The sequence below is a fragment of the Coffea arabica genome, chromosome 7c (assembly GCF_036785885.1).
Source record: "Coffea arabica cultivar ET-39 chromosome 7c, Coffea Arabica ET-39 HiFi, whole genome shotgun sequence".
Lineage (NCBI taxonomy): Eukaryota > Viridiplantae > Streptophyta > Magnoliopsida > Gentianales > Rubiaceae > Coffea > Coffea arabica.
The window spans coordinates 14,620,924-14,693,012 of NC_092322.1; the positions used below are offsets into that span (position 1 = coordinate 14,620,924).

The 72,089-nt window shown below is 33.3% G+C and overlaps 5 protein-coding genes and 1 long non-coding RNA gene across 6 annotated transcripts in view; 2 read left to right on the top strand and 4 right to left on the bottom strand.

Moving 5' to 3' along the window:
- The window catches only part of LOC113698460 (U-box domain-containing protein 27-like), a 1,569-nt gene extending 72 nt beyond the window's left edge, over positions 1–1,497 (top strand). Inside the window, exon 1 of the mRNA XM_027218285.2 lies at positions 1–1,497. This exon is cut by the window's left edge and continues 72 nt beyond it. Coding sequence (XP_027074086.1) covers positions 50–1,336 — 1,287 coding nt within the window. The 5' untranslated portion in view covers positions 1–49 and the 3' untranslated portion in view covers positions 1,337–1,497.
- Positions 1,498–14,075: 12,578 nt separating this feature from the next.
- Positions 14,076–18,011, bottom strand: LOC113698904 (putative late blight resistance protein homolog R1A-3). The gene is made up of 2 exons (XM_072057854.1): positions 16,986–18,011; positions 14,076–16,892 (listed from the first exon to the last, which is right to left on the bottom strand). The coding sequence occupies exons 1-2, from the start codon at positions 18,009–18,011 to the stop codon at positions 14,076–14,078; spliced, it is 3,843 nt and encodes a 1,280-aa protein (XP_071913955.1).
- Positions 18,012–29,305: 11,294 nt separating this feature from the next.
- On the bottom strand, positions 29,306–33,235 carry LOC140010563 (putative late blight resistance protein homolog R1A-3). Its single transcript, XM_072057855.1, has one exon. The coding sequence runs from the start codon at positions 33,233–33,235 to the stop codon at positions 29,306–29,308; it is 3,930 nt and encodes a 1,309-aa protein (XP_071913956.1).
- Positions 33,236–37,636: 4,401 nt separating this feature from the next.
- LOC113699625 (putative late blight resistance protein homolog R1A-3) lies at positions 37,637–41,413 on the bottom strand. Its single transcript, XM_027219996.2, has one exon. It carries the CDS (start codon positions 41,411–41,413, stop codon positions 37,637–37,639), a length of 3,777 nt encoding a protein of 1,258 aa, XP_027075797.1.
- Positions 41,414–45,746: 4,333 nt separating this feature from the next.
- On the bottom strand, positions 45,747–50,125 carry LOC113698422 (cysteine-rich receptor-like protein kinase 10). The gene is made up of 7 exons (XM_027218239.2): positions 49,123–50,125; positions 47,695–47,826; positions 47,493–47,614; positions 47,184–47,394; positions 46,823–47,060; positions 46,511–46,661; positions 45,747–46,381 (listed from the first exon to the last, which is right to left on the bottom strand). Exons 1-7 carry the CDS (start codon positions 49,976–49,978, stop codon positions 46,046–46,048), a joined length of 2,046 nt encoding a protein of 681 aa, XP_027074040.2. The 5' UTR covers positions 49,979–50,125; the 3' UTR covers positions 45,747–46,045.
- Positions 50,126–66,615: 16,490 nt separating this feature from the next.
- On the top strand, positions 66,616–68,540 carry LOC113700045 (uncharacterized). The gene is made up of 3 exons (XR_003450513.2): positions 66,616–66,821; positions 67,650–68,040; positions 68,202–68,540. It is a non-coding gene; the product is annotated as an uncharacterized lncRNA (long non-coding RNA).
- The last annotated feature ends 3,549 nt before the right edge of the window (positions 68,541–72,089 follow it).

Below are 72,089 nucleotides of genomic sequence, written 5' to 3' on the forward strand. Positions count from 1 at the left end.
GCCGAGTCAAGATAGCTTTCAACTTGGTGCAAGAATCCCAACAAAAAAAATGGTCAGAAAAAGGAACGATTTATGCATAACGGCGCCGAATTTTTTCCGGTGTCCAATCTCATTAGACGTGATGAAGTCACCGGTCAGTCTCTGCACCGGAGTAACGTACGACCGGAGCAGCATTCAGCGGTGGTTGGATGGCGGCAATAATACTTGTCCAGCCACCATGCAAGTTCTTCAATCCAAAGATTTAGTCCCAAATCACACTCTCCAACGGCTCATCCAGATCTGGTCCGACTCGTCCAGGACTCGGTCACCGGCCACCGAGTCAACCGCCGTGAACTCGGTCACCCAGGCTGAAGCCAAATCCATAATTCAACAGCTCAAGAGCAACCTCCTTCCCCCGGGGTCCCATGGGGAAAATATTTCTGGGTTCATCTCGATCAGCCTCCAATGCATGGGTAGATTAATCCTTTTCGCCAAACAATCGGAGGAAAATTCAAATTTCCTTTCGTCGGCCGGTTCGGAGCTTTTGCCGGCGCTAGTTTCAAATTTTTCCAAGCTTCCCATGCAAATTCAGGCCAGCGAAAAAGTTTTCCAGCTTTCTTACCTGCTTTTTAAAAATCACAAGTCCGCACTGGAGCAACAAGAAATTATCATCGACGACAAGTTCGTCGCCGCCATGTTAAACTTTCTCCAGCTAGGGAGTCGAGAATTCAGAATTTCCGTCGCAAAACTACTAAAAATCATCGCGAATTTGAGCAGCGAAAAAAGACACCTGCTAGGTGAAAACGACGACGTATACAGGGACTTATTGAGATTAATGATCAGTTCCGAGTGGGATCAAGAAGCCATGGAAAGTTGTTTATCTTGTTTGCTAACAATTTCAATGCCAAAGAAAAACAGGCTCAGGCTTGTACGTGGTGGAGCAGTGGTTGTACTTTCAAAAGCGTTAGATGAGGCTGAATTAAGCGTTGGCTCAACCGAAAAAGTTTTGAAATTGCTTGAAATCGTGTCAACTTGTAAGGAAGGAAGAGTGGAAATTTGTGGGAATGAGAAATGCGTGGAGGCAATAGTGAAAAAAGTGCTCAAAGTTTCAACACTGGCAACCGAACATTCAGTTACTATACTGTGGAGTTTGTGCTGTTTGTTTAGGGATCAAAGGGCACAAGAAGCTGTGACAAAGAGTAATGGGATGGCAAAGATTTTGTTGCTGATGCAAAGCAATGTTTCAGGAGCAGTGAGACAAATGTGCAGTGATTTGCTTAAGGTTTTCAGGGTTCAATCTAGGAATTCTTGTTTATCAAGTTATGATACTAAGACTACTCATATCATGCCATTTTGATGTTTTGTGGGATTTTGTGATCTGGGATGTAGAATTTGGATGAGGGTTGAAGAAAGGGGCAGTTTTTTTTTTTTTTTTTTGTAAATCAAAAGCAAATTTTTTGACAAGTATACTTACTATATAGACAAAGAAAGGAAAAAAATTCTTTTCATTTGAATTTTGTTTTGATGTGTCATGAATTTTGGTTGTCTTGTTCTTTGATTTGATGTCTTCTTGATTGAAACTAAAGCTGTCATATCCTGGACACAAATTGGAATGTTAGTACAAAGCTTGATTTTGTTGCAGTTAGTTCCTACATTTCTGGCCAAATTTGTTTAAATCAAAGATGATATAGATTGAATTTTCACAGTATGAAGACAAATTAAAAGCACTTGGCATATTATTTCTGAAGCTAAACCTGATCTAATCAATCTTTTTTTCCCCTTTTTGCACCATGTAGAAGTAATTCCAGTCATTCTCTTTGCATATAGTAGTGTAACCAGACTCACAGATTGAAACTCAGAGGATAAGAAGAAAAAAACTTCAAAAAGATACCTCCTAAAAGGAGAGAAGAAGAATAGAAATAAGGGAAAAAAAAAAGAAGAGAAAAGGGTTCAACAATGGTTTCCAACACATTGCCTTTTCTTCTTTTCTTTCCCAAGTTGATATTTGGAGGAAACAGAATCTGCTGAATATGGGGGACCAGAAAATAATGTGCACCCAGAATTCAGGGTTCTGTCAGCAAGACGATAAAAGGCTTGCATGATTTAGTTCATTAAATTAGTTGTACAAGAGAAGAAGACAAGTTGCAGTTATTGCTGAAACTGCAGCAGACTTTTGCTGACTGTAATGGCGCCCCTTCTTTTCCCTTTCAATTAGCACTGTATAAATTAATTTGATTGCAGAAAAGAGATGGAAGAGATTGGAATCACAGCCCCAAAAAGAAATCTGTGGAAAGAGGAGGCTGGGATATGTAAGGTACATATGAGTAAATTGTTTGACCATTCCATTTCTAGAAAAGATACATATTAATAATACACGCAAAAATGGGATTAGAAAATGCAGCGGATAACCTAGTGGAAGTTAATTTATGAGGGATCTTGAAAAAAGGATATCACTAAAACAATTGGGGGCTTGTGAATTGATTGATTCAATGGTTGGAGGTTTTGCAATTTAGTAGTATTCAATTTGAGTAATGGATTTTTTAAAAGCCAAAAAGCATCGATTGGCAATTCCAAAAGTTGGAGTAGATGGTTCTCTATGCACTTGAAAGTCTAAGGTCCCTTTTTCTTTCAAATTTAATTGTCCTGTCCTTTCTCTATTTTTATAATTCATCGTGTGTTTCCCATATGAATGTGAATATATTTATATTTAAATGTGGAGATATAAGAAAATTACATGGGCTTTCCCTGATTTCTATCCTAATTATAAAGACACCCCTTTTATGGCAGCCTTGTTTAAGATTTTCTTACATTAAAATGGTTCATTAAATACTAAGAAAAGAAAAAGGCCTTATGGTCCATCCCTTGCTACTTACTTTGTTAGTTCTAGCATACAAGAAAAGTCGTGAATTTTGTTTTCCAACTTGACTAGTACAAATTTGGGAGCTTATTGAAGTCGACCAGGGTTCTAGTTTTTCACCAATTGAATCAATGAAGTGTTGACTTTTCATCTAATTTTCTCCTTATTCAATCAAACTAACAACCTAGTTGGTTAAGCAGTTGATTCATCGAACTAACTAGTTGAACCCTAATTAATTTAATTCGAGCACTACCAAACTCTTTTAGGAACAATTCTATCGACGTAGTTTCCTCTATTCAAGAGATTCGAATCCGAAATCTCAATCAATAGATATCAACTCCTTGCGACTTGAGCTAGTCACCGTTGGTCACCAGGGTTCTAGCTTTTCACCAATTGAATCAACGAGGTATTGACTTTTCATTGAATTTCTTGCTTATTCAATCAAACTAACAACCTAGTTGGCTAAACAGTCGATTCATTGAGCTGATTGGTTGAACTATCACGTTAGGCCAACTATGGGCAAAATCTCACCTTTGCTATAGTGAGTCCTAAAGGGAAGGAAAATAATTCAAAACATACTATAGGGAAAAAAATTTACTTGCCTCTAATGGGAAAAGTTATTGGATTTTCTCACAATTTTGCAAAATCTGAGAGGATGCCAGTGTAATTAAATAGCATGTGGACTGGGCTTTTTATTTGTTTGAATTACATATTTTGTGCACATTAAAGTTCATTGGATCCTGTCCATAAGGCCAACTGCCCTATGGGGTATGTATGTGTGGATGTTTGGCTACAAAGATTGGCATATTAAAATGATTTTGTGAAAGTGGAAGCATTAGGACAGAGATGGTCCGGTTTGTTTGTTTTCAGCATATGTGTCAGACTATTATCCCAAGGAGGTACCATGTTGGCCCAAGTTGGGCAACTCACGTGACCTATGATTGCAAGCAAGGGAGAGCTACCATGGTGAAATTTAGGGATAATTTCAAAAACCTCCACTAAGGTTTTTCATAATTTCACTAGGCTTCCTTGAAGTTTATAAAATTACACTTACCTTCTTTGGCAGATTTGTGGGCCTAATTACCTTAAGACATTTAACTATACCTTAAGACATTTATGTCTTATTTGAAACTAATATCTAATGATTGAGTAATTAGGTCTAATTAACTATTAGTAACTAATTAATGAAACTAATTGTTGAAAATTTCTTTAATGATGAACAGTAACTTGCAATTATAAAATAATGCCAATTGATATACCAAATGGCGCAATTTTTATTACTGAAAGGATTTGACAATGTCCATAAATTTGTTATACACAATGTGAGAAAAAGGGGATTGGTAGAAGAAAGAAAACCCAGGGCAAAAATAGGCCGTTTATGAGGAAATTTGCTTTAAAACTCTTAAAATTGTAATAGCTGTAAAGTAATTTTGTGAAAGTGAAGAAGAAAGGAGAGAGAAGAAAGGCCAAATTCAATTTTTTTTTCTATTCAAAATTACAAGAATCATAACAAACCTCATGTTAAAAGAGATGAGTGGCTTGTTTTGCTAAATCTTGCGATCATTAATGTAGTTTTATTGCTATTTTTTTATTATCTAATGTATTAAATGTGAACTTTTTGAATAGTAAAATGTGTGTGTTAAATTTTTTTAACTTTTATTTATTTTCATTAGTTTACTAATACAACTTATACAAATGCGTAAAGGGGTATTTATGAAATAATCTTTTATCCCTCTTCTTAAAGTTCTTTTTTAATGATATTTTTTCTGACTTGAACTGATTTTGTTATCAAAATCTTAATTTCGGGAGAGGTCAATGTAATTTTGCAAATCTTAGGTGAGACGAGTGACATTGTGAGAAACATCAAGGGTGGTTTCTGAAATCATCCCTAAAATTTATCAATGCCTTGAGCTAGCAACATTAGCAGTTCTACAGAACAGTTTTCACACAAATTCTGGCTAATAGATACAAAGAAAAGCATTTCCATAAATTTTACCATCGCTTTCATGGTGAAACAATCCATGCCTTTGAATGTTTTTTCTAATGCAGACACGTAACATGTTTTTGAATGTTTTTTCTAATTGTATAATTTTTGAATGTTTTTCTAATGAGAAGTTTTAAGAACACCTAACAATCAGGACATATTACTGAAACAGCGAGAAACTGCAGCAGTTGTGACTAAGATTATTCACTTAATATTTCTTACAAATTCAAACACGAAAATTACTGAACAAAAGGTGAAATTATCATTATTAGACATAATAAATCCTTCCAATTCATCAATAAAACAGACTTTAGCTGTAATTATCTTTTCAAAAGGAATTGATCATCATTTAGACTACTTAAAAAAAAAAAAACCAATTAGATGGCATATTATAGCCATCATCAAGGTTAAATTACTACTATCATTTTTGCATGATAAGAACCTGCTGACTAAGCTAACAATTATCTACTTGAGAACTTTAACTACCGATTAACAACAAGATATTATCCCCCCTCAACAGAAAAAGAAATAACCCTAGTTTAGCCCGTCATTTTGAACTAGTGAAACTTCATGCTTGTAACTTTTTTCCATATTATTTTGCTTTCTATCAATACTGCACTACTTGAATAAGACAAAATGATACTACTAATAAATTACAGGACCAATTTCAATTGCACCGATTATTTCCCTCCGTCTTCTCGGCCAATCATTTCCATGATATTTGCCCATAACTCAGAAGAAACTATCAAAAACTAAATATAAAAAATGGGCTTGCCAAGCTTGAAGATGACTTTATTTCCTCGTACAGAGAAAATTAATTATAAAAAAACGAGAGGGATAGGATGCGTGAATGGCTGGGTTAAGTTTTCTGGGCTAAGCTAACTTGTTTTATGTCCAACAGCCCAACCAACCAAGCCTTGGGGCTAAATTCACAATATTTCATACTCCCTCCGTCCCACTTTGATAGTCCCGTTTTCCTTTTTCGTCTGTCCCAAATTGTAGTCCACTTTCCAATTGAAGAATGCAGTTGTATTTTAATTTTCCTAAAATACCCTTATTCAATGTAAGTTGTTGTTACTATAAACCTACCCCATTTAATGAGAGTTGATTCTTTTTTTACCATAAACCTACCCCATTCAAGTTTCCATAAAGTTGTACCATATTTAATGTGAGGGTATTTTAGGAAAATAGCAATCTAAATTTACTTTTCCAACAAAATTAACTACTTTTTCTTAAACTGTGTGAAAAAAAAAACAGGACTATCAAAGTGGGACTAACAAAAAAGGTGAATTATAATAACGTTCCCTTCAAGTTTATGTAAAAGTTAGGGACCTCCCCTCTTATTTTCAAAATAACATGGACCTCTCTTATCAATGCTTTCCATCGATCCCATACTTACTGTAATAGGTTTGACATTTTTTACCTTTTACCTTTCTTGTTAATGTCCTTTACATTTACTAAAAGAAAGTTGTTTAAAAAAAAAAAAAAAGAGTTGTAGTTCTCTCCAAAAATGAAAATAAATAGATAAAAGAGTTTTTTATCATGAAAATTGAAAATTTCATATATTTGTCATTTTATTCTAGATTTTTCATACCCATTTATCAAAATGGGTATGAAATTTCTGTACATACAATATAGATCAATTTCTGTAATAAAATGAGGTATTTCCAATTGTATACTTGGAAATCCAAACTCGTACATACAATTAGCATTAGATAATGGAATCAAAAGATCAACTTATTTAGTGACAAATTTTTAAAAAGTACAATGATGATAACAATAATAAAAAAAAAAAAAAGTTAAAACAAGATAGGAGGTCCCTATTACCGTAAAATCAAGAAGGGACATATCTGACTTTTGTAAAAACTAGTGGGGAGATTATTGTATTTTAACCAAAAAAAATAAAGAAGAAGAAGAAGAACACCATGCATGCATGATATGTTTTGTATTCTGCGCATTAACATAGCAAGAACAAAAACCATTAGGCATGAGTGAGGTTAACCTAATTAAGGCTTTCAATCTCTCAATTCAAGCAATTCCTCCTCTTACTCCAAGACTAATTACATTCACATCCGCTAAAATTTTGATTGCTGATTACATTCGTTGTACTTATCCCGCTCATGAATACGGCATCGAATCCCAATAAATGTCTGCAAACATTTTTGTTACTAACAAAAATGAAATAGACTAAAAAAGAACAAGGCAAAGAGTAAACTTGCATTCATGACTAATCCCTTTCCTGGACTGGATTTTTAGTCATGTTTGACTTGGGCGGTGCACACCATCTTAAGTGGAATTCAGTATGGAATAGCTGGCCCAAATGTGGGAAGCATGAAACTGGACTGACGCTAAGTAACACGCAATTCAGGGGTGCGTGCTTTCAGATGCAAATTTTGATTTTGACAAACTAGAGCTTGATCGGATTGTAAATTTTTGTAAAATGTGATTATGAAATGTGCCAAAGAATTATTTTAAAAATTTTTCTGCAAAAATTCACAATTTAAACCAACTCGCTAGATTGCCCTTATATGTTGCATTTGTGACAATTAAATAATATTTTGATTTAGATCACTTCAATTATTAGTTTAAACTTGCACACAGTCCTATAGAGCTAAATTTGTGATTTAACACAAGCATGAGCACACAAAAAAAAGAAAATAATGAGGGCTCCATTTGAATTAGCTGTTTTTGGGGGTATTTTTGAAAAATTTTACTATAACAGTGTATATGAAAAAAATTTTACTATAAAATTTTTTTGAAATATTTGATATATTGTACGGATGAGATGTTTTTTAAACAGTTATTATGTATTACTGTAACATTGTATTTGAAAAACTTATTTTTGACAAAATGTTCAATCCAGACAGATATTTTAGTCTTGAGGATATTTGAAAAACTTATGTTGCGGTTCAACCGTCTAGAAAGCACTTGGCTTGCAGTTCCCATTTAGATGAGATGTTGATGTACTCATTCAAGAAAAGTATAAATTGTTTTCCTTTATAGGAAAATTGATTTCTGGTGAACCACTAGAGCCGGTCTAATGAAGGAAGGATTCTTATAATCTTTCTCGCTGCCAGGCTCAAAATCCAAATCCTATATTAGAAGTGGGGAAGTGTGAGAAGGATGAGAAGGGTTAAAGAAAAAGAAAAAATTTTGATTTTTTTGGTGTATTTAGAAAAAATATATACCTTCTCTCTTTACGAAAATAAACATCCATACAGACTCTTTCAAGCAAAAATTTAACACATTTCTGCTTGCAAATTTATATATTTCTTGAAACATCAAAAAGTGAAAGAACGGTATAAATTGGATTAGAAAATCTGTATCTATATGTATTGCAGAAGGGTTTTTAGCAGAGACCCTCTTAATGACTTCCAAACTTCTCATTCTTTTTTCTAGATTTTTGTAATTATTTTAATACATAAAAAGTAGTGGGTTATAACCAACCCTATCACCAATCAAATTTAAAATTTAAAACATTCCCACTATTTATTTCATAAACCATTTATAGTTTGTTATTTATACTTTAAATCCTTTTTATTCCTTAATTAAAGACAAATGCTCATTCATATGCTATTTTAATACAATGTTACATTTTTATAATTAAGAAATATTTGTCACCACACTACCCCTATAACCACCCCTACAAATGAGCTTTGCAAATTACAATCACGTTTAAAAAATACCTAAATGAGCAGATAAGTGGGGCAAAGTTAAAAAAACACAATAATACTAATCAATACCTAAATGAGTAGGGTCATTTACTGAAAGGTAATCACCGCCGGCTTCCTGACGTCTACCGAAGGTTCAAGAAAAAAAGTATGATGCGTACTAAGAAGAGCACCGGAGTTCTGGTACCAAAGCTGCATTAGTTTTCATCGATCAAAGAGGGATCTGTAACTATATGTATTGCGGAAGGGTTTTTAGCAGAGACCCTCTCAATGACTTCCAAACTTCTCATTCTTTTTTCTAGATTTTTGTATTTATTTTAATACATAAAAAATAGTGGGTTATAACCAACCCTATCACCAATTAAATTTAAAATTTAAAACATTCCCACTATCTATTTCATAAACCGTTTATAGTTTGTTATTTATACTTTAAATCCTTTTTACTCCTTAATTAAAGACAAATGCTCATTCATATGCTATTTTAATACAATGTTACATTTTTATAATTAAGAAATATTTGTCACCACACTAACCCTATAACCACCCCTACAAATAAGCTTTGCAAATTACAATCACGTTTAAAAAAAATCACAAATGTGCAACTAAATGTAAAGTTGAGGAAAGTACAGCTAAATATAAAGTTAAGGGGTTTACTATATTTAACCCTAAAAAAATTCCAAGAACGTAACAAGTAGTGGATTATAGATTTTTGTATTTATTTTAATACATAAAAAGTAGTGGGTTATAACCAACTCTATCACCAGTCAAATTTAAAATTTAAAACTTTCACATAATCTACTTCATAAATCGTTTATAGTTTGTTATTTATACTTTAAATCCTTTTTACTCCTTAATTAAAGACAAATGCTCATTCACATGCTATTTTAATACAATTTTAATTCGCAAGCATATAACATGATCAAGAAATAGCAGAACCAATTAGGACTAGATTTTGACAAAAAAAAAAAAATTAAACCTAGATGGCACTGGCACGTTGCCGTAACTTGCGATGCCAATTAGGACTATTTAGTACTTTTTTTTTTTCAAGGAGTTAGGACACTGTAAAGCTTATTTAGACAAACTTTGCCCCATCGGTAATTTGAATATTAAGTTATTGAATATACTACAAATTCTATAATATTAGTCTGCTACAAAAAAATAATATTTTACTAGCATGTGGTATTTGTGTACGAAATTTTAGAGGCAAATCAAATGCTTTTACTTATACTCTATACAATTTGAATGGTTTTTTAGCGAATATAATTATACTATGCAGGACCATCACTTTGTACAATTGGAGCTAGCAAATTGTATATCATCACAATTTAGATTTTGCTCGATACCTGCGCAGTTGGTGAGTTCTATCAGTAATACTACATCAAACTTTTAATGTTGTTTCATACTCTTCTCAACATGTATTTCAAAAAATTGTAGGTTTGAAAATGATACATGTGCTCGAAAGTTAGTTACATGGTTGATGTCAAGCAATTTTACAACATCACAAGCATTGTTGATAGCAAATTCAAAGAGAATATGAATATCCGAATATACAATCATGTGTACGGTAAACTTACTCTATTTAATTTAATTACTACATAAATTTTTTAAATTTATAATCATAACCTATACCTTCTTTCATTCTTACTAGGTTAAATATTTTCGAATACTTGTTTACATTCAGAGCATTAATATAGAAAACATGTTCAATGAGTTATACAAAAATTGTGGATAACTATGTGAAGGTCGTTTTTAAAAAATAGTGTGTATGCATTGTAATAATGTGGTCGACACTGTTGTTAGGTAATTAATTTCATGTACCTTTAATTTCAACAAATTTTTCTGTATTGTATATAACATTTTATTTGTCAAACAAGTACAATGTTAACATACAAATCAAAGATTCCAGTGGTAACATGCATCTTAATCTACAGGACAGACATGCACGATTCATATTTGATTGTAATGCTTCTTATCTCAGAGAATTACAAAGGAAGATAGAATTTCTGATATATGTTTATTTTTTATAATGCTATTTATAAATTATGTAAAAAAAAATACACTAATTTTGAATTTCGCACGTACTTAATTCTCAGGACAATGGTGATAGGTTGTTCAACCAAAGAATTAATTCATGCAAAGATCGTGCATTTTTATTTGTAGTACGCATTCCACAAAATTCAACAGAATTAATTAAATCACCAATTTTGGCTTTCGTACTAAAAGTTGATTGGTGTGAAGAGTGTTCACACCTTTATGCAAGATTATCAAATCGAATGCATAATATTTGTAAGTATTTTATTTTAACAATATTTAATTACATTCATTTTTATTCATATATCATTCATTTTCTAATATAAATTTCTATTATTTTTTCAGGATTTATCTTTCAAAAAATGGTAATTTTTGAATAATATACACATTCTATCATATTTCAAACTATTGTTAGACAGATATTATATTTTAATTGTGTTGGTACAATTTTTTAACCTTTTTTAATTTACCATTTTATTTTCATTTTTTAATAATGTTAGCTCTGTGCGTGGCACAGGTATTCACACTAGTATCAGAGTAAGATTCAAATTTGAACACTCAAAATATATAGCAAGTACAGCGACTTCCTTCTTCTCAGGGATAACTAGATAAAGAGATGTCACAATCTTCCAAAAAATTGGCTAAACACTAGGACTTTATTTGATAATCCAATTCAACATTTAAACTTAATAGATTCAGTTTTAATATGTTTGGATGCATTTGATAACAAAACATAAAACATCTAAATTAATTAAGTGATACTCAATTTTCTAAGCAAAATTTGCTCCAAAAAATAAGTGATAAACTATTCACTTATCACTTAATATGACATACACTCAAATATATCAGATTTAGTACTTAACTATTCCGTAACATAACGAATTAATTTAGTTTTCAGATTTTATTTTTTATCAAACACATCCTAAATTAAAGAAACTACTTGATGTACATAAATGCTAACTCCAAGACTTGGACGTAGAATAATTCAAAATGATTCTTGTCCCTTCAATTGAAAATCAATAGGAATATATGTCAACTGCACAATCAAAGTTGTATGCTTACCAAAAATTGATACCCAGATTGCATTGCAATGTTTTAGAATTTCTGTAAAATAATATACTATAACAATATAATATGTGTGAAATAAAAAGATAATTAAAAAATGAATCAAGAAAATGTTTCAAAAAATTTTCTATAAAATCTTACTATTCAAACAGGAAAAATTGTAGAATTGAAAGATGTATGTGCTAATAAACTTTTCTATGCTTGCCTAACATCTACATCATGTATCTTTGGGACAACATGACAATAACAGCAATATATTAAGAGTTAACTTTATATACTGACACTGTATATATTATCACGAATGGATGTATGACACATGAGTATAGGCCAAGACAGAGCTTGTGGCTGGCTTGCATCTTTGCCTATCAAGTCAAATCCAGCAACCACAAATTGCTATTAAGTAATAAAATATTTTGAAACTAATCATTTTTTGGGTCACTGTAATTATTTAAAACGTAGGTAAATTATACATTATTGAAATCTGATTAAATAACAACTATAGATTTTTTTTAACAACTATATAGATTTTGTTTGTCTGCACACCTTACTTTATGGATCTTATGCATTTTAGGCTTTTCTAAATCTCACTCATTTACTCCTTGTAAATCTTGGTATATGTTAAATACTTGCAAATCCCTAGTTTTCTGGATCTCGTCCATTTCTATTGTCCATATTGTCCTACACAATCCTATAAATGCATAGGTATTTTCTAAATCTTATTGTCAGTTATTTATTTCTCATGCATTGTCTTTCACCCCTTTCTAATTTCTACAGAATATGTCGACTGGCCAGGAGCAATGAGTTTTTCTTTTTCTTTATTGGATTTAAAAGAGACTTTAAGTCTTGTAAAGTACAGTAAATGTGTTTCGTTGAAGTGCTTTTGCATTTTTATTTTTTTATTTTTTGTATGCACGTTGATAACTAGACGAAGAGAAAGAAGCTGACTTTCCATAGTAGGAACAAATGCATCCACATTTGTTACTTGCTATGGACTTCTAATGGGCCTAAATGCTAAAGGATTATCTCAATCAAGCACCTTTGATGAAAGAAAGGTGCCCTTAATTTGAATGGTTTGAACGATCAGGATCTAGTTTAGCCAATCTAAAGTTTTTAATTTATTAGGACAGTTTAGATTCTTAATTTCAAGATAAGAGATTCGTGAAGTTGTACCCATATTACCATATCTTTCGATTAGAGTTATTGCATTTTAATTGTGATAGTAATTAAAAATATGAAACATTCCAAATGGTTAAACCTCAATGATAATGGTAATTAAAATGACAAATTCCTTATTAAAAGTATTTAGCGGTCCTTACATTCCATCTCCAATTCTTATGTGTGCGTCAAAGTTTCTTATCCGAAGAAATTTGTTACTCAAAATAGTGTAATTAATTGCATTAGACACAATTTCAAAATCGTAAAATATATTAGTATAAAAAATAGATGCTCTTGGAACAAAAGAGAAATATTAAAAAGAATTGATACGAATGTCACGAGACAAATGTATAATTATGTGCTTTTTGTTAATATGAAAAAGTACTGAAAGAAAAGCACAAGTAAAAGAATTCAACAAGTTGAATGTCAATTGACAACTAACCTCAATAACACTTAGAAAAAATGTAAATAGTCTTTTATTCAACAATTACTAACCCAATAACACAATTCCTTCCAAGGGGTAAAGGAAGGGATGAGTATGGTGAAAATAATTAGAATGACTGGAATCTAACAAGTCAATTTATTCACTCTAATACCCCTTTAGAAATTGATTTTTTGATTTAAGTCTTTACTTTGCTAATAATTATGAATTCTATTTATTAGACTTGCACTTGACATGTGCGTGTATTTCTTGTTTAACAACATCTTTTGTACAATATTTTTAAAAAATAATATTATGATTTAATGGTAAAAATACTTCAAAACATGAAGGTATATTTTCAAATTGTATACGTATAGACTGTATAGTGAAAGAGATGCATCACATCCAATCCTAAAAACTGATAGTACAATCTTTCTATTCAATTTGTAGAGAACAGAGATTTGTCAATGCAAACAACCTCTTTCCGTTTCAGAAGATTTTAATTTGACTGTCATTAATGTCTCTAGAGGAACGAACAATTGCAGAGCTGAGACCAGTTGAATAACAAAGTATAAGCATTTCGTTTCTTTGATTTTTCATTTTGATCAGTTTGAATAGTTAATCACTTGAAATGGAAACTAAAAGATGAAACAGCAAAAGAAAAAAGCTTTAGAATATTTATTTTCTTTAGACAGCCAAAAGTACCTTGGCTAATCTGTACTACTCTGATTCCAGCACAAAGAAGGAAGAGAAAAGTGTGTCTTGCATATAAGCTTGTGCTCAGCTAGTTATAAGCATCAAATCAAATCAATCTGTAGCAGCATTGAAGAAGATTTCGGGAATTGAGATTACAAACAGTGTGTGATAGATAGTGTTGGACTGATTGATGCGTGATTATGCTTGCCACTGCAGTCACGAAGTTGCAGCAAGCTGCATCATGTCATACCAAAAACTTAAGAGAAGTGGCTCTGTTTCTGAGGGACTTGGCTCAATTGAGTCTGTTTCTGAGCCACTTGATTCTTCCTCTGTTTCTGAGGGACTTGGCTCACTTGATAATTCTGTTTCTGAGGAACTTGATTCTTCTTCTTCTTCTTCTTCTTCTGAGTCACTTGATGTATAGCCAATATATTCAATTACGATCCTTAGAACTTCGTTTCCCATATCCATTTGTTCTTGTTGAATTTGCTCCACTGAACTTTCAACAGACTCACTACACCGTCTCACATTGATCATTTCGAGAGTCGGACATTCCCCTAGACAAGAGGGCACCTCATCCAACTTCGTACAATCATGCACAACCAATTTCTCAAGACGAGGAAAAATAGCAGAAGATGCAATCCAGCTGCAAAATTGCAAGCCAGACAATTTCAAGACTCGGAGGTTAGGGAACTCCCCATCTTTCATTTCCCATTCTTCCCCATCAAAGGAGCGATGGAGTAATTTAAGCACTTCAAGATTGGGCAATTTTCCAATTGTTGAAATTTCACTCCATGGCTGATGATTACGCGAGAGAGTCAACTTCTTCAAATTCAATGGGAATTTAAATCCATATCCAACAAAAAATGACAGATTGAGTGATTCTAGTTGACTCAAAGACTCAAACACGAGAATCCGGTCGCCAGTTCTTGTAGGATCTTCTCTTGATTCGCAGGATCTCGTGCATTTTAGCTTGCGGATGCTTGGAAACTTTGTCAGTATCTTTTGCAAGCTTTGAGAGGAGGGATCAATGGCAATGTTTAAAGTGTCTAAATGATCTAAACATGGTGATACTTCAAGATTTTCAACGGGAAAAATAAAACCAGAATCGTCACCTGTATATAGATGCCTCAATGTCTTAATGTTCCAGATAGTCTTTGGTAACCAACAATCCGCATCCAATCCCCGAGCCACTAAAGTTTGTAACCTTGAGAGGTTGTCTATTGCAGATGGGATGAATTTCATTCCTGCAATCTCAAGCCCCAAGAATCGCAAATGAACAAGCAATACTACTTCCATAGGAAAATTTGCAACAGAATCGAAGCCCCCCAAAATCAACACTCTGAGAAGTTTAGGTAACGAAGACTCCAAATCCAACACAGTAAGATCAAAACTTTGAATCAAGATCATGGTGCGTAAATTAGGAAAAGATAGCATTGCCTCCGGAGTCTTTAATTTCTTGGAATTTATGTCATAAAATCCACGGTAGGGGTTGCTTAGGCAGGTAAGACGACAAGGATCTTTCCCATGACGAAGGTTGTGTATAAAGTTTTCTTCTTTGATTTTTTGTACACAAAACCCATGCACCAAATCGTGAAGTCTGCAGGCTTTGGCACCGCCTGTACTTCCTCGTTCGGTAACCATAACTAAACTTCTATCAACCAGAGCCTTCAAGTAGTCGTTGGCCACATTCTCTAAGCTCTTTCCTTTAGTCTTTCGTACAAATCCTTCAGAGATCCAAAACCATGAAATACTGCGGATATTAGACATTTTGCCTTCTGAAAATGCACAAAAGTAAAGAAGGCATGACTTCAACTCATCTGGTAAATGACTATAACTCAGTTCAAGTGTCTTTCTACAGTATTCATCGTCAAGGACAATACTGGAAGTTAGACTCTTTGCAACTTCTTCCCAGTAATCTTCTGCAATATTAGTAAGAATTCCAGCAACAATGACAACTGTGAGTGGTAAACCCCTACAAAAATTTGCTATTTGAGATCCAACTTCAATTAGTCTCGGAGGGCATCCTTCTTTACCAAATAGCTTTTTCTGCAACAATTTCCAACTCTCTTCATCAGTAAGCTGCCGAAGATGGTGAGCATTGCAATCAGGACTGAATTGCAATTCAACTCTGCTGGTAAAGAGAATCCTGCTTCCATTAGCATCATCAGGCAGTGAAGTTTTCACCAAATTCCATGCCTCAATCTCCCACACATCATCCAAAATGATAAGATACCTATTTCTCTTCAAACGCTTGTACAGCATGTGAGCCAAATCAGCTTTATCCATCTCAAGATATCGATCAGGACTCTCAGAACAAATACTACACAAAAGCTGAACTAACAAACTCCGTATACTATATGCTTGAGAAACAGCACACCAAGCAATGATATGAAAGTGCCTCAAAATTAATGGATCATTGTAAATTCTATTGGCCAATGTTGTCTTACCAAGTCCACCCATACCCACAATTGAAACAAAATCCAACAGCTTTGAACCCCTGGTAAGCCTATCAATAATTGTCTTTACCTCATCATCGAGACCCACCACAATGTCATTCAACACTGGGGTGCTACGTTTTGACTCAACGTGGAAAGATTTCCGGTTAGTTCTCTGAGCTCCAGTGTCATGCCTCGTGCACTCATAGGTTTCAATCTCAGTCCTCAAAAGCTGGATATCTCTGACAACACCTTCCAAATATTCATGTTTATCACCAATCACAATAGAGTCAATGACAAACTCTGCCCTGTAAGCAACCTCCATAACACGACTCCAAAGAGCATGGAGTTTTCCATTCCGGTTGCGCTGGTCTACTATCTTGCCAAGAAAAGATCTTAAGAATACAAGATGATCTAGGACTGTGTGGATTTGATCATTTGGGAATGCAATTGAATCATCAGCCCCATTACAACTTTCCAGTTCAATCAGATTTTCAATGAGAAAATCCATAGAGCCCAACTCATTGGTCTTAGGAAAACCAAATGGCGATACTGATGTTACTGGATAAACCTGTGCAACTTCTGCCCTAACAAACTTGAGCACTTTGAGCAAATGAAAAAGAGCGACATCATTTTCCTTGGCCAAGCCTTCTTTGATCAATTGATTCACAGAAAGTGAGAAAATTACTATTGCTGCATCACAGACCACAACTCCAATAAGAGTCTTCATTTCATGGCGTAGCTCTTTGAACTTCTCCGGATGCCTCAGAAGGGTTGTCAAGAATCTTAGCCCATCAAGGAGTTTTTGCATGTGAAATATAATCGGAACCAGAATACTGGTACAAGATTCTAGCAACTCCGTAATATTGTGAACAAGACAATCCACAAAGTCAACTACTAGATGCTTATTCTTCTCCAGAGCTGAAGTGTCTGATGATCTTGACAACTTTGAAGCAGTCAAGACATGGATATAAGTTTCTCGAACTTGTGGATCGCTGGGAATAATCTTCTCACCTATTAGTTGAGAAATTTGAAGTTCCGTTTCATTGCGTACTTCACCTTCTCTGTCAAACCACCATATAGAAATCAGGCGTAGTGCATTGATAGCCACCACTTCAGCGTGAATTAACAGATCTATCAATTGCTGACCCTGAAGCATGGCAAAGCGAATGAAACTTTTCCAGAACATTAGCTTCTCTTTAAGGGTTCCGAATACGTTCCTTTCGCGGAGTTCCGCCAGATTCTTTGAAACCGAATCAATGAAATCAATAACTAGTTCTGGTTCTCTCAGCCAGTAACAGCCCAGCAGAAAGTTGATGCACGATTCCTTGATATCTGTCTCGAAAAACAACTTTATTGCTTCCCGGAATATGGTGAGCTCACTTTTGATTCGAGTCAAACCAGGTAAACGAGAATGAATCAAGTATTCGCTGCAAGCAAATACAAGATCTGGCATTCTTCTTTTAATCAGATTTTGAATTCTGAAAGAAGTAACATCCTTCTCCTCCACGTCTTGTTCCAAACAGGTTTCATGGTTCCTCCTCCTCCTACACATTCTCAGATACAGATCAAAGGTTTGTAACAGCCTCACCTCTTTCTCCAGGTTCCAGATATCAAAACACAACTCATGCTCCAGGGTCTTATTCATCCAGCCCAGATAATCTAGAGCGGAATCAAAGCAATCAGTGCTACTACTGGAGGATATCTCCACCATTGTATCTTCTCTTCACTCTGAGATCAAATTTGTATATTGAATAATAAACTCAGTTCAAGGTTTACAACTTTCTGATTATCTGAAAATTGTCAAATTGGCTGGACTCTTTTTTTTTTTTTTTTCTTTTTCTGTTGCAATTTGCAAAGACTCTTTATCTTGTCTAGTTGTCTTGGTGGATACTTTTTTCTGCTTTCGGCCTAAACGAGTCAGCTTTTGTCTACTTTCGGCCAAAGTGCATTCCCAAATATTGGTAGATATGACACCAAATCGGGGCAAACCTGCATACTAAAGCGGCCGTAGTAAATGGTTGTAATACGTACTCGTCATTTTCGATATCTACACGAAATTGTAAAATAGGGAATATAATACTAAAGCAGTAAATAGTTATATTTTCACCAGAATGTAAACACAATACTCAAAACTGTTCCGTCAATATTTTCCAATACTCAAAACTGCTCATAATTTCCGTCAATGCCATCGTCAATATTTTTTCCCTTTCTTTCAATAGTGTACTTAAAAAGTGAAACAATATGAAGATAACAAGAAATGACATGCCCAAATAGTAAGCTATAGGAGCAACCTCTCCCAAATCGGAAATATGATCTAGACTCTCAACTTGCAATTGTTGCTGCAATAACAATTTGATGGTTCGTAAAATCCAAACTTAGCTAAGGTATCAGATAAATTAAGGAAGTTGATTGCGTTAAAAACTGAAGCTTGAAGAAACGTACCTTTAAAGGTATCCTAAGATGCCACACCCTTTTAAATATAAAAGATGAATTCTAAGTTGGGACTAAATTTTACTGACTAATTTGATTTTGTAAAGAATCTGCAAAATTGCCATTTTAAAAGTGAAGAGCAAAAAATTTCATTTGAGGAAATGTGAGGACGTTTCGAACAATTTTCCCTTTCATAAAAATAAACATCCATGCAAAATCTTTCCAGCAAAAATTTGACATATTTCACCTCGCAAAATTATATGTCTCAAAACATCAAAAAGTGAAAGACCGGGATAAATTGTATTAAAAAATCTCTGAGTAAGACCCAAATGCTTGGTTGAACACTCCCTTAAAATTTATATAGCAAGTACAGTAACTACAACTCCCTTAAATTCTCAAGGATAAGAGACGTCACAATCTTCTCAAAGTTGGCTAAACACTAAATTGATGGAATCTGATGTATATAAACGCTAACTCGGAGACTTGGATATAGAACAATTCAAACAAGTCTTGATCCTTCATTGAAAATCAAGAGGAATATAAATCAACCGCATAATCAAAGCTATGTGCTCAAAAAAATATATCCTATCTCAACTGCAATTTATTAGGAATTTTATAAAAAAAATATACTTTAACAATGTGATATATGCAAAATAAAAAATAATTAAAAATGTATTAAAAGAATAATCTAGAAATTTTTCTATGAAAACTCACAATCTGAACGGAACTTATGATTTATAGAGTCGAAATACTTACTTGTTAACAAATCCTTTTGTGGTTGCCTAACATCTATATCTTGTATTGTTTTGGAAAATCTGAATCAGAAGGAACATATTAATATAAGACCCTGGGACTTCACAACCTCAACCCAAGTCACTGAAACAATCTGAAACGAGTCTCCTTTCTAGGATAATTTACCCCATTCACATGATCAGGCCAAGATAGAGCTTGTGGCCGCAATTGTCTCACATCTTTACTCATAATGTCATATCGTGGTAAGTTATACATTATTTTTTTAAGGGAGTTATAAATTATTTTGAATCCAATCTTTTGTTCACCGTAGTTATTAAAAGTGCTAGTAAATTATACATTATTAAACCACTGGGATTGGTCTAGTAGCAAGGCGAGCACTCTTAGAATCTTCCTAGTTTCTAGATTCAAGATTCAAATATTGTGTTTAGCGGTCGAGATTTGGAAGTGTAGGAAGGATTCAAATCTTGTATCTGATAATTAAGGGTCAGAAAAGTGTGAGAAGGGGTGAAATGGTTAAAATTATACATTATTTGATGCGTATATTAAACGAACTAGAAGTATTACTCAAATTTGATTCGTTTATTTGTACAAATATTCAAATTTGAGTTCAAGCCCAACTTATTGAACTAAGAGCAAAATTTGAGCTTGAATTTGAGCTTGGAGATGATTTAATTATATTTTTAATAAATAATACATTATTTTAAAAATGGGTAAATTATATTTTACCCCCCTGTGGTTTACCCTTTTTTTACATAACCCCACTATGGTTTCAAAAGCTATACATAACCCCCTCATGGTTTGGATTAAAGTGTCAAAGTAACGGAAATAGTCACTCGTAACGGAACTTCTAAAAATGTCGAAATTACCCTTATAAATACATGACACATTAACCCCCTATGATTTTTATATTTTACCATATAACCCCCTTATGGTTTAATATTTTACCATATAACCCCCTTATGATTTTCAAAATATACACATAACCCCCCTTGGTTAATACATAAATTTCAACCTTGCATAAGGGTATTTTTGACATTTTAGGTGACGCCGTTACGAGTGACTACTTCCGTTACTTTGACACTTTAATCCAAACCATAAGGGGGTTATGTATAGCTTTTGAAACCATAGGGGGGTTATGTGAAAAAACGCTAAACCACAGGGGGGTAAAGTGAAATTTGCCCTTTAAAAAAAGTTTAATTTTATTTCTTGATTTTAGAAAAAATAAAAATATTAATTTATGTACAATTAAGTTTTTAGTAAAATATAATATAGTATTAAATGTATTTATATATTTTTATAATTGCATATATGTTTGCGAACTATTCAGGTTCGTGTTCAACTCGATTACTAACTGAGCCTAATATCGTGTTTGAATTCAATTTATTTGTTAAATGATCGAACTTTTTTCAAACATGAACAAGTCGAACAACATGTTCGTGAACAACTTGTTTTGTTAAAAGCTCTAATCACCAATGTCCATTCTCAAATGACTTATGGTTTGTTCACGATTGATTATTTCAACTGATTATAGATTTTGATTTAAGATAATCAGTTTTTGTGATGTTCTAAGTTGCTTTTGTTTCTGATTGTAAATTTTTTAATGATAAAAAAGTTAAAATCTATAATCACCCAAAGAGGTCATTTGATGATTTTGATTATTCTCTATATATAATCAATTTCCATAATTGATTTTGTAAAATCTAAAACAAGCGAGAACAAGGCCTCAACATTGTCTTGCATAATCCTAGAAGCCTACGTATTGTCTAAAGCTTGTTGTCAGTTTTTCATTTGCATGCATTGTCTTTCCATCACGGTCAGGCAAAAAAGGACCTCATTCTACTTTCTAAAAACATATATATCTACTGGCCACAGGCAACGAGTGATATTTTTCTCTCTCTCTCTGTGTGTGTTTTCAAGAGAGACTCAAGTCTTACCAGGCATGTACCATAACCGTTTTGGCTGAAGTGCTTTTGCATTTTTTTTTATGCATGTTGATGGCTAGTGGAATGGGAAGAAGTAAGACTCACCAACCAATCAGGCAATAGAAATATATGATCCATCCATCTTTGGCCAAATCATTTTTTGTCACTTGCTGTGGACTTCTAATGAACTAAATGCTAGACGACATTTCAATCAAGGGCCTTCAGTGAAAGAAAAATGCCATGAATTCATTGATACAAGAGAGACGGTCTCGTGACTGCAAACAATTTGAATGATTTCATAATAGTTTAGCCAATGTAACCCTCTTAATTTACTTAGGACAGGTTGGCTTCATTAGTTGAAGAGATTCTCAAGTGCTACATCATTCAAGACTTGATAAAAATTAATTTTTTTTAGCTTAATACAAAAACAACGGTTGCATGGATTTTTCTACAAGAAATGATTAACTAGTGAGCACAGACTGACACTTTAACGTAAGACATGGAGAGGGCAAAGCAGGTTGGCCCTAAAAAGAATCAGACCTGTTGCAAAACCCTAATATAATAACATGTGCTTTCTGTCAGTCTTGCCTCGAAAGGTAAAAACACTTGTTTTCACACACACGCTATGAGTTGAATATTGATTTGGTTTGATAAGGTTTATGGTTTGGCGTAGCAAGAGAGGACAAGTTTGTAGGTAATCGCGTAGATTAGGCAATTCGCAGAAACTTTGACTGCCCACATGAGGCAGCTTAAGAAAAGCATATATAAATTTAAGGCATCTTAATCGAGGTGTGCATGAACCGCCCCAGGAAATCGCCTTTCCCAGCTACACAGTTTCTATGTGTGATCTAATCATCAATGTTCCTGATTGGCTGAAACTGGTGAAAATGCAAGTTCTCTTAGATTTCCGACTGTGCTGGATGATTCGCTGGACGGTTTTGTAACTCAATTCGTGCTGGACGATTTAGATTTTCTGGATTATAGTTCTCTTGAATTTGTAACTCAGTTCGTATTAGATGATCATTTCTAGCAATCTTTGTAATTAAGTTCCTTCCTTTTTTTTTTTTAATGAAAAAAGGAAGAAATGTAAGCCGTGTTGTACTATTTTGGATTCAACATCGAACTAGTAGCTAGGGTTTTGAGATTTGAGCTATAATCTTTTCATTATTTTTCGAAAAATACCTTCCCGGCCTGACTGAAATTGACTGTCTTAGTTTGGGTGTGGTGGATCTCTCTTGTCAAATTCATTTTATATAATACTTTTCCTGGCATAGGCTGATTTGTTACCCAAACAGCCAAAAAAAAAAAAAAAAAAAAATGGAGCCAAGTGAGAGTTTTGAAAGTTCAAAAGATCTCAGTGACACTTTCCAAAACCTCAAGGGAGGTCTGTGAAATTATCTCCAGAAAAAAAATGAAAAGATTTGACAATCAAGTCATACGTTTTGTTTGGAAAAAGTTGTAAGTTTTGCATAATAAAATGAAATGCTTTACTTTAAAATTAGTAAATTTGCTGATGGTGTGGCAAATATTCTGAAAAATAGTGAGATTTGTTAAAGAAGTCATACATTTTGCTTGAAAAAGTAGTAAGTTTTCAATACAAATTATAAGTTTTGGAAAAAAAGTGATAATTTTTTTTTGTTAAAAAACTAGTTAGATTTATTATTTAAAGAGTAAGGTAGATAAAGTGTGAAACCTACTTCTTCTCTGCAAAAATTTACTATTAGTTGTACTAAATTTACACCGCAATTTTGTCCTTGGTAAAACCTGTAATAACAGGTTAGAACTTATACTTGGCATCACATACAACTCATTCGCAAGTTATAGTGATTCCTTGTCACTGCACTACTGTCCTCAAGTATAACCTCTCATTATGTCATTCTGGATATTATTCAAAATAGTTACTCATGTTAGTGTACTTAAATAATTATGGTATTATACTTCGAGATTTTTATTTTTATTTTATTTTTTGGGGTATGCTCTATTTCTCTTACTTTATATGTTAATCTAATCATTTATAACTATTCATTCACAAATTTTATAATCGTTCAAGTAGTACTATGGCTTAAAGTAGACCAAATCCCTTTCCAGTTTGATCCCCGTGCATGGAAAGGAATATCCTTTCCAAATCTTTATCGTTCAAGTTTTCCTGTCTTGAAGCAACCAACAACAAATCCATATCTTGTATTTCTTGGACAATCAAGAATCGGTGGGGTAAAAGATTAGCCCAATCCCTCATGTATACAGCCATCATTGAAATCAATCACCAATCTGGCAGGCGCCTCTTCACACGATCAGCCCAAAAAAGGGCTTGAGGCTGCATTAATTGATTCACACATTTCTTTCTTTGTTATTTTATTTTTAATCTCCTTAGACCACATATTTTTTTTAATTTTTTTCCCACACATCTTTGTTTTTTTATTTTATTTTTTTAGCTTTCATATTCTACTTCTACTCCTACTCTATACTAAGGGAGAGGGGATGGATCCAAATGAATCAAGGGAGAATTCGGAAGGGATTGAACTGTCATCGAATCAAACGGATGCTTTTGCACTTGATGAAACTTTTAAAAAATCCTGGAAATGAATGCAAGTCGCATGCAGGATTCCTGGTGGCCAACCACTCTGCCACACATCTTTGTTTGTTACTAGTAATGTTAATATTCCTGTAATAATAAAGTAAACTTTATATAAAAACAATAATTTTTTTTAAGTATGTATTAACTGCCAAGATACAATCAGAGTTTGTTTAGTTTAAACCAACTCCATTTGGTCCGGAAACATGAACTCCTTTTTGATAAACCACCAGGGCTCCAGCTCGTTACATTTGAAGTAATAGGGAAAAACAAAATTTGCCACAAAGAGGAAAATTTGTTGAAGCACTTTTATCACAAAAGGGGTTCACAAATTCCAAATAATTCGAGAAAAACAACTATCTAGTATAAACAATAAGGAGAACAAAAATTAAATTTATTGAGGGACCATTGTCCTAGAATTTAGGACTTATATATCTTTTGGCCAATGTATAGCTATTTTTACAACTGCATAAAAGTTACAATTGCTACGTTTCTTTCCCAAGTTCTTAAATAGAATTTATCTAATCAAAAGAGTGAAAAACAATAATTAGGTCCAATCAAGGAATTTTCTATACTCTTGTTCTTGGTGCAACAGCAGTATAAGATTTGAGGAACCAGTGTAATTTGTTATTAGTTCGTGAACCGAATAATTTCCTCCACCAGTGACCTGCTATAGAAAGAAACAAAATACAGTAGTGCTGTACAGACTAATTTCTTCACAAGATTACCAGTAATTCTTGTTAGTGGGATCAATATTCACAACTTGTAAAACTAGATATCGGGATATATAACTCCTAAGCGCTCAAGCAACAATTTTATGATTTATATTTTCTTCCTCTTAACCAATAAATGGAATTGCTTCATTTATTGGTCAAGTCCCAAATTAACACCGACTTGGATTTGAGATTGGATTCGAGATAAGCAAGCAATGTTAGATCAAAAGTAAAGAAAACTATACCCTACATAGGGCAGATTGTGGCATCTTCTTGATTTGCTTTTGCAATTCACTGCATTGTTCACAAGAGTCGAAACAGGAAAAGATTGGCACTTGGCAGTTGGCAGCAAGCACGTCTTAAATGGTTTTTGCTGCTTGTCTACCCTTTTCCCCCCATTTTAGAAAGGAAATGGTGGGATTTAAAAAGCCAAAAAAGGAAAAGATGGATTAAAATCTTTAAGGTCTAGATTCTCAACCTTAACTATTAGGCCAAAATCTCCTCAGCTCCTTGTCTCCTTAACTAACATGACTGGCTCGATTATTGATTATTTTGTCTACTCAATCAGTTTTAAAAGTATTGACACCATGCACACTAAAACTAAAGCAATGGCGTATTTCATTATGGAGGAATTCAAGTAGAAAAGGATTGCCAAAAAAAAAAAAAAAAAAAAAACGGTTGAGTCATTGCCGTAATCAATATTTCTATCAAAATCTAAGGGTGCAAAGTGGAATAAACCCTTGACAGTAATCAAAGATCATTTTAGAAACTTTGGAATTCTAAGAGTTGAAGATTGAAAAAATAAATAAATTTTAATATCGAGCGGTTTTACAATTAGAAGACTCGTCCTTAAATTTTGCTTAAGCATTACAAGCTTAGTGAAATTCAATGGTAAGTAACTAAGATTTATTAGAAATTAAAACAAGTTCTCAACCTTAACTATTAGGCCAAAATCTCCTCAGCTCCTTGTCTCCTTAACTAACATGACTGGCTCGATTATTGATTATTTTGTCTACTCAATCAGTTTTAAAAGTATTGACACCATGCACACTAAAACTAAAGCAATGGCGTATTTCATTATGGAGGAATTCAAGTAGAAAAGGATTGCCAAAAAAAAAAAAAAAAAAAAACGGTTGAGTCATTGCCGTAATCAATATTTCTATCAAAATCTAAGGGTGCAAAGTGGAATAAACCCTTGACAGTAATCAAAGATCATTTTAGAAACTTTGGAATTCTAAGAGTTGAAGATTGAAAAAATAAATAAATTTTAATATCGAGCGGTTTTACAATTAGAAGACTCGTCCTTAAATTTTGCTTAAGCATTACAAGCTTAGTGAAATTCAATGGTAAGTAACTAAGATTTATTAGAAATTAAAACAAGCGTCATGTTTTATTTCAAGATCTATTTTAGAAATAGTGAGGGCAAATGTAAAATATTTCAATAGTCTTTGGGGACAAATTTGGGACTAGCTAGATAGAAAACTTTGAAAGATCAGGAGTCAAGAGCGAGGCGATACTAAAGAGCTAAACTTTTTATATGTTATTGTATAGTTTTCAAAAAATTGAAGGCGTGCGATTGCAAACGTAGGATATATATAGCTCCGCCCCTTGTATTGCTGTTAGTTTGCATCTCTAATACTTACCAAATTCAACCAAATATATAGTAAACTACTTGAGCATTACCTTGTAGAAAATCATGTTGTACTCCAAAAAAAGAATTAGTCGAAATCATGTTCTATTAATTTGATTTAAGTTTCTCCTTCTTCTATTATGACAAAATACTTCAAAACATGAAGGCACATTCTCAAACGAAAAGTCTAAAGAAGGGAAGAGAAGTTACCATAACTCACAAAATGGATGGCTAATGTGATTCCACGTGCAGGTTTTCACTTGCTATTATAGGTTTTACTACTGACAAATTTGTGGTGGTAGATTTAGTGCAACAAACAGTATGTTTTGTTATAAAAGAAGTAAATTTCAAGATTTATGTAACTTACTCTTTAAATAATGAATCCTACTAGTTTTTTTTTTAGCTAAAATTACCACTTTTTCTCCAAAACTTACAATTTATAAAGCTTACCATTTTTTCAAGAAAAATTTATAATTTTGTTAACAAATCTTATCACTGTTTATTAGTAAAATTTACTATATCATTAACAAGCCTTGCTAATTTTTAAGAAAAGTTATCGTTTTTATACAAAAACTTACTACTTTTTCAATGAGTACCAGTTTTGAGTTTTTTTTTTAAAGTAAAACCAGGAATTGATAGGGGGTTAGGCCTAGAGCTGACGTGTTTATTAAAAATATTCAATGAGTACTTGACAAAGAGGATATAGCTCACAATTATGACTAAATAAAAATTGGATGGGGCTAAATCCATACTTCTACGATCTAAATCCACATCCTTATAACTAAGTTGACCAAAAAACCCATAGCATTATAAGGCTTGGTAGAGACTTTTTCAATAAAAAAAAATTAGCCCTTTTTTGTTCAAAATAGATAGTTCTCATTTGGATTTAAAATTTCTATCATTATGAATGGTCTTAACATTTCTGACATTTTTTGTATTCATTTTGATGGCATTTATTTTTTCCTCTTATTTGGTGGGGAGAATGTTTTTATCTCTTTTTATCATGTTCAGAGCAGATGAGAGATTTTTTTTATTTGTGTTAAGAAATTATTTTTGCCATTTTGGCATATTGCACTTCAAAGTTGATTGAAGAATAATTTTAGAAAACGCTAATAGATCAATAATTAGGATGATGGTATCAAATAATTTCAATTAATTAAAACTTATGATTGATTTTTTAAACTTCTTTTGGCTCCATTTGGATTAGCTGTTTTTGGAGGTATTTTTTAAAAACTTTACTATAGCTGTGTATATGAAAAACTTTTGCTGTAGATGTTTTTTGGATTATTTTTAGAGGTATTTTTAAAAAATATTTTTTGAGTATTTTTATAATTTACAATTTTTTTGAGATTTTTTAAAAATATATACTGGCTCTGTTTCTATGTGTTAATATTTATTTATTTATATATAGATATATATAATATTTTTTATTTCAATTTTATTTTATAACATGTATATTTATATATAATATAAATATATTTTACAAATATAATATGTATATTAATATATATTTAATATACATTTATAAATATATATATTAATATGCATATTATAAAAAAAATTGAAATATATATATATTTATATATTTATATAAATATATATAAATAAATATATTTTAAACAAAATATTTAATATTTATATATAAATAAATATTTATTTCAATTGATATAATATATATAAAATATACATAATTGAAATATACATATTAATATTAATATAATTTATATATATATAATATAATATACATAATTGAAATATAAAAATTAAAATATACATATTAAAATATACTAATATACATATTATAAAACAAAATTGAAATATAAATAAATATAAATATATTTTTAAAAAATATTTAAAATTTATATATAAATATATATTTATTTCAATTGATATAATATATATAATATACATATTAATATATATAATTGAAATATACATATAAATATTACTATAATTTTTATACATATAATATAATATACATATTAATAGTACTATAATTTAGATATATATAATATAATATACATAATTGAAATATACATATTAATATATATTAATATACATATTATAAAACAAAATTGAAATAAATATATTTATAAATGTATATAAATATATATAAATAAATATTTTTATAAATATTTTAAAAGATTGACCATAAAAGTTTTTCTTTTGCAGTGTAATAAGCAAAAATATATTCTTTTTGGGTTAGAAGGCAATTAGCACAAATATGTTTGTGATAATACATGAGCCCTATAAGGACATTTTGGGGCTGTCGCACAAGCTTTTGGCAACATTACCAGCGGCTGAAGACGTCAAGGGGGAGTTTTGTTAAACGTTTGCTCATTCAGGGTTAGATTATTATTTGGCGAAATCTCAGGGTTTGATTGGTAATTTGATCAAACATCAAGAAAGATAAATGTGATTAATCCTTTGTTAATCCAGTCATAAATTTGGCTTAAAAAAGTAGTAGTATGTTTTGTATATAAAAATGGCAACTTTTACTAGATGTGGTAAGATTTGTTAACAAAATCATTAGTTTGCTCCATCTGAAAAGGGTAAATTCTGGAAAAAATAAGTGGTAATAATATTTTTTTCTAAAAATCTAGTAGGATTTGTTATTTAAATACTAAGTTACATAAATTAGCAAACTTACTTGTTTTATGCAAAAATTTACTATTAGTCACACCAAATTTACTACCACAATTTATGCTTATGAAAAAAAGTTACGTCATATATTGTAAAATTGTTCATAATGCAGTGCACAAGCACAGGTAAATTTTCTGGAACCGTTTGAATTAACTGGAATAATTCATCAGGGCTCTTTTTCCACACTCATCTTCAGGCGCTATTGATTCTTTTGGCCATCGATCACATGACCACACATCAATGTGTGTTAATAATAAAAGTATAAACTCTATTAAACATCAAACGAGAAAAGAACAATGGAGAAAGAACATTTTACAAACAGCGTTGGACTGAATTATGCAGTCACAAAGTTACAGCTAGCTGCATCATGTCGTACCGGAAACTTGAGAGAAGTGGCTCTGTTTCTAAGGGACTTGGCTCAATTGACTCTGTTTCTGAGCTGCTTGATTCTTCATCTGTTTCTGAGGGACTCGATCCTCCTCCTCCTATTTCTGAGCTGCTTGATTCTTCATCTGTTTCTGAGGGAGTTGATCCTCCTCCTGTTCTTCCTCCTCCTCCTATTACAATCTTTAGAACGTCATTTCCCACATCCACCTGTGCTTGTTGAATTTCTTTCACTGAACTTACAACAGACTCACCACACCCTTTCACCTCAATCATTTCAAGAGTAGCACATTCCCCTAAATAAGAAGGCACCTCTTCCAGCTTCCTACATTCGTGCACAATCAATTTCTCAAGACGGGGAAAATTATCAAAAGATGCAGTCCAGCTGCGAAATCGCAAGCTAGACAATTTCAAGGCTCGGAGGTTGGGGAATTCCCCATCTTTCATTTCCCATTCTTCCCCATCGAAGGAGCGATGGAGTAATTTAAGCACTTCAAGATTGGGCAATTTTCCAACTGTTGAAATTTCACTCCATGGCTGACGATTACGTGAGAGAGTCAACTTCTTCAAATTCAATGGGAATTTAAATCCATATCCAGCAAAAAATGATAGATTGAGCGATTCTAGTTGACTCAAAGGCTCAAACACGAGAATCCGGTCACCAATTCTGGTAGGTTCTTCTCCTGATTCGTAGGATCTCGTGCATTTTAGCTTGCGGATGCTTGGAAACTTTGTCAGTATCTTTTGCAAGCTTTGAGAGGAGGGATCAATGGCAAGGTTTAAAGTCTTTAAATGATCTAAACGCGGGGATACCTCAAGATTTTCAATGGTAAAAATAAAACCACAATCGTCACCTGCATATAGATGCCTCAATGTCTTAATGTTCCAGATGGTCTTCGGTAAATAGCACATTGAGTTTCCTTCTATCCAAAATGTTTGCAACCTTGAGAGGTTGGCTATTGCAGATGGGATGGATATTACTCCTTTAGTATCAACCAGCAAGAATCGCAAGTGAACAAGCAATACTAATTCCGTCGGAAAATCTGCAACAAACTTGACGCCTCCCAAAAGCAACACTCTAAGAAGTTTAGGTAACGAAAACTCCAAATCCAACGGAGAAAAAGAAGAACCTTGATCCAACATGATGGTGCGTAAATTAGGAAAAGACAGCATTAACTCCCGAGTCTTCAATTTCGTGGAATTTGCATCATGAACTCGGTAGGGGTTGCTTAGGCTAGTAAGACTAAAAGGATCTTTCCCACGACGAATAATATGTATAAAGTTCTCTTCTTTGATTTTTCCTACACAAAACTCGTGTACCAAACTATGAAGCCTGCAGCTTTTGGCACCACCCATACTTCTTTGTTTGATAACCATAACTAAACTTCTATCAACCAGAGCCTTCAAGTAGTTGTCGGCCACATCCTCCAAGTCCTTTCCTTCAGTTTTTTGTACAAATCCTTCAGAGATCCAAAGCCATGAAAGACCGCTGACACGAATGCTTTTGCCTTCTGAAAATGCACAAAAGTAAAGAAGGCATGATTTCAAATCATCGGGTAAATGACTATAACTCAGCTCAAGTGTCTTCCTGCAGTATTCATCGTCAAGAATAATACTGGAACTTAGACTATTTGCAACTTCTGCCCAGCAATCTTCAGCAGTATTAACTAGAATTCCAGCCACAAGGACAACTGTGAGAGGCAAGCCCCTACAAAATTTTGCTATTTGAGATCCAACTTCAATTAGTCTCGGAGGACATCCTTCTTTGCCAAATAGCTTTTTTTGCAGCAATTTCCAACTCTCTTTATCAGTAAGCTGGCGGAGATGGTGAGCCTTGCTATCGGGGCTGAATTGCAATTCAATTCTGCTGGTAAAGAGAATCCTGCTTCCATTACCATCATCAGGCAATGAACCTTTGACCAAATTCCACACCTCAATCTCCCACACATCATCCAAAATAACGAGATACCTATTTCCCTTCAAACGCTTGTAGAGCATTTCAGCCAAATCATCTTCGTCCATCTTAAGATATTGGCTGTGACTCCCAGCAGAAATACTACACAAAATCTGAAGTAACAAATCATGTATGCTATATACTTGATAAACTGTACACCAAGCAAGGATATGAAAGTGGCCTGAAATTAATGGATCATTGTAAACTCTGTTGGCCAATGTTGTCTTACCAAGTCCAGCCATACCCACAATTGGAACAAGATCCAACAGCTTTGAACCCCTCGTAAGTCTATCAATAATTGTCTTTACCTCATCATCAAGAACTTCATTCAACACTGGGGTGCTACGTTTTGACTCAATGTGGAAAGATTTCCGGTTAGTTCTCTGAGCTCCAGTGTCATGCCTCGTGCACTCATATGTTTCAATCTCAGTCCTCAAAAGCTGGATATCTCTGACAACACTTTCCAAATATTCGTGTTTATCACCAATCACAATAGAGTCAATGACAAACTCTGTCCTGTAAGCAACCTCTATAACACGACTCCAAAGAGCTTGGAGTTTTCCATTCCGGTTGCGCTGGTCTACCATCTTGCCAAGAAAAGATCTTAAGAATACAAGATGATCTAGGACTGTGTGGATTTGATCATTTGGGAATGCAATTGAATCATCAGCCCCATTACAACTTTCCAGTTCAATCAGATTTTCAAGGAGAAAATCCATAGAGCCCAACTCATTGGTTCTAGGAAAACCAAATGGCGATACTGATGTTACTGGATAAACCTGTGCAACTTCTGCCCTAACAAACTTGAGCAATTTGAGCAAATGAAAAAGAGCAAAATCAGTTTCCTTGGCCAAGCCTTCTTTGATCAATTGATTCACAGAAAGGGAGAAAATTACTATTGCTGCATCACAGACCACAACTCCAATAAGACTCTTCATTTCAAGGCGTAGCTCTTTGAACTTCTCCGGATGCCTGAGAAGGGTTGACAGGAACCTTAGCCCGTCAAGGAGTTTTTGCATGTGAAATATGATTGGAACCAGAATACTGGTACAAGATTCTAGTAGCTCTGTAATATTGTGAACAAGACAATCCACAAAGTCAACTACTATATGCTTATTCTTCTCCAGAGCTGAAATGTCTGATGATCTTGACAACTTTGAGGCAGTCAAGACATGGGTATAAGTTTCTCGAACTCGTGGATCAGTGGGAATAATCTTCTCACCTATTAGTTGAGAAATTTGAAGTTCCGTTTCATTGCGTACTTCACCTTCTCTGTCAAACCACCATATAGAAATCAGGCGGAGTGCATTGATAGCCACCACTTCAGAGTGAATTAAGAGATCCATCAATTGCTGACCCTCGACACCGTGAAGCATGGCAAATCGAATGAAACTTTTCAGGAACATTAGCTTCTCTCCAAGGGTTTCGAATACTTCCCTTTTGCGAAGCTTTGACAGATTCTTTGAAACCGAATCAATGAAATCAATAACTAGATCAGGAACCCTCAGCCAGTAATGGTCCAACAGAAAGTTGATGTTAGATTCCTTGATATCTGTCTCGAAAAACAGCTCGATTGCTTCCTGGAATATGGTGAGCTCACTTTTGATCTGAGTCAAACCAGGTAAACGAGAACGCATCAAGTATTCCCAGCAAGCAAAATCAAGGTCTTGCATTCCTGCGATAATCAGACTTTGAATTCTGAAAGAAGTAACATCCTTCTCCTCCACATCTTGTTCCAGACAGATTTCATGGTTCCTCCTCCTCTTCCTCTTACACTTTGTCAGATACAGATCAAAGCTTTGTAATAAGCTGACCTCGATCTCCAGACCCTCGATATAAAAGTGCAACTCATATTTGAAGGTCTTGTTCAACCAGTCCAGATAATCTAGAGCGAAATCAAAGCAATCAGTGCTACTACTGCAGGATATCTCCATTATTATTGTAACTTCTATCCACTCTGAGATCAGATTTGTGTCTTGAACTTAGTCAGCTATTGCCGGCGAGACTCTTTTCTTGTTACAAGTTGCAACTTGCCAGGCTAATTTCTAATCTTGCCCTGTTGTGCTCATGGAGACGTGAGGGGCCTAAACGAGCCAGCTGCCAAAGTTCATTCCCATACAGTGGACTATTTTAGACGGCGTAGAAAATGACATACATGACAATGAAAAGTCACCGTGACTAATAATAAAATACTAGCCCAACATTGAACGTTCGAGCTGAAAATATGAAAATTGAAGAAATAAAGCATCCCCTTAAAAATAAAATTAGTGTACTTAAACAATTATGGTGTTATACTGGGTGAATTTTTTGGTTGTTCGCTCTATTTCTCTTACTCTGATCTGTTAGTTTAATCATATTTATAACTATTTACTCACAAATTTTATAATACAAGAAGTCTTTGTTGTTGAAGTAGCAGTAAGACTTGAAATGGAACCAAATCCGTCCCAAATTGATCCCCCTGCAATGAAAGGTGTTTCAAACTAGTATCTACATTAATGTTTAAAAGTCCAACTCTAGCATCAAGAGTTCTTTTCCTAAAAAGTAAAAATTTCGTTTTAATTTTTCTCATCACTCTTACATGTTTATGCTCTAGTTTAATGGGTCAAAATCTCAGGATTTAAAGATTTTGGGTTTAAAATTTTAAATTTCCCCTCCCGCCTCTTGAAAATTCCACACAGCCCTACCAAAAATAAATTTAAAAATATAACAGCTTAAAGATATTTTCTTAGTTACCATCAAGTTTGACCTCCAAGACAATAAAGGAGCCTTTTGTTATTAAAAAGAAGGGTAAAAACAAAAAAACCCTTATGGTAAGCCTTTAACAGATTCCGTCACCTTTACAATTTAGTTCAAAGCATGAGGGGTCGTGTTGTATATTTTAAAATCATGAGGAACTTTTCTGTGTATTAGATTTATCACAGGGAATTTTTTTATTTTTTACCCTAAAAAGAATTGTTCAACTAAAACATACTTTAAAAAAATAAATAATCACACATTGTTCATAACTAGGTTCAATTAAGTCATTTTCCATATTCTTGGTCACGGTGCAACAGCAATCTAAGATTTGAGGGACCAGTCTAGCTTCTTGTCAGTCTAAGATTTGAGGGACCACACAATTTTCTATTGCAAGAAACAAAAAACAGTAGTGCTATTTCTTCACAAGATCACCAGTAATTCTTGTTAGTGGGATCAGTGCTAACATATTACAGTTCCCATAAATTCACAACTTGTAAAACTAGATATCATGGTCACGGTTCCAGAACCGCCGGTTCTTCAAAGAGGTAGAATCAGAACTACACCATATAAGATGGTTTTGGTTCTGGTTCTAAAACCGCCGGTTCTGGTTCTTCAAAGAGGTAGAACCAGAATCGCATAGTTCTGATTTCGGTTCTTTATGGTTCTGGTTCTGGTTCCGTATGGTATCCTACAATTTTATTTAATTCTTTATCCTTACCATACGAATATAACAATATATTTAAAATTTCAAATTGAATGTACAAAAATAAATACAAAATAAAGATCATATTTTAATTTTATTATTATTCTACAAAGTAAGAAGTAATAAATAGACAATACAAATTTTATGAAAAGTACATTATATTATCAAATTAAAAAATACATTACACTATCAAATGGTTGTCATGTGTTGACTTTCTTGAGTTGGACAATCATCAATGTTGAAGATTTCATTTGAAGAAATATTGCAAAAAATATTTTTTTTGCTTGCATGATTTTGAAGATGAGCTACTACCATCAAAACTTGCAAAACTTGCCATTTTTTGATAGCAAATAAGCAAAAAAAAAAATTGTAAGTAATAATTTAATACTTACAAATTATAATGATAGATATTAGACGAATAGAAATAATTAAATAATTAGTAAAATATATAGAAAGTCCATAAAATTTAAACTTTCTTAAAACCTATTAAACACAACTAATTTTTTTGAATTATCTCACTACTTATATTAATTATTTTTAACGGTTCTGAAACCGGCGGTTCTGGTTCTGGTTCTATTTTTAGAGAATCGGAACCGGAACCTTTATCCAAGGTTCTGGTTCCATGGTTCTGGTTCCGGTTCTGATCCGATTCCAAATGGTCCGGTTCCTGGTCCGGTTCCCAATTCCAAATGGAACCATGGCCATGCCTAGATATCATGGTATCTAACTCTTCAGTGCTTATGCAACAATCTTATGATTTATATTTTCTTCCTTTTAACCAAGAAATGGAATTGCTTAATTTATTGGTCAAGTCCCAACACCAAGTTGGATTTGAGATGAGAGAACAATATCAGATCAAAAGTAAAGCAACTATACCCTACATAAAGCAAAGTCATGTCGGCCAAATCCATAATAGATTCATAATTGAAAACTTCCAAAATCAACCACATTATGTTGTCTAACTAACATTTTGTAATGGATGAATTATCATCCTATTAATCGACAATACTGCGTACAATTAAAAGATTTACCGGAAGAATTGGTTATCATATCAATCAACAAATGCATATGTCATATCATTTCAATTTGAATTTAAATTTCAAATTTTGCACATATGACATGTTTCTAACCCTATTTATGTATACACTGATAATGTATAAAAGATTTAGTCTAATTTTTATATCAATTTTTATGAGAAAGGCTATTTATGGAAGCCAATATGTATTTTTTCTATTGGAGTCTAATAAGCAAAACATATTCTTTTTGGGTTGGAAGGTAATAAGCAAAAATGTGTTTGTAATAGTACTGGAGCTCCCTCCATAAGGACACTTTGGGGCTGTAACACAAGCTTTTTACAGTGTTACTAACGGTTGAAGACGTCGGGGGCGTTTTGCCTAACGTTTGCTCATTCGGGGGTTAGATTGCTATTTGACCAAATCTCAGGATTTGATTCGTAATTTGACCAAACCACAAGGAAGATAAATGTGATTAATCCTTTGTTAATCAAGTCATAAGTTTTGCTTGAAACTGTAGTAAGGATTGTATTAAAAAATGGTAAGTTTTACTAGTGAATTAACAAGATTCGTTAATGATGTTGTAAATTTTACTAAAAAAAAGTGACAAGATTTGTTAATAAAATCATTACTTTGCTTTAAAAAGTAGTAAGTTTTATTTAAAAAAAGACAAATTCTAAAACAAAATGATAATTTTTTTGCTAAAAGTATTTGTTATTTAAATAGTAAGTTACATAAATTATGAAACTTACTTGTTGTATGGAAAAACTCACTGTTTAATTTACTACCACAATTTATTTTTATGAAAGAAAGTTATGTCATATATTGTCAAATAGTTTGTAAAGCAGTGCACAAGCACAGGTAAATTTTCTGGAACCGTTTAAATTAACTGGACGAATTCAAGGCCCTTCTTCCACAACTCTCTTCAGGGCTATTGGTTCTTTTGGCCTTTGATCACTGTGTGTTAATAATTCAAAAAAAAAAAAAGAAAGAAAGAAAGAAAGAAACTTGACTTCCCAAATATAACATTGCAAGCAACATTTTATGAGTCTATGTTTTTCCTTTTCCTACAAACTAAAAGATGAAACACCAAAGAAAAAGTTTTAGAATATTTACCTTCTTTAGACTTCCAAAAGCACTGGTAATTACAGGAAGTTTGTGCATGAAAATAGTGTAAAGAAGAAAGACACACATTAAGATAACTCTTGCACAAGTTTTTGGATTTTGTTTTCCTTTCGGCTTGATATCCAAAGCTATTTCTAGACCTAATGCCAATGAAAATGGGCTGCGTGTAACAACAATACGCAAATTGTATCAGACAACCATTTGAGGCAAATTATACTATTCTTTTGCTACGCCCTTTCTCTATCGGGAAGTAACATAACCAAGTTTTTTTTTTCTTTTTCCTCGTCTCTTCTTAATATTTGTTGCAAAAACAAAAACTATTTTATGTTTTAACATGTTAATTAATTGAGTGTATGGTTCTTTGTCGAGGAAAAACAGAAGCAAGTCACAAGTTTCTGCACTACTCTGACTGAAATACAAAGAAAGGAGAGACAAGTGTATCTTGCATGTATGCATGGGCATGCTCAGCTAGCTTTAAGCATCATATCAATCTGTAGCAGCATTGACGAAGATTTTGCGAGTTGAGATTATAAAATGATAAAATCCATTAAACATCATCGAACCAGAAAAGAACATGGAGAAAAGTTTAGACATAGACTCTGATAGTGCTTGCCACTGCAGTTACGAAGTTCTGGCCAGCTGCATCAAGTCAAACCGAAAAAAAAAAATTGGGAAGCTCCAGAAATTGCTTTGAAAAAACCTTGAAATCAGACTCCTTGTGAGGGAATTGACTCTGTTTCTGAGGGAATTGGCTCTTCTTAGCCAATCCATGCATCACCACATTGTTCAATAACTATCTTTAGATCTTCATTTCCCATGTCCATCTGTTCTTGTTGAATTTTCTCCACTGAACTGACAACAGACTCACCACACCGTCCCACCTCGATCGCTTCAAGAGTCGGACATTCCCCTAAACAAGAAGGCACCTCTTCCAGCTCTCGACAATTATACAATACCAATTGCTCAAGACGGGGAAAATTATCAGAAGCAGCAGTCCATCTGCGAAAGTCTAAGCGTGCCAATTTCAAGACCCGAAGGCTAGGGAACTCCCCTTCTTCCTTTACCCATTCTTCCCCAGCAAAGGCTTCATGCTTTAATTTGAGCACTTGAAGATTGGGCAACTTTCCAATCGTTGAAATTTCACTCCATGGCTGCTTATTATCTGAGACAGTCAATTTCTTCAAATTCCTTGGGAATTTAAATCCATATCCTGTAAAATAAGACAGATTAAGTGATTCTAGCTGACTCAAACAGTCAAACTCTAGAATCCCTCCACCATTTCCGATTCTGACACCCGTTATTGAACATTTTAGCCTGCGGATGCTTGGTAACTTTGTCAGTATCTTTTGCAAGCTTTGAGAGGAGGGATCAATGGCAAGGTTTAAAGTGTCTAGATGATCTAAACATGGGGATACTTCAAGATTTTCAACAGGAAAAGCAAAACCGCCATTGGTAGTATAGTAGAGATGCCTCAGTGTCTTAATGTTCCAGATAGTCTTCGGTAACAAAAAATATCTTGAGTATCCTCTTACCAGAAAAGTTTGTAACCTTGAAAGGTTGGATATTTCAGGTGGGATGCTATTTATTCCTGTAATATAAAGAGCTAAGTATCTCAAGTGAACAAGCAATACTACTACCATCGGAAAATGTGCATCAAACTTCAAGTTCCTTAAATCCAGCACTCTGAGAAGTTGAGGTAACCAAAGGCTGAAAGCATCCTCTTTAAACAATAACAAACTGCGTAAATTGGGAAAAAGTAGCATTAAATCCCAAGTCATCAAATTTCTGGCATTTTGATCACAAACTCGGTGGCGGTTGCTTGGGATAGTAAGAATAATGGGATCATTCTGACTATGAATAATATGTAGAAAATTTTCTTCTTTGGCTTTTTCTACACAAAACTCATGTACCAAATCATGAAGTCGGCAGGCTTTGGCACCACCCCTAGTTCTGTGTTCAGAAACCATAACTAGACTTCTATCAACCAGATCCTTCAAGTACTCATCTGCCACATCCTCTAGGCTCTTTTCTTCAGTCTTCTGCACAAATCCTTCAGAGATCCAAAGCCATAACAACCTTCGAATTGGAACATTTTTGTCTGCTCGAAATGCACTAAAGTAAAGAAGGCATGGCTTCAAATCACCTGGTAAATGACTATAACTCAACTCAAGTGTCTTCATGCAATATTCGTCGTCAAGGACAATACTGGAACTTAGACTTTTTGCAACTTCTTGCCAGCAATTTTGACCAGTAGTAGCAAGAATTCCAGCAACAAGGACAACTGTGAGAGGTAAGCCCCTACAGGATTTTGCTAATTGAAATCCAACTCCACTTAGTTTTGCAGGACAACCTTCTTTGCCAAATAGCTTGTTTTGCAGCAATTTCCAACTCTCTTCATCGGTAAGGGGGCGGAGATGGTGAACTTTGCTATCAAGTTTGAGTTGCAAAAACAAATTCTGCAATCTGCTCGTTATAAGAATCCTACTTCCATTGGCATCATCTGGCAATGATTTTTCCAACAAATTCCATGCCTCAACGCCCCACAAATCATCCAACACTAGGAGATACCTATTTCTGAGCAAAGCTTGTTTTAGCTTTAGAGCCAGATCACCTTCATTCTCCTCTGGATATTGTTCGGGACTCCTAGAATCAATACTATGCAATATCTGAACTAACAAGTTGTGTGTGCTATATATTTGAGAAACAGTGCACCAAGCACGAATATGAAAGTGCAACTTTACTGAAGGAGAACTATAAACCATATTGGCTAATGTGGTCTTACCGAGCCCAGGCATACCAACGATGGGAACAACACCCAACTTCCTTGATCCTCCAGTGAGTCTATCAGTGATAGTTTTCACCTCGTCATCGAGACACACAAACTCTTCATTTTTCGTGGCCGCAATAACTTGTGATGACACACAAGTGAAAGTCTCGGTAACTCTCTTGGTTTCGCCATCATAGCTTATGCTACCATAGATCTCTTGGGCTTCAGTCTTCATAAGATTGATATCTGTAGCAACATCATCCAAACAACATTCACGTTCATCACCAACAAGTGTCCAGTCGATCACTAACTCTGCTTTATATGCAGCCTCCATAACACGACTCCAGAAAGCTTGGATTTTTTTGCTCTGATTGCACTGCTCCTTGATTTTTTCCAGGAAAGATCTTAAAAATTCAAAATCTTTTTGGATTTTCTGGATTTTATCCACTGGAAAAGCAATTGAACCATTGATTTCATCACAACTTGCTAGTTTCTTTAGATTTTTTAAAAAAAAATCCATAGAGCCCAACTCATTGATCCTAGGAAAACCAAATCCCGAAACTGATGTTAGTGGATAGACCTGTGTAACTTCTGCCCTAATAAGCTTGAGCACTTTGAGCAAATGAAGAAGAGCAAGATCTGTTTCGTTGGCCAAGCCTTCTTTGATTAACTGATTCACAGAAAGGGAGAAAATTACGATTGCTGCATCACGGACCACAACTGCAATAAGAGTCTTCATTTCATGGCGTAGCTCTTTGAACTTCTGCTGATGCCTGAGAAGGATTGTCAGGAATCTTAACCCCTCAAGGAGTTTTAGCATTCGTTTCATAATCGGAACCAGAATACTGGTACAAGATTGTACTAGCTCCGTGATAATGTGAACGAGACAATCCATGAAGTCAGCCACTAGATGCTTATTCTTCTCTAGAGTTGAAGTGTTTGAGGAACTTGATAACTTTGAAGCAGTCAGGACATGGAAATAAGTTTGTCGGACTTGGGGACTACTTGGATAAATCTTCTCACGTATCAGTCGAGAGATTTGAAGTTCCATTTCCTCGCATAGCTTTTCATCATCTCCGTGAAACCAGCATTTATAAATCAGGCGTAATGCATTGAAAGCTACCACTTCAGCGTGAATCAAGAGATCTATCAATTGCTGACCCTCGACACCGTGAAGCATGGAAAAGCCAATGAAACACTTCAAGAACATTAGCTTCTCTTTAAGGGCTTTCACCAGAACAATCAACGCTTTACGAAATTTGTGCCTTCCGGAGAGAAGATCCTCCAGATTCTCTGAAACCGAATCAATGAAATCAATGACTGGTCCTGGATCTCTCAGCCAGTAATAGTCCAACAAAAAGTCAATCCACGATTCCTTGATATCTGTCTCGAAAAACAACTTGATTGCTTTCCTAAATATGGTGAGCTCACTTGCGACCCATATCAAACGTTCTGGACCAAGATACCTCTTGTCTTCGATGCGAGCAGATTCAAGATCTACCATTTTCCTGATAATCAGTTGTTGAATTCTGAAAGAAGTAACATCCTTCTCCTCCTCATTTTGTTCCAAACAGGTTTCACGGTTCCTCCTCCTCCTCCTACACTTTGTGAGATACAGATCAAAGGTTTGTAGCAGTCTCACCTCGCCCTTCAGGTCCGAGATATTATTATGCGGCGAATAATAATGTCTGGGGGCCTCATACAACCAGCCTAGATAATCCAGAGCGGAATGAAAGCAACTAGTGCTACTACTGGAAGGTATCTCCATTATAGTATCTTCTACTGATTCTGAGATCAGATTGGTATCTTGAATAATAAACTTAGTTCAAGGTTTACAACTTTCTGATTATCTGAGAATAGTGAAAAATATTGTCGGCGAGAGTCTCTTCCTTCTGTTCTTGGTGCAACATGCGAGACACTTCCAGTTGTCTTCTTGTGTTGGTGGAGACTTTAGGTCACTTCCCCAGGGCCTATACGAGTCAGCTTTTGTCTACTTTCGGCCAAAGTGCCTTTCATGTCCAAGTAATGCACGTTTTTAGACCACATAGAAACGATACCAATTCGAGGTAAATAAATCTAGATAGATGCTAAAGCAGTAAATGGTCATAATACGTAGTGTTCATTTTTTATGTCTAAAAGAAAATTGTAGAACAGGTTATAATACTAAAGCAGTAATCAGTTATAATTTTAGCAAAATGGAAACACTTTAGTGAAAGCTGCTCACGTTAATTCCATCATTATCCTTGTTAATGCCAACTCTATAAGAAGCTTGAAGGCACCTAAAACTCCAGACACGTTAAGGTAACAATTCTTAGAAATCTAGGAATTGACTGTTCTTTGGACTCCGGTGTAGGGCTCGGGGAAAAAAAAACCATAGCAATTAGATCGCATAAAGCCATCAGCAAGACTAAATTGCTAAAATCATCTATGGGACAGGAGCTTGCCTGGTAAACTGACAGCCATAACAATGAAAATTCACCGTGGTTAACAATGAAATATTATCCCAATCAGGGACGGATCCAGGATTTTAGTTTACGGTAGCAAACCATCAAAGATATAATAGCAAAAAATATATCATATTAAATAAAGCATCCTAAGTGTAAAATAAAAGTCCAATAGACGATAACTAAGAATACTTTTCTTTTTTTTTCTAATTAAGGCTAAAGTATAAAGGAAAATGTGAAAATTAGGCTCTGTATCATTCTATTTACTATCAATGCTAGGCAGTCAAAACTATATTCGAAACTTCTTTAATTTGTAGAATAGTTAAATATTCTTTTGTTTGCCTTTGATTTCCTATGCACATAACATAGTATTAGCTTACTTACTAATTTCAAGTTATAGTAACCGAGGAAACTAAGAATTGGCTTGTTATGAGACACTAGCTTAAAAGAAAAAATTAATGTTTCTTTAATTGCTATTTAAAAGTAACAATATACTTTTATGAGGAAACGACTGGTTAATTTGGTATAGGACACTTCTAAAAAGAAATTGAGGAAAATAAATAAATTAAATACTAATAATCATATTTAGGGGGACAATTGATTCAATTTTATTTAATACCAACTACTCCCTTCGTTCCAAAATTTATTTTTGTCGTACTTTCTATTTTGGGATGTCCCAAAATGTTTGTCTTGTTTAAAAAGTTAAAGCTCCTTTTGGTATTTCTTTTTCAATATTGTCCCTGCTTTTTAATCAAAAGCCTGTTACATTCAAATTCAAAATTTGAATTTTGAGGGATAAGATTGGAAAAAATGTTCAAACATCACAATCAAAACGCTATTATTGATAAATGTTGGATGCCTAAAACTCGACCAAAATTTTGGGATGAAAGGAGTAATCATGCTATTGAGGCTTTTAGAATTTTGAAAACTTTTAAGGCGCCCCTTCTATAATTGATTCCAACATAGAATTTTCCAGCTGAACACATGAAAATTGAAGAAATTAAGCATCGCTTATAAAAATTTATTTGCCCACCATCTTAAATAGTAATCCACACTTCAAGCTTCTAAAGTTTCCAGATATATTACCCACTTTTTACCTTTCTTTCCATAGTTTACTTAAGTAAAATAATTTGAAGATGACAAGAAACAAAAGGCCCCCAGTGGTAAACCATCCGAGCCACCTCTCCCAAAATGGAAAATATGATGTGGACTGTCAATCCGCAAAGCTGGCAGCAAGAACATTTTTTTAAGTTTTTTGACGGCTCGTGAAAACCAGCTCCGCGCATCACTAAATACAAAAAATAGGTCCCTGGATTGCCAACTAAGTGATAGGCCTGGGCCGCTGAGAACCCGCCTGGACTTGTCAAAGATCGAACCAACTTTGTCCACACTGCCACCAAGAGGAGGACTTGAATAGTAAAATTTGGTAAAAAAAAAAAAAGAATGGTAAAATTTGGGAAAATAAAACTTAAATCGTCAGAAATGCCCTTCTATAGTCATGCTTGTTAATTTACTGCAAATTTCGTATTGAAATAAAAGGTTGCGAAACAAAGACAAGCAACAATAAAAATACTTTCAAATTATTGCTGCCAAATTTCAATTTATTCAATAAAACTAATATTTTTTTTTGGCTTTATCAAGCTACAAAACTATTTTTATTTTAAGGTGTGCAAGCAAATATTTACAGTGAAAAAGAAAATGAATAAATCTCAGCTATTAGAAAAGTACATATATTGCGGTTAGAGCTGCATATATCATCTTTGTTTTTGACATATGCTGCCAATAGAATTTATGCCTAAATTGGCACCAAATTTATATGGCTGTCTTGTTACCAATGATGCTTAGATTTTTTTTTTTTTTTTTTTAAGATTGTAGGTCAAATTTAACTTTTTCGAAAGAATTTCATACTCATCATTGCTTAATTTAGAACTAATTATGTGATGGCCCCTATTTGTTAATAATGATGCTAGATTTTTTTTTCCTATTTTTGGATTATAGAAAAAAAGGGCCAACACTTTTTCTGTCAAAATATTTTGACAATAACCATAAGCAATGATGGTAGAATAGTCAATTGACCATTGGTATGCCCTTTATTGGGTTCCATCTAGCTAATTGGGTCTTACCAAACAAAAAAAAACCTAGCTAATTGAGGAGAAAAGTGATAATTTTAAAAATTTAGAGAAGCTCAGTGATATTGTTATAAACTTGATGGGAGGTTCATAAAATTATCCCTATCTAGAAGTACTCCCTTAACATTTTTGTGATTGCCTAAAAATCCGTATCTAATATTTCTTGGACAGTCTAAAATAGGAGGAGTTCAAGATGAGCCCAATCCGTTATGTATACGCAGCCATGGGACCTCCCTACCGAAGTCTAACTCATTGAACCAATCAGGCCAAGTTAACTGATTCCCATTTTTCTTTCTTTGTTAGTATTCCTATGAAAGTAAAGAAAATATAAAAACAATATATTTTTGTTGAGAATATATGAAATATGGATTGGAGTTTGTTGTTATTTAAACCAACTCCACTTGAGTACCAATTTTCTTTGGCGATCTTGTCACTATGATGCTCAAATTATTTCTTTTCTTTTTTTTTTAAGATTGTAAGTCAGATTTAACTTTTTTTTTTTTTTGGAAGTATTGTCATAATAATTGGTGCCTAAGTTAGAAATGAACATGTGATTGCCCATGTTCATTAACAATTCACGAGTGATAAAATTTACAAATTTTAGTTGGTTGCGTATTAACATTAGGCCTCCCTAAGGAGTTATATGGCTTGAAAAGAAGAAAGAAAAGAATGAACACTAGAGGAACCAGAAAATTGAGATGAAAAATGGCAATAGTGAAAAATAGGAATAATGAGAATGATAAGACTGAAAAAGAAATGGACATGATTTATTTTCCACAGGTTACTTGGAGTCTACGTGGCAGTAGCTATTAAAAAGGGAATAAAATTTACAAATGAATCATTTTGGGTTATTATTTTTTGATAAGAAGCTTATTTTGGCAAAAAACTCAGAATTTTGATTATTGCAAATTAAATTCCAAAGACAGACACTAAGCTGACCTCACTCACTAATAAGAGCATATAAACACAATGAAATGGGATTAATGCAATAGCAACAAAATGGCACTTTGCAAAGATTGCCAAAATAGGGAGAGGGAAAATCAACAATAATCGTTTGCACTTGGGTAAAGTACACCATCTGAAATGGAGCATCATAGAATAGATTATCCAAATGAATGGATTATGAATTTGGACCATCTTTTTTTAGTGTGCTTATCGAAACCTTTTTTGGGATACAATTTTGTTAGGATACTTTGATGAGTAAGAACACAGGAGTTGTATTCTAGTTATCTAGCTTGAGTCTTGCCCGTCTGATCGGGACTGTATGTTTAGAAGAATAGATTATGTTAAGTTGTACACAAAATGATAAGGCATGTTCTTAAATGGTTTTGAACGCTTGATTTCAGTTTCTGATCAAATGATTTTGAACACTTGATCTTTGTGTCCCTATCGAAACCCTTTTTGATTAGTTGTGTGACATTAGCCGTGGAATCATGAAAAGTAACAGCAAAATGTAGGAAAAGTATAAAAGAAACCACAAAAAATAACAGCAAAATGTTTAGATAGCTAAATTGAAGAACAAGGGAGGTTAGAAATAAAGAAGTTAAGATGTGCTGAAATATAGTTGGGACTGTTGGAGATGATAATGATAGATAATGAATAGTCCATATTCCACACGGTTTATGGACTAGACCACAGCAGTGAAGGCGGGTCACCTTCAATCAACACTATCACAGCTACAGATGGACTGAGTTGCTCAGATCAAGACCTGTTCAATTTACACTACCAAACAGAAAACTCAAAAAATGATTATAGAATATTTAGATAAATTTGCCCATGCATGCACCTTGTGGACATGATCAGAAATGCCTTCAATTCAATTGCAATTTATCTGGGATATAATTCAGTAATTGAGACTTCATTTACAGACGGCCCTGGTAGCAATTTGGTGTTGGTAGATGTGCCTGATTCTGGTTGATCTATAGGCAAGTTTTGTGTTCTGCTACGACCAAAATATGCAGGAGGGTTTGGGACAGGCAGCGTTACAGAGTTGCTATTCAGCATGAGAACAACTGAAGCCATGGTCGGCCTTTGCTCAATTTCGTCTTGAACGCATAGCAATGCCACATGGATGCTCTTAATAACTTCATTTCTTTCATATGAATCTCCCATTTTTGGATCCATCAATGCTAATGGCGTTCCATCCCTCCATTGTCTCCATGCCTGCAACATGATGCATTGCAAGTAATGATATTGGAACTAAGTTTTCTGCTAAAATGTATCCGAGAGCTCTCTCTCTCTCTCTCTCAGGATGAGAATGCCAAGAAAATGAGATTTTTATTCTGCACTTACATAGCTTAGAAGGTCATCTCCTCCATGAGTTTGGTAGAACTGATTGTTCTTCTTGCCACTTACAATTTCTAGAACTAAAACTCCAAAACTGAACACATCTGACTTTACAGAGAACAAGCCGTGCAATGCATATTCAGGAGCCATGTAACCACTGCAAATTAGGATCATTCAACAGTTAAGAATCTTAAAGATTGATGGTGAGAAAATGCATGGAACATAATTAAACACTAGAGGCTCAAAGGTAATGAGATGATTGCATAATTACAATTACGTAAACATGGAGTATGACAAGACAAGGGTGCAAGAACTTACAATGTCCCTGCAATTTTACTTGTATTTCCTTCAGATTGATCGATTTCAAAAAGCCTTGCCATGCCAAAATCAGCAATTTTTGGGTTCATATTTCCATCTAATAATACGTTACTGGCTTTAAGATCGCGATGTATAATCCTAAGTCGAGAATCTTCATGAAGATAAAGGAGTCCTCTTGCTATTCCTCCTATAATCTTGTATCGTCTTAACCAGTCCAACAATTGTTGCTTTTTTGAGTCTATGCAATCATCAAACATGATAAGTCTTGTTAGTTTCTTTAACTGTAAAAAAACTTTAATTTTCACAAAAGACTTGGCAATCAATTCCTAAGTAAATCAAGAGTATTTGACTTGAAACTAACCAAAGACAAAGTAGTCAAGGCTTTTATTGGTAATAAATTCATAGATGAGTATCCTTTCTTCTCCTTCCAAGCAGAAACCCAACAGTCGAACCAGATTTCTGTGTTGAAGCCTAGCAACCAGGGCAATTTCGTTTTTAAATTCTTCTGTACCTTGAGCTGAGCTTCTTGATAGCCTTTTCACAGCTATCTCTTGTCCATTAGAAAGTGTACCCTGATTGCAAATTAACAAAATAAAAACAAACTTTGATTCAACAAAGATCGCATTCATAAATTTTCAGCACACAGGGAAATGGCTTAAACTTATTGTACCTTGTATACAGGACCAAATCCACCTTCACCAACCCTGTTTCCAATGGCAAAGTTGTTCGTGGCAGCTTGAATTTCACTGAGATTATATTGTAACGATTCTATGGTTAAGATTTCAGTTGCCCCTGCAACAAAAATAGTACAAACTTAGTGAATTTAAACGAATCGACCCTCCAAGAATGATAAATGTGTCCTTGTAATTTACCAGTTGTTTCGCTAATGGCATCATGTGTCTTCTTGGATCTCCTTACAATGCAGAAGCCCATAATGAATAGAACAATAATAGAGATTGGCACAACGATTGCAACAACTGTTCGTGTTGAGATTCCGGCTCCCCCTGAATAAATAGATAAAAAGTTCTTTAGCGCAAAACTCTACGTCTAGACTAATGTAGGTAAGGATCTAAAAACTGAAATATTGAGATTCATTTATTCCTTTAAATTCTTCAACAAATAAAACAATTTGAATTCCAATACTGGATTTTGTCAAAATAACCGATCAATGGAGCTTTTTGTGGTTTCATAGTTATACCTTTTTTTTTTTGGGCATTCTACTCTTAGTTGGCACCAAAAAATTGTACTATTCAATTTCTTTCATTTTTTTTAATAAATAAACAAGTCTGCCAAAAAAAAAAAAGGATTCAGGATTTCCACTTCCACTGCCTCATTGAGCAAGCAATTGGCTGCAAAATAATTAGGGATAATATTAGAAACCTCCCTTGAGGTTTCTTTTAATATCACCTGGCACCCCTAAGGTTTTAAAAATATCACTTACCTCTCTTACTTTTGTTATTTGTGTAACAAAATTTTTAAAAAACCTAAACTACCCTTTCACTTTCTAAATAAAAATATTTCTAAACTACTTTGTTCACTTCAAGAAAACCATCACCTCAAAAATAATCTTTAGTAGTCCTACCACATCATAATGTTATATCCCATAAAAATATAAATTTAAAAAATAAAAAAGATATTTGAAAATAAATACACTTGCATCAATTTAACTCTATATGCTCAAAACAATTTCTTACGAATTTATATATTTTTTTCAACATCTTCTCAACTCTTGCTCAAACCATTAAATTGTACCAATTCTTATAAAAATCAATTCAAACTAAGCAAATAAGCATATCCCAGTTCATCACAATCACAAAAAGTAAAAGATAAATAAAATTCAATTTATTATAATTTACAAATAAAATATTGCATAGTCAACCACAAAATGAGTAACAGATAATAATGGTGCAAAGGTAAAAGGAAAAGAGTGACTATTTTTGTTTCTTTGTTTTTAATTTTTCAGCTCCATTTATTTGATGTGTTGTGAATTATCTGTCAAATAAGGGTTAATATAATCTCTTTACAATTATTAGGGGAGGTAAGTGATATTTCTAACACCTTAGGCATGCCAAGTAATATTAAGAGAAACCTCAAGGGAGGTTTCTGATATTATCCCAAAAAAAATAATGAGATCTATACAAGCCCTAGAACATGATGAGTATAGTTGTTGACTACCAGGTGGGGCTCAATTCAATAGCTACAAGTGCGAAAGACTTGAATTACTAACTAGTCCTGAAATTACGATTGCAATTAAGAGTTCAGATAAAATTCATGTCAATTTAGTAAGAACTGCAACTTACCTTCACTACTTGTAGAATTGGAAGGAGAATGTGGAGAAGGTGGAGGAGGAGGACCAGGATTCCGTGCAGGCTCGGGTGCCGGGCTTACAGAATTGTAAAAACTGTAGACTTCATACCTAATAAAACAGCTAGGAAATATAACATTACAGCCCGGACTACTAGCACAGTATGTGGGTATGTAAGCAATGGCATCTCTAAGGCAATTCTCGCAGTCAAGACTGGTAAGATCTGGAGTACACTGTCCAAGGGCATGTATATCTTTCTGAAATGGGGCATAACTAGTTTCTTTGACAGCAAATTTCTTTCCTGAAGGATCATTTGCATTTGCAGCACGACTTGCTATGTCAATCATCGTATCATTCAGGACCCGGTTGAACTGGTCTGGATCAGTGGCATTCGGTACAACCCGAGTAATGAAGGGGACACCCTCAGTGACGATGGAGAATATGGACTCGTTCGAATAACGCAACAAGCACTGGCCATAAGCAGTAAATGCAGTCGTCTGATTCCAGCACGCCTTCAGAATTTCCCCGCTGGCATTTGCTACACATTGTCCACAAGCGACGGCATCCACATCACCTCGGCAGAGAAACATGCCATAGACCATGCTATCAGGGTCTTGCCCAGCAGTGAAATTGTAGAAACCATTGCTGGTTGTCGAAGAAGCATTCGAGGATAGAGTGGAAAGGAGGAGCTTCCGGTTCTCTGTATACGCACTGCCAGTGGTGCTGTTAGGATTATATGCAGTATTTCCACAGTGGAATCCAAAAGGACCATCGGCATAACTCGGTCTCGTATTGTAGCTAACCAAAATAATCAACAGGAAATACGAGAATAATATACTTTTGGAGATCATTTTGATGAGAATCAGGCAGATGATCAAAAGTATGCACAATTGTGAGTTTTTTTATATTCAGGCCAAAGTACATGAAATCCCTTAGGCCAGGGAAGAAGTCGGATGGGAAGACTTTGATTTTTTTTTTGGGAAGACTGAAGACTTTGAATTGGTCACCCTGCTTCGACAGTGTTACGTACTTTTCATTTGCGAGAAGAGCAATTTGATTACGAAAAGTCTTTGCCATTTATTGAAGGGAAGTCTTTGCCAGTTGTTGATTAGTTAATGATTCATCATGTGCTTATATGGAAGTGAAATTATTGGAGAAAGGTTTTTCTGGTTTTGATGTGGATTTTTTTTTTAATTGTTGATTACTTTGACTAAGCAGCGTGATTATATGGAGTTGAGATTGGAGAAAGGGATTATGAAAACTTTACCGAGGGAGAGAGAAAGTAGGATTACAAAATATGGTCTTTTTTTTTTGGGTTGATACCAAATTAAATTTGTCTTTCCAAAAAAAAAAAATGTAATTTTCTAGATTTTGCAACCAATGGTTAAACACATAATAATTGTCTATTTCAAATATACTCTGACACTCAAACAATGATATGTAATTTATTCCTTCCCAAATGCTCTGTGCTTAAGATTTTTTTTTTCCAAGCACTTGAATAACAACCATTAGAGTATAAAATGAGGGGAAATTCTAACATGTCATTCTTAGTTTTAAGTAGAGGTGGCAAATCAACCCATTTAATTAAATTTACCCATACCCGCCCATGAATAGATGGGTATGGGTATCTTAAATTTTTGTATATGGGTATAAATGGGTTACCCAATAATACCCATTTTTATTGGGTATAAATGGGTTACCCAATATTACCATTTAATAAAAATGAGTATTATTGGGTAACCCATCAAACCCAATTAACCCATTTAGAATTCTCTTCCCCCCAAGTCTCTTCTTTTCCCCCACCCATTTTTTTTCAAATTTTTCATTTTGTCATGATGTTAACTACTTTTGTTTCATTATTATTATTATTATTATTATTTGTTGGTTTTATCTTATTATTTTGTTTTCCCTTAGTTTGTTAACTTACTCATTTTTCAGCATTACTAATTTATGATAAATTTTAGCTTATTTTCTTATCTTTCTAAAATGAAATTTTAAATTTATATATGAAAAAAATGTTAGGGGTTCAAAATTTTTGGATTAAGTTTTTATATTAATTTTTATAGTACTTAGTTTAAATTTTTATATTCTTATTATTTAATTATTAAATAATAGGTAATTTTGTGACATAGAGTATAAATGAAAAAATAATTGGTAATTAAGTTTATTGAACATTATAAATAAATATTTAAAACTAATGATGGGTACAAAGAGTGGTATAAATTGATAACTTAGTTTGCAAAATGAATTTAAATGAGTTTACACAAAGTTAAAATAAATGGGTTATAAATGGGTAACCCAATTCATTTTTTGATTTACCCATTTATATCCATCTAATTAAATGGGTATAAATGAGTTGACTCACTTATACCCATTACCTATTTTACCCAACCCAAACCCGTCCAAATCACCCATTTTGGCACCTCTAGTTTTAAGTTAGACAAATACTCATAAGAGATTGACGTTATTCTAAGTAGTAGTACTTTTCCTAAAAAGTAAGGTCCCGTTTGGATTGATACTTTTAGGAGTTTTCTATAGAAAAATATACTGTAGCGATTTAATATATGTAAGATAAAAAAAGTAATTGAAAAATATGTTCACGAAAAATAAAAAATTTTTGTATGGAAAATTACAATTCAAAAAATTTCGTTTTAATTCATCTCATTCATCTCAACTTAAAGAGTTGAAACTCAAAATTTTAGAGATTTTGGGTTTAAAATTTAAAATCGCTTCTCCTACTTCTCAAATCTCACATCTGTCCTGCTAGAAATAACTTTAAAAATATACAACAGTTTAAAGATATTTTCTTTATTACTATCATCTTTGACCTCGGAGACGGCTAAGGAGCTCCTTGTTATTAAAAAGAAATGCTCAACTAAAACGTACTCTTTTTTTTTTTTTGAAGAGAACTAAAACTTACTCTAAAATAATAAATAATCACATATTTTTCTAGATATTTTGTTAAAAATAATTACACTGCAAAACATTCAAGCTTTAATGTCTTCAAGCCATGAATGAAAATTCCATATCTTGTATTTCTTGAACAATCCAAAATAGGGGGAATATAAGATAAGCCCAATCCCTCATGTATACAGCGATGAGCTTCACTTACCAAAGCCCAACTCATTAAAACAATCTTGTACGAGTTTCACGCGATGAGCCCAAAAAGGAACTTTAGGCCGCATTAATCGATTCACATCTTTCTTTCTGTGTTATTTTACATTTTTTGATCTCCTTGGATCACATCTTTGCCTTTTTTTCCCCCCACACGCCATCTCTTTTTTTATTTTTTTTTTTAATTTGAAGGTCTTGAATTAGGATATACTAGTTACAATCCCTTATTCCTCCCACCTTACCATCCAATCCAACTCTCCCCCTTCCCCGCACATCTTTGTTTGTTACTTGTACTATGTCTCTTTTTTCTTTTTCTTTTTTACTATAACAGTTAAAATTGCTATAAAAAAAAAGAAACTTAATATAAAAACAATAATTTTATTAAATCACTAGAGTGAGTCTAGTGGTTAGGGAAGATTTCTTAAGATTTTTTCGCTATCAAATTCAGGATTCAAAGCTTGTGACAAGCAGTCCATTGTGAAAAGGGATGGGAAGATTAAAAAAAATCACTAGGATTAGATCAGTGGCTAGGGTAGGGCTTTTAAAATCTTCCTCGTTGATTCAGGATTCGAATATTGTGCCTAACAGTTGGGTATTGGACCAAAGGAGAGTTCTTAGAATTCTTGTTATTGTTGGGTGGTTGAAGGTTCTAATCTTGTAGTTTTCCTTAGGCCTGTCAATCGGGCCTAATGAGCCGGGCTTTGATGTGTTCAAGCTCAGCTCATTTAATTTGAGACATTTTCGGGCTTCGGGCTATGAGCTTCGGGTTCGTAAATGTGAAACTCATACTCAGCTCACATAATATTCGGGTTGTGAGCCTTAATCGGGCTTAGCCCAAGCTCACTTATTACTCCTGAATTTTCTTAATATAATTACTATAACTATTAAGTTGTAAAACTAATTTAACATTTACAAGACTATAATATTAAAACTAAACATGAACAAATAATAGTTCTTAAAAAGTATATAAACCAAAATTTTTTCAACAATATTTATATGTAATCTGTTTAAAATGCATGAAAAATAGTAATAAAACATGCAATCATAAGCCAATACATCTTTAAAAGTTGAAACTTTTTTTTATAATCTTGTGATTTAAATCCAAATATGCTTGATGATTTTTGTGTTTGTAGACCAAAAAAAAAAATCAACCAATAATATGCCAATACAAAAAGTTACTCAACCAATAAGAAAAATTAGAGATTTAGTTATGCATTACTAATATTGGCTCTCAAGAAAGCTCATGAAAGAGTCTTTAGATGTGTTTTTGTGTTTTGTAATTTATATATATATTTAGTATTTAGCAAAAATATATTTGGATATATAATTATACATAATATCAAAATATAAATATTATATATATAGGTAATTAAAGGGCCGGGCCTATATCGGGTATGAGCCTAATAAGGCCCAAGCTCGGCTCACATTTAATTCGGGCCTAATTTTTAGGCTCAAGCTCAGACCGGCTCACTAAATGATCGGGCTCATCGGGCTTTCTGTCGGGCCGAACGAGCCGAGCTCGGGCTGGCCCAGCCCCATTGACAGTCTTTTCCTTATTATCAGGTGATTCATTTGTTCTAATCTTATACCTGATAGTTGGGCGTTCATAGAAAGGAATGGGTGGTTTCAGGTTTTAATCTCATGGTTCATAGTTGGTGCAGAAGTTGAACGTAGAGAGGGGAGGAATACAGATTGAAGGAGGAAGCATTGTCCTAAAATTTAGGAATTGCATCTTTTGGGCACTGTACAGCCTTTTTTAACAACTGCAACTGCACGAGAGCCACACTTGCTACTTTTCTTTCCCAAGTTCATAAATAGAATTTGTCTAATCAAAGGAGTTATTTTCTACATTCTTGTTCTTGGTGCAATAGCAATATAAGATTTGAGGGACCAATCTAGCCTGTTGTCCGTTGGCGAACTTCACAATTTTCTCCACCAATGACCTACTATAGAAAGAAACAAAATACAGTATGCCATATAGACTAATTTTTTTCGCAAGATTACCGGTAATTCTTGTTAGTGGGATCAATGCTAATCAACATATTACGGTTGCGTAAATTCACTTGTAAAACTAGTTTTCAGGATATCTAACTCCTAGGCGCTAATGCAATAATCTCATGATTTATATTTTCTACCTTTTAACAAATCAATGGAATTGCTTGATTTATTGTTCAAGCCCCAAATTAACGCTTGGGCCTTATTTGGCAGGCAAGTTTTTTTGCTAATTTTGTCTGCTATAAATTTTTCTAAAATTTTAGTTACAGTAATTTCAAAAAATTTTATAAAATTTTTAAACGATTCACTTTAAAATATTCAAAATTTTACACACTTCAAAAATTTTTTGAAAAACTCTTACAATAAATTACGGTAAAATTTTAGATAAATACCTAAAAAACTCACTTACCAAAAGAGGCACAAGTTGGATTTGAGACGAGAAAACAAAATGTTAGATCCAAAGTAAAGAAAACTATACCCCACATAAAGCAAAGTCATGTCAGACAAATCCATAACGGATCCATAATGGAAAACTTACAAAATCAACTACATTATGTGGTCTAACTAACATTTTGTAACGGAAGAATTGTCATCTTGTCAATCGACAATATTGCTCCGCTAGTAGCTAGTTCAAAAGCGAACGCTATGTTCCTTAGCGGTTCATATTGGAGAAACTGTCAGAACCCAGCTTCAAGAAGAAGATACAAAGAAGACTAGTTGAAGAAGAAGAAGGAAAAGGAGGAATCGAGGAAGAACTGGGAGAGACAGAGGAACTAGAAAAATGAGAGAGAAATTGACTTGAAAATTCTGATATTGCCTAATGGCTTTCCACCATTTACAACTATATACACATGCTTATCTTTACCAATCTATCCAAAGCCCTCCACTAAACTACAATATTAACAACTAAGAATTTGGATTATCTAATACATTTGGGGCCGTGACAGAAACTTACAAGCATACGTGTTTGCTCTCTTTTTCCATGACCCCAGATTTGTTAAGTTTGGCTTAGGGATGCTAATGGGCACTTGTTATTTTTGTTAATATTTTGCAATATGAAAGTTAATTAATGTAATAAATGTGAACATGTGAATTCAGAAAGTAAATTATCTGTATTTTCTATGGTCTAATGCGTTAGAAAAATACTCTATTTACTTAATCTTTTTTACAACTAATGGCAAAACACCAAGGTCCTGTTTAATAACCCACTTCAGTACTTAAATTTAATGGAATAAAATCTTAACATATTCAGACTGTTTGATAACTAAAAATTTAACATCTGAATTAATTAAGTGACACTGAATTTTCTAGGTAAAACTTGTTTCTAAAATTAATCACTGAATGTGATATGTAATTAATGTATTAGATTTAATACTTAATAATTCAATAATTTAATGGATTCAGGTTTCAAACTTCAATTTTCGAACTTCAGTTTCATCATACGCACCCTAAGTAAAAATTAAGTATTTCTGATATTGTGAGAGAATTAAAATTGGATTGATTTGCGAGATATGGAGAAAATCTCTCATAATCATTTTTATTTTTCAAGGTTTTTTACGATTGAAATATGACGTATGTATCGTAACAGTAAATACAATAGACAAATGAATCTCATTCATCAAAAAGTTTTGATGTCATGACCAGATTAAATCCTCAAAATTGTTGGAAACTATTATGCATGACAACCATTTAGGCCGCAGTTGGATGAGGTCACTTCAGCTCTTGTACACATTCGGAGATGCTGTCCTTTTATATAATTTGATTCAGCACGTACGCATGCAGAGATGTGAATAGGATCTTATAAGCTAACTAACACTTCGTATTGTATTGTTCTGTTCAATGCACTATAAATTCGGAGACGTGGGTGAGGAAGAGATCAGATTTTATTGATATAGCAAAGACCAAACAAAAAGGGGACGAGCTAGGCAGATTGTGGCATCTTCTTGATTTGCTTTAGCAATTCATCGCGTTGTTCACAGGGGTCGAAACAGGAAAGGGCTGGCAGTTGGCAGCAAGCATATATCTCAAATGGTTTTTGCTGCTTGTCTGCTTGACTAGCATGCATGATTGGCTCTATTATTGATTATTTTCTCTACTCAATGAGTTTTAAGAGTATTGGCACCATGCATGTATACTGTTTGTTTTAGCACACTAAAACTAAAGCGATGGTATGTTTCATTGTGGAGGCAGACATCAATACTTTTATCAGCTCTTTTTTTTTTTTTTTTTTTTTTACAAGAGAATCTATGGCGATTATTCGCGAGTGCGCACTGAATAATCCCGTCCCGTATAACATATATATCATATGATACGCTATACTTTTGTCAATTATTTAAATCTATTATTTTGGTGACTTCTCTTTTTTCTATATAATATCTTCCTGGAAATATATGTTCATCATTGTGTTATAGGATAATATGGTCCTCGTATAATTAGAATCATATGATGAATATACAGTTTTGCGAAAGTTACAATATTGCCACCCTTTTTTTTTTGGATTATATATCAAAATTGTCGTTTATAATAATTACTCGAGAAGATTAATATACTTAACAATTGTACTTTCTAAATAATGGATCTTCGATCCGAGTGCTTAGATATAGTGCATGTCTCATAAATCAGGACTAATAAAAAGAAAAGGAAATCTACAGACGGTTGAAACTAATGAAGGAATTTTGCTTGTTTTATGAACTCAATTTCTAAAAATTTCGAAGTATACTTGCTTAAAAATTTGAGTTTATAAAAAAAATTATACATACAGCAACCAAACAAGAATGAGAACCAATTTCAATTGTTACAATTGTATCTTATGACTGTGCTCTTCTCTTCGTTCTAAGCCCATTATGTAGGTTGACATCTTTCCTTAGAAATTAGATTATGGAAGCATAGGCAAAAATTTAAACGAAATAATACAAATTTTTTAGACCTTTTTTTATCACAAAATCAGTAGAATGATTTAAAGGAAAATACCTAAATATTAGCATAGTCTATAATTAACTTCAAAAGTTAACAGCCTTCTAAATGGTATAAGGTTTGATGCAAACAGAAATGATATCTTCTCCTAGCTCTGATGATCAAAATTCTTCATGATACACAGTCACTATTTATTTCTAGGCCATTCTCTACATATATACTCCATCCAATTGACTGATATTCCAAATTTTAGATTTTAGACCTAGTAATTAACTGTAATGAAAATATTAGAAGTAAACCAAATTATGAAACACCTCCATGTATTGCCGACATAATTTTGGAACAGTCCAAGTCAAACATCAATCAACTTTTGAGATGGCAAAAGAAGATTTGGATTAAGAGAGGACAACCTTTTCCATGAAATGACTAAGGAAAAAGCCAGCCCTAGATTGAAATAATAAAAGCGCTTTCCCCTAACATGAAAAGAACTTTGGTAGAAAATGACTTTTCTTGGCTCTCTAGCTCCTCTCCCCTAACATGAAAAGAACTTAGGTAGAAAATGACTTTTCTTGGCTCTCTAGCTCCTCCTTGATTCTTTTAATATTGAATGTTGGCTAGTAAGCCCATGTGATCCAAAGGGTGCCACGACATCATTACTTTAAAGTTAAAGAAAATTAAGAAATTAAGGGTCCGTTTGTTTCGGGTGAAAATATTTTCCAGGAAAATATTTTCCTAATTTCCCGTGTTTGGTTGCACAAAAGTTACTGAAAACATTTTCCTATGTAAAATATTTTCACTCATCTTATGGAAAACAACTTCCCTTCCAAACTTACTGAAGTTGTTTTTCGAAATGCATGCATCCAGCCTGTAGTATGTTCCAACCTTACTGAAAACATCTTGTAGTATATTCTTTTTTTTTTTTTAGTGTAAACAGGAGGACTCAAACTCAAGACCTCTTCCTTACACTCCCTCCCCCGTACCATCCAATCCAACCCAACCCTCCCCCTAGTATATTCAAAATTAAAAAAAAACCTCATCCTGCTCATTCTATGCTAATAATTAATTATGTATAATAGGGACATTCTTTTCTAGAGAAACTTTCGGCAGTGAGAGTGCAAGATATATGCCACAATAAATATTACATGTGATTGATATTTGGCACTAAATGGCCAGCAATTTGTTTATTGCTTAAGGTGATATTTTTTATTTATATATACATTTTTCAAAGATTTTTTAAAGTTAAACAATGAGATAAATTTTCTTATTTTGCATGGAAAGAAGTATGTAGTTATAATGTGCAGAAAGTAAAGATAGAGATAAAAGTGAAAATATTTCAAAAGTTAAACAAACACCTGAAAAATGAAGTAAGAAAAATTAGAAAATATTTTCAATAAGCTAACCAAACACCTGAAAATGATGAAAGGGAAATGATTTTTATGGAAAATTACTTTCACGGAAAATATTTTCCCAAAAAAAACATTTTACTTCCAACCAAACAGACCCTAAGTAACAATTATGTGATCAGAAATGAAATAAGATAAAAGAAATTAATCAATTTCATGGGATGCCATCACACTGCCCAACCTATATCCACAGTACTTCTGTACCGTCCCAACGTGTAGAAATTGTTATGTTGAAAAAGTTAGAGTTCGGTTTTTTTTTTCTGATAAAGAATTCGTAACCGCTATTCCAGAGTGTACATTGTCTAAACTCTGCCTCCTGCAATTCTTTATTTCCAAAATGTCAGAGATAGGACTGAGACTTCTTTTTTCCCCCTTTTATTCGATTTTCAAATGAATAGTCTATCATTTATTGGATGTCCAAATGATATTCTTGAATTATGTACCACAAACAAGCAGAAGTTTGCACACTGCAATGCCTGCAGAATATGAAACTGATTTATTTTAAAACCGTACAATTTCTCCAAAATTATGAAATCCATAAATAGGGTTTCTTTATAAATTTCTTATTTTTGCTAACATGATTTTCGAACGTTCTACAAACAAGAGATTTGTCTACTTTTCCATTATATTCATCAGGTAGTCCAAGCCATAGCAAGTCAAGCATCAATCACCTTTTGAGATGGCAAGAAAATATTTGGATTAAGAGAGGACTACCTTTTCATGATATGATTAAGGAAAAGGCCAACTCTAGAATATAAAAGAAAATCAGTTTCGCCCTAGTTAACATGATAATATAAAAGAAAATCAGTTTTCCCCTAATTAACATGATAAGATCTTCATTGAAAATGACTTCTCTTGACTAGATCTTCAGCTTCCTCTTCCTTTGCTTCATGCTGGCTACAAACCCTCATGTGAATTAGACGGCGCTACGACAGTTTCTGCATACTTAAACAAATAGAAAAATTAAGTAGTAATTATTGGATGATCACAAATGAAATCAGTTTAATAAAATTTGAAGATAGAGTGCATACACATAATTATATTTTCTTCAATTTTCTGGGATGCCATCACACCATCGAACGTTGTGAAAATCATAATCTTCAAAAGGTTCAAGTTCGGTTTTAATTGAGGTGCACTTTTAAGTTTTTATTTCAAAATTGTCAAAAGGTGCATTTTTTTTTATCGTCTTGCAAGAAATTTTCATGTAACATGTTGCAGTGTTGGATGCCTCAGATTATATTGTTTGATTATGTTTTAACAACATATTAAAGAATTCAATAGAAATTATAGCATGATCACATATGAAATCAGACTAAAGAATATATTTTTGAAGAGAGGGTTCTCATACAACTATGGTTTCCTTCAATTCACGGTGTTCCATCATACGATGTAATCCATTTCTGCAGTACACCTGTTCTGTCTCATGATGGAAATTACAATCTTCGAAAAGTAAAAAGTTTGGTTTTGATTGAGATTTTTTTGTTAAAATTTCCATAATTTCAGAGTTGAAAATGATTAGACCCTTTAATGGAATAAACATGCAAAATTTCCATTGTTATGGTAGCTTTCGATGTTACTAATTTATCTGGGTTCCATAGGAATCAAATAAAGTCAATTAGGCGTTTTACTCGATTCCTTATGGAATTCTCCTTAAGATTTTGTAAAAACATATGGTATTACACGATTTTGAGCAAGTCTAGTAATAATATTTCCCTTTAAAAATCACAGTGACCAACAATAAGATATCATCCCAACATTGAAAATTCCAGTTGAACAATAATAATTGAAGATATGAAGCATCCCTTTACCAAAAAAACAAAAAAAAAAAATCTATTTGCCCATCATCTTGAATTAGTAATCCAAACTTCATCTTTCCCATTTTTCCCTTTCTTTCCATAATGTACTCAGACTCTTAAGTAAAACAATATGAGCATAAAAAGAAACAACATTCCCAATTTCTATTGCGCCAACTTTTCCCCTCCCTTTTCTCTAACATTCTTTTTCATAATATTGCCCATATATAAAAACAAATTTTAATTGCGTTGCTTGAATATGACTTTCTCTCCATGTTTGACGAAAAAAATAAGAAGTTAGAAACACAAACCCAAAAAAAAAGGATTAAATACCCTGGAGAAATTTATTACTAAATTAAACTACTATAATATTGCAGGATAGGTAATTGGTTGGGTTATGGACAGGGGAGCATATATATATTAAGTTATTGATTAATTATGGGCTTGTACTTTGGCCCAAAGTCTCAGCTTCTTATAGTACAAGATAACATCTGCTAAAATTTTGATTGCAAATTACGGCCTTTGTTTGGCAGCTAAATTTTTAAAAAATTTGTAACAGATAAACTTGGCAAAAAGCTTATCTTACGAACAAGGCCAATTATTCCATAACTAGACACTAAGCTGACCTCACTCATTGGTAAGAGCATATAAATACAGAGTCATCCTGCTATTAGATGCAGAACTCGAATGTTGTGTCTGATAGTTGCGAACGGACAGAGTAATAAGAGGGATACGAGGGTTTTTCTTTTTTTTTTTTTTAAAAAAAAAGAGCATATAAACACAATGTAGTGAAACTAATGCATTAATAACAAATTCCACTTTGCAAAGATTGGTTGGTTGGAATGGTAATAAGCCAATTAAGATAATATAGGGAAAGGGTAAATCTGCAATAATCCTTTGCACTTGGGCTAAGTACAGCATCTTAAATGGAGCTTATCATAGAATAAATGACCCAAATGAGTGAATCATCAATTTGGACGACCTTTTTAGTGCTCTTATCGAAACCATTTGTGAGATAAACTCCACTTTACCAAACATAAAGCAAAGTCACGTCAGTCAGTCAAATGTATAAACACAATCGGGTTTGGACTAAGTATGGTTGGTCTTATGTGCCATTGATATTTATAATTTTTTTTATGATTTGATTTACCCTCATTTAATTTTGTTGTATTTAATGACGTATAACAAAAGTTACATTGAGCATATACTTAATTATGAAATACAGTAAAATTTTGAAAGTTTACGTCAAATCGTAAAAAGAATATATCAACTAATTGTGCCTAAATTAGACCAACCAACTGAACCTGCACCGTTCACTACATTCGAAAGAATAATCCAAAATCAATCACATCTTGCGGTCTAACAGAATTTAAACAATTGCCATCCAATCAATCACAATTGCTCCGCTGATAGCTCGGTCAAAAGCAAATGCAATGTTGCTTATCCGTTCATATTGGAGAAACTCACAAGCGCACGTGCCTGCTCTCCTCTCCTTGATCCCCGTATTTGGAAAAATCGATCAAAACATCTTTCGCATTTTACAAGATGACTTTTTTCGTCCCTCACTTTTAAAAATGTAATTTTACGTCACTTACAAATTCAAATTGACCAAATTTGGTCCCTACCTAAGTTTCTGACTAGTTTTTTACCGGAATCCATCATGTAACTTGCATGTGATCATTTTTTAAGGGTAAAATTGTCAAATCAAATTTTTACATAATCTGATTCATAGTCCCTCATATTTCACAAAATGAATTTTTTGGTCCCTAACATTTTACAAAATGAATTGTTTCGTTCCTCACATTTCAAAAAATGAATTTTTCCATTCCGTACATTTTTCAAAATGAATTTTTTCATCCTTCATTGATCATGTGTATGAATAGTTTTTTTCTATAAACTCACGTATATGTATATTTGATTTAATCTGAACACTACAAATAACATGTAATTTATTTCTATTAGATTTCATCTAAACATGCTAATTGTAATTGTACACATGCTATTCAATAGATATATATAGGGGTTTAAAACTAATAATTTTGTTTGAAACCTATATATATATTTATATGATTTCACCATTTGAACCTATTCAATATTTGTGACATTTCTATTTTGATAATAATTTATTTATTGAATTGTCTAATAAGTTCATCTAATTAATGAGTCATAACTCGAATTCTATAATTGTGCTAACAAATTTCAGTTTAAATACGAAATTTCTACTTGACATTTTTAAAACCAACAGTTGAATTACTTGCCTTGTGATTGTCTTAAAATTAGAAAATGCCAATCACTAATTTCTTTTTGTCATACTTTTCTTTTGTTTATTTTTTCTGTCCAAATTTAATTCGATATAAACCCTCGATAATATTTAGGATTAAATGTCTTCTTTATTTTCAAATTTTGAGTAAAAGAAAATTAAAATAAGTGAAACACTAACAATTTTTTAAACCCATGTATATATCTATTTGATTTCACTTGAGTAGTATAAATAGTATGTAATATATCTCTATTTGATTTCACATGCTATTCGTACTGTTCAAGTGAAATCAAATAGATATATACATGGATTTAAAAAAAATTATTCACACAAATGATCAATAAAAGATGAAAAAATTCATTTTGAAAAATGTGAAGGATGAAAAAATTCATTTTGTGAAATACAATGGACGAAAAAATTTATTTTATGAAATGTGAGGGATTATGAATCGAATTATATAAAATTTGATTTGACAATTTTGCCCTTGAAATATGATCACGTGCAAGGCACGTGGTGAATTCCGATCAAAAACTAATCGGAAACTTAGGTAGGGACCAAATTTGGTCAATTTGGATTTGTAAGGAACGTAAAATTACACTTTTAAAAGTGAGGAACGGAAAAAGTCATCTTATAAAATGTGAGAGACATTTTGAACGATTTTCCCTTCTTTATTTATTCTTTTTTATTTATTTATTTAAACAATTTTTTATTCTTTTTTATTTATTCTTTCATGATTGTTATCAAGTTTTTTCATGATTGATGTGGTACCTTTGCGTCATAAATACTTTAGACAGATCAATCTCATTCAAACTAAATCCGGAAAACTATCACGAGCTAATGTGAATGAATCACAACTATTGAGGCATAGGTTTGATGAGGTCGTTTTACCCACCCTCGGATTTGCTCCTTTAATTCATAATAACAAGAAAATTATGAGCAAAATTTTTCATCTTTAAGTGAAACCCATATTCAAAATGTTGTTGAAGCGGTCTTAATTTAGTGATTAAGATTGAAATTTCAAGATTTAGAAGTTTTGAATTTAAATCTCTTCTCTATCTTCTTACTTCTTAACCTACTCCTCTTCTACTAGAAAAAAAATTAAAAATAAAAAAATTAGCATATGTTTTAAGGATGGCAATGGGGGCGGGTGCCTGCACAGGGACTAATGGGATGGGGTGGGGGGAATTTTTCCCCCCATTTAGAAATAGGGCGGGGGGTGGGGGAGCGTACCCGCCCCGCCACCCGCTTAAAAATATATATAAATAAATATATATGTAATTATATATGTAATATTTAATTTAATTAGTTACAAATTTATGATAATGATATTATTAGTTATATGTATTATATAATGTATATTAGTATATGTAATATAATTGATATTATCAATTATAGTAATAATTGTATTTGTCTACTAATAGAAATTATTAATTAGTTATACTAAATTTGCTAATACATTTATACTAAATCCTTAATTACACTTAATACAATAACATTTTTTTCTCAAAAATAAAAAGCACAAGTACAATAATAATTAGTGATTATATTTGTGTCAAAAGTGAAAACTTGACTGCTTTAGTTATATTTATTTCATCATATTGGATTGTACTCAAATAATTTTTGTTTGATTGTTTTTGTAAATTTCATTTGTGAAATTACAATGAATAATAATTTGGTGATGTGTTGATATTTTAGTACTTAATTATTTACTAAAATTTAACTATAATAAAATTATATAACAAATTTTTATTAACTCTATGAGGGCAAGCGACAGTGGGGATGGGGGCGGAGCGGGGGGAATTTGTTGGCAACGGGCAGCCCCGCCCGCGTCCCCTGTCCCAACCCCGCGCCGCCGTTGCTATCCATAGATGTTTTCCTTTTGTGTATTTTGATTCAGCATGCAGGGACGTCAATAGGATTTGAGAAATATAGGCATTCTCTTTCTTACCCAAAAAAGAGGAAAGGGAAAAAAGGAAAAATAGAGATGGCGGATGAGGGAGAGATTGCACAGTCATTGATATAACTAGACCACAAAAAGTGGATGAGGGGGCAGACCGCGGCATCTTCTTGATTTGCTTTTGCAATTCATTGCATTGTTCACAAGGGTCGAAACAGGAAATGGCTGGCACTTGGCTCCAAGCATGTGTCTCCGTCTTAAAATGATTTTTCCTGCTGGTCTGCTTGACTATCATGCCTGCCTCTATTATTGTTTATTTTGTCTACTCAATCAGTTTTGAGGATTGACACCATGCATGTATACTCTTGCAAAAAATAAAAATAAAAAAATGATTTTGGCATGGCAGAGATCAATGATTTTATCTGCTCCTACCTACGTGCAACATATCCTATGATGAATAACACTTTAATCAATTATTTTATTTTATTCCTTTGGTGACTTCTTTTTTCTGTGTAATATATTCTGAGAAATATAATTTTTATCGTTTTGCTATAGGATAATATGATCCTTATATTCTTAGAATCAGATGAATACACCGGTTTTCCAAAAGTAACAAGATTTCTTAGGTTTCATTGCTCCCTACGTAAAAGTTTCTCTCCATTTCCTTTTCCTTTGATGATTTTGGATTATTAAAATTTTAGGATTATTAAAATTTTAGAAAATAACAACAACGTGGCACCCTTTTTTGTTTTGATTTGGAAGATTAATATACTTAACAAATGAACTTTCTAAGAAATGGATAATTATTGTGAGTGCTGAGGTAGTGCATGCAAAATAAATCCGGAAGTACAAAAGTACATTCTGTAGACTGTTGAAACTAATGGAAGAATATTGTTTATTTTAAGAACTCAAATATACGTCTAAGTATACTAACAACAAATACACAAGAACAAGAACAATTTTAATTGTTATAATGATATCTAAGGGTCATACTCTTCTGACAACGAAGTACAATCTAGTTAATAAAACGTTTCACCTATAATGAAGAGGATACAATTTGAGTCACTTCTTCTAACAATGAAGCACAGACTAGTTAATAAAAACGTTTCACTTATAATCAAGAGGATGTGGTTTGAATCATCGTAGAAGTAAATAAGAAATCACTATTGATCCTTTAAAAAGAAAAAAAAAAATTGGACCAAGCTTTTCTTCTCATTCTTAGTGCATTACGTAGCTTGCTTGACTCCTTTCCTCTAAATTTAGACTATGGAAACCTGTGGCCGATATTGAACCACAAAACGATACTACAATTTTTTTTTTTTTCAACTTTTTGTGGATAGCATAATTAGTAGAATGACTTAAAGTAAAATACTGAAATATCAATATAGACTTGTACAGTGTATAATGAGTAATTCAAACAGCTTACTTTGATATTTTCAGTTGTATAATAGGATATAAGTTCAAATAGAAATGTTTTTTTTTTTCCGAACTATGATCTCAAGAATTCTACGCAATCGAATTCGTCCGCTATTTATTCCTAAGTCAAATTTTTTATTCGATTCTCGATGTATATTTCAACTTTAATAAAAAAAGTTGCGCGAGTACTTCAAAATTATTAAACTCATAAAATGGGGTTTATCTATAATTTTCTTTCTTAATTTTGCAGCTAAAAGACATTGTACAAGTATCCCTAAATTATGAAATCCATAAACAGGGTTTACCTATAACTTTTCTTAATTTTGCCGACATGAATTTCCAACAGTCCATAAATACATTTCTCTTGTTCCTGTATATTGATCAAGTGGTCCTAGTCGTAAGAAGTCAAACATCAATCGCCTTTTGTGATGGCTAGAAAGGATTTAAATAGGGATAATTTCAGAAACCTCCCCTGAGGTTTCTGACAGTTTCACTCCCCTCCCCTGTGGTTTCTGAAATTCCACAAACCTCCCTTGTCAGATGGTGAGGTCCCATTTCTTACATCATTGGTGCCAAAAAGACTTAAAGACCCTTACAATTTTGCTAATATTTTGTGATTATCTGAAAGCTATTAGTTAAGTTAGTTATAAACACAATTAATGTAATTAACCATAAATTAGAGTCCTAACAACCAAAATAGAAAAGGGAGTGTAGGGAAATGGAGCCAAACTTAGGCGCCATGATCTTGATCTGATTGACATAACAGCTTGAAAAAATCTGTGCATATAGAAGCAAGAAACTTACTGGACTCCCGCCATTGTTGAGATAGAGCAACTGAGCTTAATGCTTGGCAAACAAACTTGTTGATTCTAAGCTTTGCTGAAGAGTCTCTTAGCTCGACCAGTAAGTGTTTAAGATTTCGGAGACTGTTTCAACATTCCTTGGCAGCTTATGATGATTTGTGCGTTGTTTGTATAAGCTTGATATATGTTTGCTTATGATTTTCTGGTTTGTCATGTGACTTGGTTTGCTAAGCCTCTACCAGATTATGCTTGCTTGATTCTATATTTCTCGTCTTACTTGGGTTGTTTGATATAGTTAGATGCCAAACCTCAGTACTTTGAGAGCTCATTCTTTCTCTGTGTAACTTCAGCAACTAATGTTGCAAGATGGTTAATATTGTAACTAATATTTTCTGTAACTTCAATAACTAATTTGTAACTTCAGTAGGCTATGATTGTCTATTGTAGGATGGTTAACACTGATGTTCATGATATTGTGCTCCATTTTATGGGAAGAAAAGTAAGAGTGGCTAAGGTAGATCCCTAAAATACATTAGACATCCTTTATTAGAGAATGCAGCAGCAAGTTTGCTTATTGCAGAAGATGGGCTATAAATCAAATACAAACGATGAAAATAGGTCATAGCATCATAATGTATCATCCTGCCCGAAATCTGACACTTTTACCATTGAGTTATGCTTTAGTTGAAAGTAAAGAATATACAGAGGAGCCTGCAACAAAAGTAAAGTTCCGAACGTCATTAAGCATTCTAGGCTGCTCCACCTCAATGTCATTAACTGGAACTGGTCAGTTTCTCAAACATCCTTTTAGTGCAAATTAAGGAGCTTGCTGCTTGAACTTTGAAATGATTCCATTCAATTTGGGATTGTAGCTGCTGATTGAAAAAATTATCTTCTGCAAATATTAAATTTATTGCAATAATGTCAGGATACAGGGAGAGAGTTTTTGCAATCATTGGTGTCAAGGTGTATGCTGCTGGGCTATATGTGAATCAGTCAATTTCACTAGGATAAAACTGTTTGCATTTATCAAATCTGATTGAACAAGGAAAGAGAGGAGAGGGAAAAGTAAATTAAGAAGCTAATATTGATTGGAAACTGCAGCTCCTTTGGAAAAATCTCTGCAAATTGTTCTGGTGAGAGATGTGGATGGTAAAACGTTTTAGGATGCCTTAGATGAAGCCATCTCTCCAAGAATTAAATCGCCTACTCCAGTTGATACCTCTGCTCTTTCTACATTTAGTACTCTGTTTCAAGGAAGGCCTCTTAATAAGGGTACCATTATCTTCTTGACTTGGCCGGACTCTACCAAAATGCTTGTAAGTTGCATGTAGTAAAATTCAAATTTCCTGCATTTCTTTATATGCTGATGGCTTTTTGCTAAAGATGTGTTTCCTCTTTTCTTCTTAGTCTTAAGCTTCTACTGTGCTATTTTCTTTCTTGTAAACATATCAGCTTGACTCTCTTAAAAAATCTGTAGGTTTCTGTATCGAGTGATGGGTTGCCTTCTGGTGTTGATGCAACTACTGAGTCAACAAATGTGATATTAGCTCTTTTTGATGTATTTCTGGGAAGTGATTCAGTTTCTCCTACTCTTAAGGCTTCAGTGACCAGTGGATTGACAGCATTGCTGAATGGCTGAAGTAAAGAAAACAAGAGAGATTTTCTGCTCAGTTGTTTTAATTCCTGACACTCAATGTTCATCATAGCTTTCTACATGAATGAACTGCTCTAAATCTTGTTTTGTACACTATGAACACTTTGGAAAGAGCATTGCTCCACTAATCTAATAACCAGAAGTAAGAACCCTCCACTAAAACCTCCCCTGACGTTGTGTGCTTGTCTGTTGATTGGTCTCACTTACACCCCCCAAGTTTCATTCTTCTTAAGTTCCCTCCCAATTCTTCACATCAGATTAGCTCTCTAACCCAAGATAATGAGGGCATTTGTGGTATACACTTGTTTCTCTCTCCAGATACTAATTTTTTATTGTTTGTAATTTTTAAATTGGGTCTATTTTGGCATTGCCTATCAAGTTTTAGGGGAGGTTTGTGGAATTTCAGAAACCACAGGGGAGGGGAGTGAAACTGTCAGAAACCTCAGGGGAGGTTTCTGAAATTATCCCATTTAAATAAAGAGAGGACTACCTATTGATCATATGATTAAGGAAAAAGACAATTTTATAGTTATAATTAAATAAGAAAAAGACTTTCCCCTAACATGATAAGAACTTCATTAAAAAATGACTTCTCATCGACTCTTTCGCTGCTTCTCGACTCTTTCCTCTATTGAATGCTGGCTACTAGGCTCATGTGAGCCAAAGAGTTCCACGACATTTGATCTAAACAGCTTTAAGGTTTTTTTAATATATATATATATATATATATATATATATATATATATATATTTATATATATTAAAATTGACACTACTGGTAGAAGTTATATCATCAAATTAACATAAACAAATATTAAAGAGTAGAATTAAAAAATGGATATTATAGATCTGAAAATTGGATGAAATTTACACTATAAAACTCCAAAAAATATTTTTTAAAAATAAGGTAATATAATTGTAGCCTCACGAACTTTCAGGATTATATAATGGTTATTAACTTATCAGAAGTGAAATCAAATTAAACCATATTTGAAGATGGTGTACGTCCACACAATCATACTTCAAAATGGTACATGTACTCCAAAATAGGGTTTTTCCATACCTTTTTTCTTAACTCTGGCTGACATGTTTTTCAAATAGTCCAAGAATTAGAGATTTGTTTACATTTCCCTAGCTATATTAATCAAGTGGTCCGAGTCATAAGAAGTCACTGATCAATCACCCTTTGAGACGGCAAGAATAACGATTTGCATGATCAAGAGAGGACTAGCTTTTCATGATATGATTAAGGAAAAAGCCAATTCTACAATAGTATGAAACAAGAAAAGCACTTCCCACTAACATGATAAGAACTTGATAGAAAGGAGCTTTTCTTGATTCTTCAGCCCCTTCTTCCTCGGCTGTATGCTGGCCACATAGCGTCGTGTGAATTAGAGGAAGCCACGACAGTTTTTTCATACTTAAATAAATAAAAGGATTAATTGGTAATTATTGGATGACCACAAATGAGATAAGATCAAAAGAATATTTGAAGATATCGTAAGTACACATACTTGGTTACTACATTTTTGTTCAATTTCCTGGGATGCCATCACACTGCCCAACGTGTCGCAAATCGCAATCTTCAAAAAGTTGAAGTTTGGTTTTAGTTTAGATGTATTTTTTATTTCCAAAACGTCATTCCAACGTCTATAGATTTTAGTTTATTTTTTAAGGGAAGACTCCAAACATTGCAAGGAGAGAGCGAAAACCGAAGAGCTTGACAGTGAAACTATTTTTTTTCCCATTTTTTCGTCTAAAAGGTGACTTCAAATCTTACAAAGGAGATAGGAGAAAGGAAGGGTTTGAGAGTCAAACTAGAACATTACAAATACCTAATTAATGTTCCTACCTTTTAAACTGAATTTTGGGAACAAAGAAAAGTAGAAAACTTTACGAGATATAGGCCAACATATTCAGCCTACAAATTAATTCTTGGATGATCACAAATGAAATCAGATTCAAAGATTTGTTTGAAGATAGTTTGAAGATAGCGAACGTACACACAATCATATTTTCCTTACAAATTTCATGGGATGCCAGCACAATGTCCCAACTTGTTGGAAATCGAAATCCTCGAAAAGTTGAAGTTTGGTTTTAGTTGAGATGTATTTTTTATTCCGAACACGTCCAACATAGGACTTTTGTCATTGTCATGCAAGAAACTTCAATGTAAAATTCAAAGTACCCTATCATTTTGGTTAGAAAGATGTGGGGTACTGTTGGGTGTCTCACCTGATCATATTAGTTACAATTTAATTATCTACTAATAACACCTTAACAATTAAATAGTAAATATGAATTATTTGATGATTACACATAAAATCAAATAAAAATTACAACGTTGAAGATACAGTTTCATGGCATGCCATCACATAATACAACCCTTTTATAATTATAATCACATAAAGTGTAAGTTTAGCTAAAATTATGTACTATCAATGAAGCACTATGAGTCTACGACTGATACCATATCCATGAAACTGAATTAATCTGAAAATTTTGCGAATAATGATACAAAAAAGAAGAAATTATGGTATTAAAATCTTAATCCCAATAGGGAAAATTAAGTCCGTGTATTTATATTGAGGTTCTTGCACCCAACTTAGAATGAGAAATGATTCATGAATAAATCTTGGAATGAGGACAGAATTAGTATCGCAAACGACATTATGGTCAAGCAGCTTAGGTGATTTGACAGCTTATTAGTTGTTAACACAATGATAAAGAAAACGAAGTACTCGATAATTCCAAACTAAGCACGTGGTTTGGCAGGGTCTTGAATCCAAACTCACTAATAACTAGCAAATCTGATAATTTAATAATCTTAATTGCATGTCCCTGATACATACATAATCATGTATATTAATCTGGTCACCAATCAAAGTTTATTAGAAGCTAGCTTTATTATAATCACGAAGTTTGATCTGATGATGCTGAAAGTCCAACAATTCATTCAAGAAAGTGGACAATAGATTCATTAATTAAGGGTTTCAAAAGGTTAATTGTCAACAAATGAGACATGTATACTTTCTTTTATTGTTTTCTTGATAAGGGAGGATCCTGGTAGAGTACGTGTGCACTTTTGAAGTCAAACTAAAAAGTGGCTGAATCTTCAAATGATTATAGAAATGGAACAGCATGTGATCAGTTTAGGTTGAGATGATACTTAACTATGTATTAATTGGGATTAATCAGCTGGAATTATACATACCTAGAGAAATACTAGTTAGGATTAATCTTCTAGAATTATAATAAATGGTCTATATTATTATAGATATATAAAGGACAAGTAGTTCATTTATCATTCATGGTTTTTTTTTTTTCTTTTGTCATGTTTTCTCAAGAATATTGGTCTTGAGGATCGAAGTAGACACCATTATAGCTTTTTCCTAAAATTTGACTACGCAATTACAACAAATTATCAGCTTATATTAATTATTGATTTTTATATTCAGTTATAAAGATATCATTAAAGCTGATGTACTTCAAAGCAACTTCAGGAGCAAATCATCCGCCAACCTGTACCTCAACCAACATTTTTGGATGCATAGACTGCAAAGAGGATATGCACATAATGAAGACAAAGTCACCTTTTTGTTTTGAAGGTGGGAAGAACCCGGAGAGGATCAGATAGGAGATATGCTTTTCCTAAATAATTGAGAGTTGACCCCTAGTGATGGGAGGATTTATCAAATCGAATAAAGAAAAA

What these genes read in the sequence shown, in the direction of transcription:
- LOC113698904 (XM_072057854.1), bottom strand. Translation starts at nt 18,011, where the DNA reads ATGGTGGAGATATCCTCCAGTAGTAGCACTGATTGCTTTGATTCCGCT. An exon ending in TGGTCTGTGATGCAGCAATA is followed by an intron (nt 16,893 to 16,985) that starts GTAATTTTCTCA and finishes AAAGTGCTCAAG; the next exon opens with TTTGTTAGGGCAGAAGTTGC.
- LOC113698422 (XM_027218239.2), bottom strand. Translation starts at nt 49,978, where the DNA reads ATGATCTCCAAAAGTATATTATTCTCGTATTTCCTGTTGATTATTTTG. An exon ending in CAATTCTACAAGTAGTGAAG is followed by an intron (nt 47,827 to 49,122) that starts GTAAGTTGCAGT and finishes CTATTTATTCAG; the next exon opens with GGGGAGCCGGAATCTCAACA. An exon ending in CCTTGACTACTTTGTCTTTG is followed by an intron (nt 47,061 to 47,183) that starts GTTAGTTTCAAG and finishes ATGATTGCATAG; the next exon opens with ACTCAAAAAAGCAACAATTG.
- LOC140010563 (XM_072057855.1), bottom strand. Translation starts at nt 33,235, where the DNA reads ATGGAGATATCCTGCAGTAGTAGCACTGATTGCTTTGATTTCGCTCTA.
- LOC113699625 (XM_027219996.2), bottom strand. Translation starts at nt 41,413, where the DNA reads ATGGAGATACCTTCCAGTAGTAGCACTAGTTGCTTTCATTCCGCTCTG.